General features: G+C 38.1%; 4 protein-coding genes across 7 annotated transcripts in view; all 4 read left to right on the forward strand.

The window, feature by feature from the left end:
* onecut1 (one cut homeobox 1) overlaps positions 1-1,576 on the forward strand; it is a 10,165-nt gene extending 8,589 nt beyond the window's left edge. For both annotated transcript variants that reach the window (XM_057348592.1, XM_057348593.1), the window contains exon 2: positions 1-1,576. This exon is cut by the window's left edge and continues 3,750 nt beyond it. The gene's annotated coding sequence lies outside the window, so the exon portion shown is untranslated.
* Positions 1,577-13,838: 12,262 nt separating this feature from the next.
* atosa (atos homolog A) lies at positions 13,839-45,257 on the forward strand. The gene is made up of 12 exons (XM_057347771.1): positions 13,839-14,458; positions 36,796-36,980; positions 37,268-37,470; positions 37,551-37,676; positions 37,935-39,522; positions 40,194-40,316; positions 41,449-41,537; positions 41,718-41,814; positions 42,011-42,169; positions 42,383-42,454; positions 42,803-43,002; positions 44,466-45,257. The coding sequence occupies exons 1-12, from the start codon at positions 14,362-14,364 to the stop codon at positions 44,617-44,619; spliced, it is 3,093 nt and encodes a 1,030-aa protein (XP_057203754.1). The 5' UTR covers positions 13,839-14,361; the 3' UTR covers positions 44,620-45,257.
* A 3,689-nt stretch (positions 45,258-48,946) lies between these two features.
* arpp19a (cAMP-regulated phosphoprotein 19a) lies at positions 48,947-52,139 on the forward strand. Its single transcript, XM_057348017.1, has 3 exons — positions 48,947-49,096; positions 49,969-50,088; positions 50,502-52,139. The coding sequence occupies exons 1-3, from the start codon at positions 49,052-49,054 to the stop codon at positions 50,670-50,672; spliced, it is 336 nt and encodes a 111-aa protein (XP_057204000.1). The 5' UTR covers positions 48,947-49,051; the 3' UTR covers positions 50,673-52,139.
* Positions 52,140-58,629: 6,490 nt separating this feature from the next.
* myo5aa (myosin VAa) overlaps positions 58,630-72,089 on the forward strand; it is an 80,348-nt gene continuing 66,888 nt past the window's right edge. For all 3 annotated transcript variants that reach the window (XM_057347400.1, XM_057347401.1, XM_057347403.1), the window contains exon 1: positions 58,630-58,861. In XM_057347400.1, the coding sequence (XP_057203383.1) occupies positions 58,835-58,861 (27 nt within the window). In that variant the 5' untranslated portion in view covers positions 58,630-58,834. The remainder of the gene's footprint in view (positions 58,862-72,089) is intronic.

Genomic DNA, 72,089 nt, shown 5'->3' on the forward strand with positions numbered 1-72,089 from the left:
AAAGTCTAATAAATCTGCAACGAAAACAGGAATTGGTGTGTGCATGTGTGGGGAGGGCAAACGTAAAAGGTTTCAGGTAAAAGGTTTTGTGTGGACCTTCTGCACAACAAGAGGCACCAAGCGGAATTTTAAAAAAAAGACTGTTTTCAAAGAAATGACCATTAGCATTGCCAAGCGAGCATCCCCAGACGCTGCCATCTTTGCTTGCATAAGATTGTGTTGAAAATTCTCCAAACAAGTCAGACATCTGTAAATGATCTACTATAATATAGTGATTTTTTTATATAATGCTTGAACAATGTTTGATCAGAACGACTACGCGTGTATTTTCCCTGCTTTATGACCTCAGATTCAGGCAAACAGTTTATCCCACAGCATTGGTTAAACCAAACAAACAGACTGCAGTTCCATTTGGTGCCGCAGCAATTACACACCTTTGGATGCCTGTGTTTGTGAGTGTCCGCTTTGGATGGAGGATATCACAGAACGGAGAGAATGAAGCAGTATTACGTCCCTTTACATTAGCAGGATTGAATATAAAGCCCACGATAGCAGAGCTGTTCATCTCGCTGTGCTGTACAATCAGAGTTGTTTTGTTTATTGTATTAGGTTTGCTGGCCAAGAGTTTCTTGTATGCCACTCAAGAGACGTCTGTCAGATGCAGCGTCTCTAGTGTTGGTTTTCTAGAACAGTAATGAGTGTCATCTCAAACCCTATGGTGAGTCAAGAGCCTCTCTACCCAGAACCCCTCCTAAACCACAGAGTCAAAGACACAGAGCTGTTCATTTGACAGTCCGCGTGCTCTCAAAAACACCACTAGGTCGAGTGGCACAGAACACACCCTTCTCTTTCCAAACCCTAAGCCCCGCCGCTAATGTAGTGTCTAGCTTAGATAGCTTGATGTATGTGAATGTTGGGATTGCTCTAATCATTAATTCCTATCCCAGTTGGTTGTCGTGGAAAAGGAGTTCCTATTTGATAGAAGGCTTGGCTCTGCGTGCCGTATAATACTGAGAGCGCCTAAGACAATCAGCTGGAAAACAAAATCATGTTTTCGTTTTTTGATATTTATTTTTTGTAGGTCCAAGAGGGACTACTTCCAGTGATGATTATTATAAAGAAGGAGTAAGGTTTTGATAAACTGAAAAATAAACTTGCTGACATTTTCTTTTGCAAAACTAGTGTGCTCGTTCCATTTCAGACAGTGCATCTTGTATCAAGCTGATTCTGTTTTAACGCTTTTCTTTATTCTCTTTCGGCCTGTTTTCTCTGTACGTTGTGTCTGTTTCAGTGGAGGAATGCAGTAGGTATTACTCTCAGGTTGTAATGCGTCTTGCTCTTCATTTCAAATTCTGACCTTTTGAACTGTTTGGTTTATTTCCTCTTTCTTCTTTTTCCTGTTAGCTACTGTTCTCTATGCCGTGCAATATCATCTTCTGTGTTTGCTAAGCAAGAAAAAAAAAGAAAAAAAGATGCAAGTTATGATGTCACCATGCTTTTTTCAGTGTTAAAATGTTTCAGCATTTCTGTAGTCACAAAAATGTAGAAAATAAAAAGGTTGGGTTTTCCAGCACATCACAACCAGACCTTTTGAAGTCCTTGTCTTTCATTCGTTCTAAATTTATATTCAACAAAGACCAGAAAGAATATTGACATTTTACTAACTCGTTTCCTTAGAAAAATACCTTTGTTTGCTACCACACTCTAAAAAAAACAGTGCATATATAGCACTAAAAGTGGTTCTTGGCTCGTAATCAGCTGGGTATGATGACTTATATCAAACTTTGGAAATAAGAAGCAAGACAACCAATTTAAGCTTCAATAGCATTAACAGTTAGCAAGTAAACCGTAAATAAGTAACTTTCAGAGATATGTTATTGATTTTGAAATAAGAAATAAAAGCTGTAAAAGAACCATTTTTGGCACCCTAAAGAATAATTTCCTCAGAGGTTCTTATATTTCTTTCTTCACTGTAAAGAACCTTTTGTGAAACAGAACGGTTGGTTCTTCAGATATGAAAGTTTCTTTTTGTAGGGTGGCCATACGTGCAATTTTTCCCGGACACGTACTGGCCAGGATTTATGGAACCATTCAGCCAAAAATGGTCCCTCTATGGTACCGTGAATCACCTTATTTAATATGGAATGCCAAAATTGACAATATTAAAAATAAATAAATACAAAAATAAATCCATGAAGAAATGTAAAAAAGCTCAAATAAATGAGTATTTGTGCTTTTATTTCCTTATTTATGTGTAATTATATATTTTTCCACGTTTATTTATTTTTTCATTTATTTATTTATACAATCATTTATTTCCACTTTTATTTATTTCCACATTTATTCATGTATATATGTATTTATTCCTACATTTATTTATTTTCACATTTATTTATTTCTACATTTATTTATTTATGTATTTCTGTGTCTGTATGCTAATGAGTGGGGCGTGTTTCACCTCAGACATTAGCAATCGATCTCAGAGCGGCGGTGCTGAAGCTTTGAGGCCACAGTGACACCTTGTGGTGTGACCAAACGAAACGAGTTTGGCTAAGTTGCATAGAGAAGGCAATCTAGTCATTAAATATCACCCTAACTGTATGTAGATAGGGTTACCACACATAGCCTACATATACTTTATTAGGGACATGGCCGTAAAACATTATCCGGTGGAGATTTCTAAAATGTCTTGGCGCACATGAACAGAAACTGCACAACAACAGGTCTGCTATGAGACACTTGGAAGAAGACACTTGGCAATGGAAACGCGTGAAATTATCCAAATCACATTTAATGTAAATGCGCTGGATGGAGCTGATAAGAGCTTGAGTTGTTTGTCAATGAGACTCGCACCCACCAGCTCAGAACGTCGAGAGAAACCAGCGCATTTCACTGAAGTCTACACAAGCATTATGATCAATGCGTTTGAAACGCGACTGCAAATACAGTTTACATTCGGGTTTCTTAATTTTGCAATGCATAACACGTGGCATTTCGAATGCTTAAAATATAACGCATATTTCACAGATGCTGCTCTTAGATACTGATTAATCAAAAGTCATCAATTGGATTTAGGGATCCGGGATTAAATCAAACAAAAGTGCATGCTCATGTTAATGCAGTGAGACACGCATCTCACGCCATCATCATGCCCATTCAAACAGCACCGTTAGGTAGCCTATATTTACACAGACTGCTTAACCTTTACACTTTAGTTACAGTGGCATAAAAGCCATTATGAGATTAATATTTTAAATGTAACATTCTGAATATATAAATATGAAATTGTGGAATCAATGAAATGATACGCGTAAATATGAAACTAAAACAGCCAGTAGGTGGCGGCAAGTCACCCTCTTAACGAGTGAGTTGAATCATTGATTCAGCCGATTCCTTAAAAGTACTGATTGGTTCAGTAAGGAAACACCACGTGTTGCTCGGCGGCGCGTGCAGCTGGAATTTAGGCGAAACAGCAATATATATATATGTTTATAATATATAATATCTGATCTGTTTTACAAAAAGTGTGTGTGTGTGTGTGTGTGGAACATGAAACTACACCGTGGCCTCCCGCTGGTGTTTTAATACTTATTTTTATACATTAAATGATAGCCTGCATTTATACTGATTTTTAAAAAATAGATTGATGTCTATTCATGATTCATGTCTATTTTTGCCTGTTACTTTATATAATTATCTACAATTCTTTGAATGCTATTAAACCACCTTCCTGTTTTCTCTTCCCATTGTCCATTTATTCTTCACATGTTGTTTGATTGAAGACTTTATTTCACTCTTACTATACTTTATCTGCATTCCTATGTCTTTTTTGTGGCTTCCTTTGCATACTCAACTAAATGTCCTTTTACTCCAACATAAGCTGGTACCCAACAGAAAGACATTAATGCCCATCATCTAAATCCTGTTTAAAGAATCTTAATCAACATATCTGATCTGATTTCTGAATTACGTGTTTTAATTGTAATTAAAGATGAACTTGGATCAGATCATACAAGTGTCCTTAATGGGTTTCTTCAACATGCTGCAATGCCAGCAGAATTGCTCGTATTTCACCAGTGTACAGTATATTGGAGGGACCGGTGCCGTGGCTTCACCTTACTTCAAATATAAATACTTTTATGTGGTTTTGACAAATATTAATCAATTATTATTCACAATTAACACCAACCTTTTCTGATACAGAAAGTAGAGAATAATTCATGGTTTAAGTCTCTAATGAATGCTTAGGCTCTCTCTTCCTGCTAGGTCAGTGTTACTGTGCAAAGGGACTTCTTATCATCATCTACGAAAAACATCTTCTGTTAACACACTCTACCCTTGAGGAGGTTGTGTATGTGTGATATTATTGTTTCAGGAAAGTGAGAAAGAGTGGAAAATCACGAGACAGACATAACGTCATGTTTTGATTCATATTATTGTACATGCCTGTCATCTTCGATATAGGACTATATGTCCTGTCTCATGACTCAAGAAGTGTTTGAGAGCTTTGTGTTCTTGTTTATCTATTGATGTGAGCTTAATTTACCCAAGTAATGACGTAGTTAGTTGACTCTGTTAGCTTAAATACTGCATTTTGGATGTAAGGCAGGTCGGCCTGTGGAACTCCTTGAGTGCTGAAGCTGACTTCTGCTGGCAAACCTACAAACTATTTTTATTCACTAAATTTTATTATATTAATTATATTCCTGACTCTGAGTCTTCTTTCATCATAACTGGTCTACGGGTCTTTTACTGTAAATCCCCTACAATATTGACAAATTGTTTACTATTCTTTTACTGACTTTGACATTAAATTCTGAGACACTGTATGTCACACCTACTTCTATGTTCTTCAAAGCATAGAAAATATTTCAACATAACCATAATTGTCTTCAATGTACACATGTATGTGTTATGTTGAGCATTTGGTTTTGACTTATCCTTATTGTCCTTATTTAACATGTCAAACAACCTTGTCCTCAACACCACAAAGACCAATGAGCTAATTGTGGACTACAGGAGGAACAAAATGGACATTCGGCCTCTCTACATCAGCAGGGACTGTGTGGAGACGGTGACTGCCTTCAAATTCCTGGGCATTAACATTGCAGAGGACCTGTCCTGGGACTCCACTGCACTAGTAAAGAAGGCCCAGCAGAGACTGTTTCTCCTGAGACTCCTTAAAAAGAACAATCTGAGTGAGGAACTGTTGGTGTCCTTCTACTGCTGCTCCGTAGAGAGCATTTTAACATCCTGCATTGGTGTATGGTTTGCCAGCTGCACTGTCTGCTGTGGAAAGGAAGTCACTCCAAAGGGTCATTACCACAGCCCAGAGAATCATTGTTCACACTCTCCCATCACTGGAGAGACTGCGCAGTTCTCACTGTCTCAAGAAGGCAAGAAATATCCTAAAAAACTCATCTCACCCCGGTCATTCTTTATTTGAACTACTGCCCTATAGGCAGGAGGTACAGAACAATTAAGACAAGGACAAATAAGCTAAACAATTTTTTTATCCAAAGGCCATCATCGCTTTAAATGCTGCCATATAAACTGACCTCAGAGTGAAATATTTGTTCTAGTTCATGAGCAATTTCTAAGGGATCATGCAAATTATGAAAATGTGACGAGAGTGTGTGTGTGTGTGTTTTTTTCGTAACTTCCCAGCAAACACAGAACGTTCCCCTAACGTTAGTTTTTGGCTCCCTTTTGGTTCTTTTTTGGAAACCAAAAAATAACGTTTTAAGAATGTTCTTTTCAGATTTTGTTTTTTGCAACCAGAGAATAACGTTCCCTGATGGTTATTTTTGGTTATTATTTAATGGTAACAATTGTCAAGATCACATTAACACGTGTTATACTGACCAAATGAAAATCATAAATGTGCACTTTAATTGCTGAAAATACTAAACTAGTTAAGCGAAATGAAAATTCACTCATAAATCCACGTGTATTTCTTTAGTGGGTTTGTATGTGTGTGCTCGAGCACGTGCATTCTCCGCTCTGCCGCGCACTCCCGTCATTTAAAAATTAACTGTCATTTCGTTTTAGCCTACCTCACTCACTAACACATTAGTTTAAGCGGTTTATTTATTTAAATTTTTAATTAAAAAAACATACAGATTTGAGAGTATTCTTATATTTTCGATTGATTTGACACATCTAAACGAACAGACCATGATGTAAGGATTGAAACTCAAGGCTTTTGATTGTTATATCTAAAAACGCAGTTATCCTGAAGATAATTAAATGTTTATTCTTCTGTCAATAAATATCTGCTTTAAATCCGGTGTATTGTGTTGAAGTCATTGGTTATTTTATTTCAATATCATGTCTGATGCTGAGGTACACACAGTGTGGTTTTATTATGGTATACTGTGATGTTTAAATTGAAAATTACTTCAGTAATGAAAAAGGATCAAGTTAATAGAAGAATCTAATGCATTGATTTCATCCTCCATATTGTGTGCTGATGTATTTTATTTTAATTAACGTTAGATTAGATAAGCGATGGATAAAAACATAGCATGGATGTACTCATACAGTAAATGACGTGTAGTAAGGCCAAATGTACCCAAGAAAAATATTTTAGGCTAACGTTCTAGTTCCCAGAAAGTTTTTTTAAGGTTTGTTTTTGGGTTTCTTTACGGAAATAAAACGTTAGTTTCGTGGTTTCTATAACGTTAGTTTTTGGTTAGAAAACTTTTGGAAAGAAAACTTTCCTGGAGAACCAAAAACGAACCTTAGAAAATAACGTTCTGGGTACCAAAAAACTAACGTTAGGAATACGTTATTGGAACCAACAATTGTTAGTTGGGTAATAATCCTCATTATTACTTATTATTATGTTTTGTTTCACCTAAGGATTTGCATCCCATTTCGTTTTACTATGTACAGGGACAATAAATTCTATTCTATTCAACACATTTTTGTCCACAGAAACATATCATAAAACAGATCAGATATTATATATTATAAACATATATATATATTGCTGTTTCGCCTAAGTTCCAGCTGCACGCGCCGCCGAGCAACACGTGGTGTTTCCTTACTGAACCAATCAGTACTTTTAAGGAATCGGCTGAATCAATGATTCAACTCACTCGTTAAGAGGGTGACTTGCCGCCACCTACTGGCTGTTTTAGTTTCATATTTACGCGTATCATTTCATTGATTCCACAATTTCATATTTATATATTCAGAATGTTACATTTAAAATATTAATCTCATAATGGCTTTTATGCCACTGTAACTAAAGTGTAAAGGTTAAGCAGTCTGTGTAAATATAGGCTACCTAACGGTGCTGTTTGAATGGGCATGATGATGGCGTGAGATGCGTGTCTCACTGCATTAACATGAGCATGCACTTTTGTTTGATTTAATCCCGGATCCCTAAATCCAATTGATGACTTTTGATTAATCAGTATCTAAGAGCAGCATCTGTGAAATATGCGTTATATTTTAAGCATTCGAAATGCCACGTGTTATGCATTGCAAAATTAAGAAACCCGAATGTAAACTGTATTTGCAGTCGCGTTTCAAACGCATTGATCATAATGCTTGTGTAGACTTCAGTGAAATGCGCTGGTTTCTCTCGACGTTCTGAGCTGGTGGGTGCGAGTCTCATTGACAAACAACTCAAGCTCTTATCAGCTCCATCCAGCGCATTTACATTAAATGTGATTTGGATAATTTCACACGTTTCCATTGCCAAGTGTCTTCTTCCAAGTGTCTCATAGCAGACCTGTTGTTGTGCAGTTTCTGTTCATGTGCGCCAAGACATTTTAGAAATCTCCACCGGATAATGTTTTACGGCCATGTCCCTAATAAAGTATATGTAGGCTATGTGTGGTAACCCTATCTACATACAGTTAGGGTGATATTTAATGACTAGATTGCCTTCTCTATGCAACTTAGCCAAACTCGTTTCGTTTGGTCACACCACAAGGTGTCACTGTGGCCTCAAAGCTTCAGCACCGCCGCTCTGAGATCGATTGCTAATGTCTGAGGTGAAACACGCCCCACTCATTAGCATACAGACACAGAAATACATAAGTAAATAAATGTAGAAATAAATAAATGTGAAAATAAATAAATGTAGGAATAAATACACATATACATGAATAAATGTGGAAATAAATAAAAGTGGAAATAAATAATTGTGTAAATAAATTTATAAAAAAATAAATAAATGTGGAAAAATATATAATTACACATAAATAAGGAAATAAAAGCACAAATACTCATTTATTTGTGCTTTTTTACATTTCTTCATGGATTTATTTTTGTATTTATTTATTTTTAATATTGTCAATTTTGGCATTCCATAATTTAAGAGTGTGGGGTTAGATATTACATGAAGTGTATGACCTACAATGGCCACATGGTGGCATCACTGCTCACAAGCAACGTATAATTTTCCTTCACTTTTAGGAGAGCAGGACCATTTATTAACAATCTGCAGAGCAATCCACAGAAAAATGCATAAAACATCACAATATTTGTATAAAACATGACAAAATTATGAATCTATGTATAATATCTCCAAAAGAAGAATTTAATGTGTTAATATTTTTATTAACGGTTAATGGTAATGGTGCTCAATTGTCAAGTATCACTTCGCCAGATGTACTTCCAAAATTAATGTATTTTAGTTTTAAATCTTAAATATATTTGTTTAACATTTTGATTGAGTTATAAATGTTCGTTGGTTGTATTTTGTTCAAACGTTTAAGTACTGTTAAAAAACTGAAACAGGGAGTCCTTCTGGACCAGCGTTGATTATCCGACATGGTCTACACAAAGCTGTATCTCAACATCCTCAACTGATGGGAAGAGCTCAAACATACAAAAAATGCAAGAAAACCAAACAATGTGCAGGACATGGATTTTTTTCCTTAATAGTAAGCAGCCAATTGGCAAATTATTATCAGGGCAGCTAAATATAAATCAAGAGGCTGTTAACAGCATTATTTGCATAAAATCAGTTTCTTATTATAACTTGAGCAATATATGTAAATATATATAGCTTAATCAGAGCAATGCTAAATAAAAAAGACGGTGCATTTTTACGACAGATTCTGCAAAAGGATTGCAAACCTTATTGACAAATTATTTCCATTTGTTAATATTTGTGTATTCATTAGGCACACTGGGATGGTACCCTTTGAAAAGGTACAAATAAAAATACTGGTTTTTATACAATTTCTTATTCTACTTAATGAAAATATATGACTATTGATTATTAATTGTTAATAGTAATTTATAATTGTACTATTGTTCATTATTAGATCACTTTTTATCATAATATTTTAAACAGTTTTATTTATACAAGTTAAAATGTGTCATTGTCTTGTTGCTTTGTTATTTTATTGTATTAAAGGGATACTTCACCCAAAAATGAAAATTCTGTCATAATTAACTCACATTCGAGTTGTTCCAAATCTGTATAAATTTCTTTGTTCTGATGAACACAGAGAAAGATATTTGGAAGAATGCTTATAACCAAACAGATTTTGCCCCCCATTGACTACCATAGAAAATACAATGGTATAGTCAAAAGTACCCAGTTTGTTGTCCTACATTCTTCAAAATGTCTTCTTTTGTGTTCAACATGCAGAACAAAGTAATTTTTCCTACTATGGGAGTCAATGGGGGGGCAAGATCTGTTTGGTTTTAGACCCCTTCACGCTTACGTCACGGCATTAGCTGGTGGCAAAACAAAGGGAAAACTGGAGGCGGCCAATACAAACCAGCACAGATTCGGCTACATAAGGATTTAAAATATAATCTTGTGTTGTTTATTGCCACAATCGACAGAATACAGTCTCCAGTTTGATATTTTAACACCTGCTGCCATTGCCAAACAAAAACACTGACGACAGCTGTAGTTAAACACAATAAAACTAGCGGACTGAACAGAAACGATCATCAAAAATGCTCGCATTCACTTCATAACACTTAAGATTAAAAAACGACTGCCTTTTGTTGGTGTGGATTATGATTTGGGTATGTGTCTAAAAATATCTAAAGTATGCCCAAATCAGAAACTGGGGAACAAGGTTCTTTTTCACGTAGAGTTAACTTTCGAACGCATAGGGTATGCTAGCTAACTTCGTTAGTTATACAACTATAGTTAACTATCGCCCGAAACTGAACAAAGGAAACTGTTTGTCATCTCTTTTTCTTTAGTTGTCACAAGTGCATTAGTATAAAGGGAGAGGGAACAGTGAGAATGCTCATGTTATGTGTCAGGTTTGTGTTCAAGTAAATGCATTTGCTAACGTTTGCCACTGTTAGTACACGCACGCATAAATATGGAATGATTTTGCGGACTAAATTAAAAAGGAATTGCAAACTGCATTTGCAAATGCGTTTTCTATTTGTTCGTGTCAAAATTGTGACATAATTCAAACGCAAATGCAAACCGTTTGCATTTGCATTTACGCGAACTTACAATGTCTGCCAAATGTCAATACGCCATAATGTAAATGTAGGTATACGTGTCTATAGAAAATAATTGATTTTCAAAAACAAAACCTAAGCTAACCCTAAGTGAATGACGTCACTTCCCGATACAAACACGCCCCGTTGAATAAGCCCACCCCCGCCGTCAGATGGAACGCAAATGCAAAGGGATTTGCGATTTCATTTGAGTTTTGGCAGGCTTAATACGCGACGCCATAAGAAGTGAAATAGCATATGGGGAATTGCTATTGCGATTTAAATATGGCAGGGTCGTAACTCGTAAGAGAGGTAATTCATTTGCAAATAGACTTTGCTTTTCCTTTTGAAATTTGGCAGACATTGTACGTTCGCGTAAATGCAAACGGTTTGCATTTGCGTTTGAATTATGTCACAATTTTGACACGAAAATTAGAAAACGCATTTGCAATACCTTTTTAATTTAGTCTGCAAAATCATTCCATACATAGATGTATACTCTCTCAGTTTATCTTTACTGTGCACGCTTGGTTTCTCTGTCTGTTAGGTGTAGATTTCAGGCCAATTAACCGGAGGTAATCCTGTCAGTTCGTCCCTGGATCCATTGAGTGACCTGGCCGACCTGTACGGATCCATCCATTAACTTTTTCAACAACAACTAAAAAAAGTCGCGGCCCTGGACAGAGAGTTGTCATGACGCACACAGACGGGCAGACTCAGATGCGGGGTTAACAGGGTTTTTATTGAAAACAGTGAGCAAAGCAAATAGTCCAAGACACCAATGGCAGCAAAACAGTCCTCGGGGAATTAATCGACCCGTAAGATTCAAGTAGAGAGAAGTTGCGCCCGTCAGGGAGAAGCTGCTGAACTGGCGAGAGCTCAGAGAATCGTGGTCCGGACGGCCAATAACTGTTGCGGGGCAGAGAGCAAAAAAAATAACAGAAACTAGGGCAGATAAGAAGCGAAAAATAAATTATGTTTTATTAACAAAGTTCTGGAGAAGCCGGAGCACATAATCAAACTCGGCTGGTTGACCATCTGCAATCACGTCATCTATCCTAATGAGTTTCATTAACAAAGTTCGGGAGAAGCCGGAGCTCATCAAACTCGGCCGGTTCGCTACAAGCAATCACGATTTCTATCCTATCAGCTCAAGCGAGCCTCCGCATAAATAAGACCTTACCTGCACCTTCTCTTCAAGTAATGCAACATCCCTCCACCTCCCCGGCTGATCTCCCCGAACTCGCTTTCCACAGCAGGACCCCGGGGGGTGAGCTCTGGGTTCGGGCCGTTTCCGAGCTCGGCGCACTCGCCCCCATCACGGGGAGAGTGTTCCGGGGTCGGAAGGAACCGGCGAGCTTGGAGCCCGCTCCCTGGACAGCATGCCAAATACGCATATCTTACCTACCCCTGCTATCAGGATTATCCCTGCCATCATTATTATTATTATTTGCTTAGGCGAACTCGTGAAACGAGCTTCGCGGAGCAAAACTCGGCAATGCTAAGACGAGGTACAGGACTAAGGCCAGACCTAGACTCGCTATACCTGGTCAGTCAGAGCTGGCAAAACAACAAGCACGGCCTGCCACAGGACAGAAGAACAAAGGGAAATAAATAGGAAAGCTAACTAAGGATGAGTGATTACAGGTGGGAGAGATAATAGATGAACGGGCGCTAATCAAGGGGAATACGCTACAGGTGAAAGAGTGCAAAGACTGTGAGTGGAGGAATACCAAAAGGGAGACACGGGGCGGGGTGAGTGACGCAGACACCGAGCACATGGCGAGCTGTCAAAACTGAGGCGCCACGAGCTCGACACACACCAAAACACAAACACAGGCAGGATACGGAACCCGAGTGTCCGAGATAATGACAGTGAGTGACTTTACATGTTAAAAATTAATCTGATTTTTTTCTGTAGTCATTGTCAAAAAGCAAGCAAACAAAACGTGCAGCTACCTAGCATTAGTAATGCGGTCAGGGGGAACTTTCTGCCTCCACCTAAGCTCCCCCATATCAGTGAAGGCGTCTATAAGCATTCTTTCAAATATCTTTCTCTGTGTTCATCAGAACAAAGAAATTCATACAGATTTTGAACAACTTGAAGGTGAGTAAATGATGACAGAATTTTAATTTTTGGGTGAAGTATCCCTTTAACTCACGTTAATAAATTAAACTTAATTATAAGTGTTGCAATATTTTTTCTCCAAGTAGTCATTGTCAATTTGTGAACAAACAGATTTCCATTGAAAATTCTTTCTCCGTGTCTGATCCGTGTCTCCACTTATAGGGCTTAATGTGTGTTAAATGAAATAATTATATATTAACATGAAAATCATAAAAAATACAACAGGCTTTTAGGTATTAGCGTGCATGCACATATTGTGCATGCGCGTAAAAAAATTAATGTTGAAAATTGTATGTCGCTTTGGATAATTACGCCATAATGTAAATGTAGGTATATGTGTCTATAGAAAATAATTGATTTTCAAAAACAAAACCTAAGCTAGCCCTATAAGAAATATTCATCAAAGTAAAATGCTTGACAACTAGCCCCCATCTTACAAACTAAGACAAATTTACAAACTAATAATATTGTGTTTTGAATAAAATTTTACTTCATCACTTTGAGTGATTGTAAACATGTTTAGCTTTATTTATGAGCATGAAGTGGTGTTTATACACAATGACCACTAGATGAGAGCACCGCACAGTACTGTCACAGATTGAATCTATCTTCTGTACGTCAAACAAAGAGAGTTTATGCAAAACTGACCTCATTTGTCTGGGCAGGCTGGCTGGATCTCAGTAGAATGTTTTGGCTCAGATAAGACTTTCTTCCTGTTTTTACTCCTGTGTAATATTATTTCTTTGAGTGAAGTAAATTATGGGCTAGTAAGAAAACATATTGTGTTAATCAGACGAGAGAGTTTTAACATGACTTGTTCCCGTACAGTATGTGTGCAATCAATTATGTCATAAGTTTTGTGATTTGTAAGTTTAAATCTTTGAGCATTCTGACATGCAGCCAATGAACTAAGATAAACACTAAGCGGTTCTTATATTCAACATGAAAACATTTGCAATAAATAAAAAAATAAGGATTTCAAGGAGTTTTTCCAGTGCTGCTTTGTGAATTTTCAAACTGGTTAATGTATAAAACAGACAATTAACCTTTTCAAATAAACTGCGGTAAAAGTGGGCAAGTTGCTTCAGCTAAAAGTCTTCAACCTGTGTACGTGGGTTACGTTCGCGCGTTGCCCAGCAACGGGTTCACGCCAGTACCATGAGGAGGAAGTGACGGAATGTGGGGGGCGGGCCAAGCTGTTGTTGGGACACGTGACTTGGAGGTTGTCCTCCTGCATGTGTTTTGACAAGCAGAGAGAGAGAGAGAGAGAGAGAGAGAGAGAGAGAGAGAGAGAGAGAGATAGCGTGAGCGTGAGCTGAACGCGTTGCGTCTTCGGCAAAACAGCTTTTGTATCTTACTCTGTCAGTCGCGTTATATAGCATGTCTTCATCAGACACGTAGTTTTTATTTTAATTTTCAGAGTTTTAGAAAAATGTTCCACTTCTCGACTGGAGACAGACTCATCAAAGCCACATAGCGTTTCTCAAGTGTGGACATGATGGTTCCCTGATAGTCTGATCTATCCTGGGTCTGATCTGACCGTGTGTGGGGGCTGGTGATGAGTTTCAGGGGTCCTGATGTGTCTGATGTGGCCTTTCCTTTGAGCTGAACAGCGGCACCGGACTTAGTCTGGGATCTTCATCTAGATGGACACGAGAGATAATCGGTGTTCATTGTTTGTTTAGGTATTAAACTGGAGTTTTGACGGACTAGCACATCAGACTGTTGCATATTATTGATCTAGCAGCTCAGATCGTTCATATGAACGGCTGTGCGCCAGATCGACAGAGATGTCAAAAGGACGAGTGCTGAAGTCTCGACAAAGATCTGAAGACGGAAAACGGTCGGCTGGTATGCTGGAGGAAATCACTGTGTCTATGAGCAGAGGTATATTATCTTACACTTTATCAACACTGTGTGTGTTTCAATGACGTCATGGCGCCGCAGTTTGTGTATGTTTCTTTGCTACATTGTTTCGTGCACGCGAGTTTAGAATGTTGCATGTGTAACGCTCTTTATGACGCCTCCGCGTTTCTCGCGCTCTCTGAGGGGAACAAAGCGTCCCTGATCAGCTGCGTGTATGTGTGTCTCCTGCTGACATAAGCACAAAAATTCACACACTCTTATATAAGAGCATGTGTAAATGTACTTATTATAATACAGCAAACCACATCGACGAGCTGTAAACATAACACACGTAACTGTGTGTTATCTGTTGGGTGTGAGTTTGTTTTGAATGGATGTATGTTTATTTTCTGTGTGTAAATTGATTTGTTTTGTTGTTTGCCGGTTTGCTTTGATTGGGTACATAGTTGTTATTTGTTGGGTGAGGGTTGAAATGACGGCATTGCAGAAGATATCGATTCAATCAAGATTCAATAGATGATGAACAGTGGAATGGATGACTTGAGGAGTGACTAGTTAAACTAGTAAGCAGGCATTCAGTGTGGATTTGCATGACATTACCTGTCCTCACTCCCTCCCCCATACATTTGTCAGAAAGGTAGCTTCACGTTTTACCATAGCTACTGTATGTAAATGATCTTGGAGCTGCCAAACGGTCTGTACATAACTGCTGTACTTTTGACTCTACACTTCCATGTTTGGACCGGCTGGATCTGTTGTAATTTGGCCCCTGTGACTGTGGTTTGCCCCCACATCTCTAGCCAAAGCTGTCAGTTTACAAAAGCCAACAGACTGCCCAGACTAGCCAAAAATGTTTAGTTGGGACACAATTTGGATAGGAAAGTATCCTTCGAAAAAATAAAGAGACTCACTGTGTTCTGTCAGTGTCTTCAGAGTCAGCTGGATTTGTTTTCGTGGATTAGAGCCATGTGTTTTGTTTTGGTTTGCACAGAGTGTTGGTTGCTGTCAGAAGATGTGTTTTGGAGTATATCCCTTCTGTGCTATTGTTATTTGGAACATACTGCCCACTGATGGAAATAGCAGGCTGTTCACGTATAGTTGTTCTCTCTCTTCCTCTTCCATCTTTACTCATATGCATATATTCTTTTAAAGAATATTTACATCATGAATCTTTTTATGCCATAGCAATTTATGATTACCATATGTTGTCAAGTTCTAAAAGAGCACTATAAAGGCACCATAAAAGCAGTCTATATGACTTCTATAAGTCATACAATAAAAACAGATGGATGTTTGTATATTCAGTGATAAATGGCTTCTACTTGCAGCTTCCAAATCAAATATGCCACAAGCTGGATGTCATGACGTTTGGTTGGGACTTTGATTTGGATCTGGTTCTCATACAAAGATAATCTATGGGTTCAGAAACATAATAAACATATGGGTTTGGAGTAGAGATGCAACAATACAGCTCACCCACGGTTCAATACGAACCTCGGTTTTTGGCACACGGTTTTCGGTTTGGCTCTTCGGCACATAAAGTGTTTTTGATTGTTTTATGCTTATGTGACAGGAACAGTTAAAACTTAAGAAGAAGAAAAAACGATTTTACTCAAACTCTCTTTATTTTACTTGACTTATTTTATTATCTTTAAGCAAAAAACAACTTGTACAAATTCCTGGTGTATTTAATAAATGTAAAGATTTACACTGGCAGCTCACAGCAGTTTTTGGTTTACTGTTCATCATCATGCCAGTGAAGAGGTTTTGCGCATCAGAGTATAAATGACGTGATGCAAAACTTGCGATTGCTGGAAGTAAACGTGCGCTCAATGGGAAAGGCCAAAGATAATATATTAACAAGGTGCGCCACTGCCATTGCAATAAATTGTAAGAAATGCAGTGCTAAATAGCTGCTTGGAGGCACTCTTGCTATGACGTAAATAGCTGTCCGAAAGGATGACTTTTGTTAAACTGACTTTGGCATGGTGCTGTAGACGCTCTTTCTGAATGTGCTGAGAGCAACGCGAACGTGCTGCTTTCGTATGCAGTGTAAAAATACATTCTTGATGTGCCAAATTTGGACATTATCACTTTAGTACAACGGGCATACAATAATGCCAGCCCACGTCTGTTCGTCAGCATTATACTCGACAACAGCACATTGCTTCTCGTGTTGCAGGCAGTCTTGTTTCACCGCCCAACCACCACACGCTATTAGATGTTGGGGATGCGTTTATCTATCTCAGCATACAGACAAACACGGACAGAGCCAGTTCACAGTGTAATTAAGCGCACAGAAAAATGTAAACGCAAAACCGGAAAACCGCAATTCACTTACACGTATTGAACCGTGGAGGTCGTACCAAACGGTTCAATATTATATTGAGTATTGTGGCATCCCTAGCTTGAAATGACATAAGGGTGTCAGAATTGTCATTTTTGGGCCAAGCATTTCTTTGAGTTCACATTTCAAAAGTGATGTGTTAGTGTTTTTGGCCCTGTTAACACCTAGAATTGTGATCCCTCTCCTTTGAATGGTTGTCTTCGGATTTCGGGTGTTTCTGGCACTAGTGTAACCCTCTCAATAAACTCAGACGTGTAACAGGATCATGTGGCTTTCTTTGGATTCTCTTAGGGCTAAAAATCAATTCAGCTGTAGCTGATACCAATAAACATCTCTTGTTTGACATGGTAAACAAATACATGTTTTACTTAACGTTATTGATCCAGCAACAGTGCGTTTGATCGGTTTGGTCTGAGTGTTCATACTGTGGTCAGCACTTTGTTAAGGGCTAATGCTAAATCCTGAATGTTCATCTGGGTTGTGACTGAAGACACATCCCGGCTTTTTTGAGAGTTTTAATGACAGGTATGCTATGCAGCCCATTGAGAGATAGTAGTTCAGCTTTGATGATTCAGCTTTGAATGTTTTGGCTATCATGTCATGAGCTGAAACATTTCTTGTAGATCCAGTTGTGTGGAAACACTGAGAGAAATTATGTCATATTTCATCAGGGTTGGATCAGGAGATAGAGTTTGGGCTGGGATGTCTGGGCTTGAACAGCTGTTTGTCATGACAGAGTTTCTCTTGAGCTGGGTGGTGCAGAGAGAGCTTTACATCCAACAGAAAGTGAAACTAGTGTGTTAATGGTTGCTAGTTTGCATGTTTGCCTTATCAGGTTAGCAGGGTTGAGATTGTTTCCGTTACATTCAGCCCAAAACCAGGTTTAACATCTGCCATTGTTTAAAAAACTTTTGTGCTATTGTAAGTGTACAATAATAATTTAGGGAGTTCAGAACGACGAAAATGATGTGAATTGAGTGGCCTGATTGCAAAGTATTCGTCTCCATCGTGACTTCCGCGCAAAGAAATTCCAATTTGAGCAGCAAAATTCACGCGAAAATGTCATTGACAGTTAACACATCTGGTTTGACACGTCCGGACACATGAAGACACTCCCCACCACGCAATGTTTTTCATGTCACTCAAACAAATAAAAACAAATAATCCTGTGAGTGATACAGAGCTAGGAACACGATGCTTCGCGTTTGGTGTGAATGCACAGTTACAGTCGGGTGTCTTTTAGTATTTTGTGAAATATTCTTTAAAAAATTGTGTTATGAAATAAAACTTAATAGAGTTCAAAAACTCATAAAAGTAAAAAGTACTGTAATAGAATGGTTTATTTAAAGTTAGGAGTAGGACTCAATGCAATGATTGGTTGAACCTCTTCTTTTATGCTGTTTTTATAGACCACTTTACTGGTTCAGGTTGTGAAGAGACCATTGTAAGAAACAAAACAAAAGACACTACCTGCCCTAGCTTTAAATAAACATGCATTAATACAACATATTGTACCATTATACATAAATACATTTTAGTAAATATCTTAATTTGCTATAATGAGAAATTAAAGGGGAAATGTGCTTTAAATGAATTATCCCTAATATTTTTTTGGGATGCACTGATAGTAGTATCAGTAGTACACCAGTATGGGGTATCGCCCGATACCAAGCTCATGTACTCGTACTCGTAATGACACACCGATACCTCACGTGACATACATAGAGCCCTATGATTTCCGCAATGTGTAACACGTGGACGAAATCGAGGAATCCAGGCATTTCCTAAAAAGAAATTAGCGCTTAACAGCTAACGAAATATTCAGATACTGTTTAAATATGTATTTTGCTTGTTTTGCGTTATCGTGTGTGTGAAAGAGTGGTGCGGTTGCGTGTACTGAACGCATTGTGCTTGTGTAGGTTTCAGCGCCAGCGTTTCACTGCACGAGAACACGAACACATAAACAAACACCATTTGCGGCGATCCGTCAAAATAAAAGTCCGGTTAATTTAAACAAACGCTCTTCAAAATAAAAGTCCGATTGACTTGAACAAGTTATAATACACTCACATTTTACCACACCACCCCCATTAAATTTTGTATAATTTGACAACAGAGTATATTGTTTACTTTAGTAAACTGAAGTAAATGTGCTAGTAAAATTGTGCTACTTCATTTAAAAATAGTACTTAAATTTAAGTAGACCTATAAACAAAAGAAAAAAAGAAAATGTACCAGTAAGATACTGGTTTATTAACATTATTGTACATTATACAGGCATCGGTTATAGGTATCGGCGAGTACCAGAAAAAAATATCTGTACCCAGTCTTTAAAAAATGGTATCGGTGCATCCCTAATTTCTAGCATGTTTTGATTGTTTCTTTAAGTCATATAGATTTGTTTAAAAAATTGGAGCTGACAGGGTGTGTGATTTTGTCCATTCACAGTACCCATGTATGGTACAACCTGTGGAAACAGTCAGCAGTCTTGCGTAACTTCTTTATCTCCTATGACCATGTGCCCTTTCAGCTGGGGGGCTGGCAGTGCCATTACATCACTTCCTGTGTGGCTGTGATCTTTAATGATGACCACCATGGTGCTGGAAGCAGAACTGTTGAGATGGACAGGTTCTGAAGGGGTGAAACTGTTTCTGGACCAGGGCTCAGAGCCTCTTACACAAATAACTGTACACACAGTGGACACAGCGTGAGGAGTGAGGGACATCTGGACCTGTAGCTTTTCCCGCTGTCGGTGTAAACACTCACTGTGGGTGTTTCTATTATTGGTGCTTGTACAAGCTGTATACCCAAACAACTCGACCGCACCTGAGACTCTACTAGTATTACTCGGCTAGAACAGACTGTATCGAATGAAGAGCTGTTACATAAAATCTTAGTTGCGTCTGCTTCTTGTGATTTTGTCTATGTTGCCCTTTTGGAGGACACATGAAATGTTGCTGGCCATTGCACATCTGAACAAGCACAGCTATTATTAAAAACATGGTGACATATTCATATGCCCTTTTAAAAAAACTCAAAACCAAGGCTAAAACCCTTGTTATTATCGTAGAATTCATTTGCATTTAAATGGGGCACTGTTTGAAAGGCTGTGCAAAGACTTAGTGTTATGATCATTTTTCAGCTCAGTGAGTGTGTTCTGGTTATCATCATTGGTTTAAGATAAGATTGTCCATGCTGCTGCTCGCATCTGAAGTAAGCTGGCATGAAAAAGAACAGGGCACTGGGAAGGGTGGGAAACATATTAAAGCTATACTGCCTTCATCACATCCTAAAATTCAGTAGATATCTTGGATCATGAGCCATTGTGGGTTTAAGACCGCATCTTATATTTTTCTACGCTGTATTACACTGTGTCTACACCAGACGCGATGCGACAGGATAAAAAACAATAGAATGTATTAGAACCTATTATAATTTTAAATTTTGGATGCGGTGCACCACGACACGACAAACCCATTAAAGGGAAAGTTTACCTCAAAATCAAAATTGTGTTATTTTTTACTCACCCACATGACGTTCAACATGTTCTAAGACCTCCCGGCGTCCTTGGAACACAAATACAAAAAATACAAATTTTTTTAGGGACATCCGAGAGATTTGAAGGCCTCCTCATAGACATGGTTATAGTTTTTGTCAAGGTTCAGAAAAGTACTAAAGACATCGTTAAATTGGTCCATTCGCTCATAGTGGCTCAATTGAATTTTTTTGAAGGGACGAGAATACTTTATATGCGAAAAACAAACCAAAATAACAAGTTTAATCGCTATATTCATGGGGCGTTCGGTGCACAAACCGAATGCGCATGCGTCAAAGTGCTCTTGTGAATGCGCACCATAGACTGACATGACAGAGGAGAATATATCGATCGAGTATCGGTATAATTGGTGACCTTTATTGTTATGCATTGCACAAGTGCTTTTTGTTACAATCTAAATGCCATAGGCTATACTGCAACAGTTTATTCCTCTGAGGTAATGTTGATGTATGATATGAACATCAGTAAGTGTTTATCTTAGATAAAGAAAGGACCATTTTTGAAGAACATGTTCATTGAAGCACAAGAATTCGATTAAATATTCAATTATGGTAGATATATTCCCATTAATTGGTAGAAGAACCCGATTTTTTCCTAACATTTAACAGCAATGTTTTAGTCATGTCCTGTATAATAAACCGCATGATACTGGTTAAACTAAAAAAAATGCATGGGTTATTTTATTGGGGTATAAATTAACTATGCTGGGTTGTTTCAGTGCAAAAATGTTAGAACATAAAGAACATTTTATAAACATTTACCCAACAGCTGGGCTTGTCCCTTTTGACCCAATGCTGGGTTGAAAATAACCCAACATTTTTTGCATGATTGTAGACCGAAAGGATTAGGGATGCCATTTTGTATGAAATGATGCTATTTCAGTTTTAGAAAACTATGCAAAGTTGTAGTTGCGACAGACAGCCATGAACAGCATAAGTTTGGCAGAGAAATATTTGCTATTTGCTTTTCTCTGTATTAATTTAACCTGAAGATTCTTAACGGGGTTGTTCACCTAAAACAAAAATTCTGAAAAAAAATTATTCACCCTAACATTCTTCAAAATATTTGTTCTGCAGAAGTCATACAGGTTTGGAATGACGTGAGGATGAGTGAAATCATTTTGGGGTGAACTATCCCATTAACACTAAAAAGATCTTTAATAGAAGTTTTGCTATGCAGTTGACTGTTGGAGGACATTTTGATGTCTGTCAACATGTATTTATATTTGTATTTATTTCAGAAGGATTTATTTTACCCTCATGATTTAAAACAAATCTGTGGTGGACTCCAGCTGATTATCTATTCATGGGTTTGTGCTCAGGGCTGTGCTGGTATGGGCCCCTCTCTTTTGTTACTCTGTCCCTTGGGGGTCTTTCCACAAAAGTTTAAGCACATGGAACCAGCCCGGGCAAAACCTCTATGAAACCTCAGTTGAACAAAGACAGTCATCATATGTATCCGTCCTGACTTTCAATGGATGATTTTTAATGAGGTTGACGTGGTAAATCTAAACCTTTAAACCTGCCCTGACACTGACACACAGTGTAACTCCTCAGTATCGCTGTTAAATGAGTTTTCCACTCAGGTCTGGCTCACAGTGAGTGTCTTTAAGATGTTTTCTTCAGATTGTTTGCCGTAGGGTGTGTCTGTCCTTTGCCTCTCAAATTACCAAGCAATTACCGTCCTGTGATAATCTGTACTGCAAAACACAAATTATAAGAAGATCCGCATGGCTCGGTGTTTACATTTCTCCCGTTGCTATTGACAACCGGGATCAGTTGCACTGGTGGCCTGGTTTGTCCGCATCTCAAATAGTCTGTCCCACACAAACAGCTGATCATGTGCTGTGGAAACTGTGCACACACACATAACACAGTTAATTTGGGACAATAGGTCACTCGAAGCATGTGAAGTTATGGCAGGACATTTCGACTCAAAGCAGAAATGTAGAGGTGCGTATCAGATTTTTGTATATGTTTTTTAAGTGTAAGATGCGATGGTTGCCCTAGCCTGAACTCAATGGCTTTAAAGTTTCCATGAAATCAAAATGCAAATGTTTTGTCTTTTAGCATAAATAGCTTTGGATTAAAGCGTCTGCTAAATGACTAAATGTAAATACAGTATGACATGCTTAAAGGATGTCTCTAAACTAGTATGCTCCAATACATTGACACATTTATACGCATTTAAAACTTGTCATAAGATTCAGGCTATAAAGTAACCTGAACACAATTGGCTATTTTAACTCAGCTATGTATTGTGCTAACGTTGTGTTTAAGTGGAAATGACATCAACACATCAATCAAAGCTGTGCGTTTCAAAGTGAGTCTTTAATATTAGACAAATTAAAGGAGTATTTCACCTTCAAAATGAAAATTCTGTCATCATTTACTCACCTTCTTGTCATTTCAAACCTGTATGACTTTCTTCCGCAGAACACATAAGAAGATATTTTGAATAATGTTGTTAACAGCCCCCCCATTCACTTGCATTGGTTACAATAGAAGTGAATGGGGAGCTGTGATGTTCTGTTACCAACATTTTTCAAAATATCTTCTTATGTGTTCTGCGGAAGGAAGGAAGTCATACAGGTTTGAAACGACAAGAGGGTGAGTAAATGATGACAGAATTTTCATTTTGAAGGTGAACTACTCCTTTAAGTTTCAAAATTTTTGTAACTTCTGTTCTGGTATATAGAACGCATACTTTTCATTATACAATTGATTCCTGATAGATTATGTTGTATTTTTTATTGTTGAATATCACTCACAACAATACATCAGATTATGGGAGTAAATGAGCTGGGAATGTCCCAAGGCTGTGATTGTTATCCCTTTAGATTTAGAGACAAATTTTACAAAACCAAAGTTCAATTCTTACAATTTGTGTTGGTGAGTAAAGCTTCTGTTTTTCAGATAGCTCGTGTGTCTGGGGAAGACAGGTGTGTGTGTGTGTTGGTGTGATCTGCTGTGAACTTTTCTGTAAGCTGCAGTTTTCAGACAGGTGGCTGATGGTTCCTCCAGGCTGTTAGAGGCAGTTGGCCCTTTCGTGGAGCTCAGACCGATTTGGGGCACACTTGACCCGTAAGACATGAATTATCCGCAAGTTTTTGTTTTGTTGTCTGTCATTATGAGTTTAGTCCAGAACGCTCTTTGGTTCAGATGGAGCTGTTTGGAGGAACATTTTTTAAACGACTTCAAGGCCCTGATATCTGAAGAGAACTTGTGTATTTCTCCGGGCAGCTGTTGACAGAGCTGAGATCATTAAGAATAATGCTTCTGTGACATGTTACAGTGTTTACTTAATACATATTAATATTATCGTGCCTCTAAAATGACTTCAAGAGCATGTGTGCAAGAAAATAAATAATAACCAGTGACGTCGGAGCCAAACGTTAACAATCCAATAAAAACCAGTTATTAAAATCCAGTCCAAAAAATCCAGTATTTTTTTCTTGCTGGTGCCTGCATAGAAAAGTAAAAAGGCTCAATTTTTTGGATTAAAAAATCTTTAAAAGCATAATTTGGCTTTAATTTACCTCATCATTTTACTCTATGATGATGTCTGTGTTACACACTCCTCTTTTTCACTTCTGCAGTCTTTGTGTGTCTTCTTTTGTGTGTGTGTTTTTTTTCTTGTGTGTGATTTTGATCAATCCTGTTACATTCTCAACAACACCATAAAAGACACGATTAATTGTGACCTTCACACCGCATCACCCATCTCCAGATGCCTTTTCTTCTCACCACACGTCTTCACTCCATCCCTTTTTCCTCTCTTTTCATGTGTCCGGTTGGATCAATGGGTGCCGTCTGAGCGGGCCACATTTGGCCTCGCTGACTCAAGGTCATGTTCTGAACACAGATGAAGACTATGTAATATTTCCTAGTTTTTCAGATGAAATGTCAAATTGCTCTGGATTCATTGAGATAGATACAGTCCTGACAGGAGGCCATGCATGTGTACTCACTCTGTTATGTTGTTCCTAACTTGCGTTTTCGGAACACAAACAAAGGTGTTTTACAGAAGTTTCATGCTGCTGTTCAGCTATTTAATTAAGTAATACAGGTTTGAAGTAACAAACGTGAGCAAATTATTATTGTGTAAACTATGATATTTTAAAGCTCTAGGTTTAGAGTCTCTATTTGGTGATCATAACGTCCGTGTACGTATCAAATGATGTGACAAAAAAGCATAGTCTACATATGCTAAATTCATTTTAACTTCTTTTAAGTGCATGATAAATCTTTGTGTTTGTTGTCAAGTGTTTCGATGTGTCTTCCCTTAAACGTGCTGCGTGTACTTTTTTTGGAGGATATTGACAGAAATGCAATATAATGTGCTATGTGTTCAGAGACCTTGTGTGTATAAGGACCTTACATAATGAAGCGTTATGTTTATATTACCTTACAATGAGCTATTTCTATCTATACACTGCGGTCCCCCTTGCATCTAATTCGTCATGTTGTGTCAGTCACCATTGTGCTTCGAAAGGGAGGGGTGGAGTGAGCCATTGGTTGCAATTCGCAACCTCACCACGGTTTCCCGGACAGGGATTATCTTAAATCAGGACTAAGCCTTAGTTAAATTTGGATATTTAAGTAGTAGGGTTGCGCGGTAAACCGGTTCTGGAAATTTACCGGTACATGTTAGATTTCAATCGGTTCAATAACAGAATTTTGCTTGTTTTGGTACTTGAAACGCTGCTTTTCCAAAGGTCACCGCTATGCGGCAGTATGCCACAGAACTGACGCAGAACCGGCAACATAGAAGAACAATATGAATCGCTCTACAAGCACTTTTGCGATCATTTAAACTGAGACACTGTGAGTGATTTATTACAAATTCAGCTCTTTCTACTTTTGCTGAGAGATCTTTAGATTGTTTTACAGTGTAACGTATATTCTACATGCTGCGATGCGTCTGTACATCCCCATTCAACGGCATACATAGCATATATAATGTTATCTCTGTTCCAGACATCTCAGTTAGCCTACTAATCATCATGAAGTTCTCTTTCGCGTCTTGTATATGTTCTTATACTGTCAAATACACACGCTGTTATGTCAAAAACACAAAAGGTTCACATAAGCACAGTCCGTTGTTTTTTAAATGTATCATCACAAAAAGAATTTGCCTCAAAGTAAAAGTAACCTAATACATCTGTGTCACATATTAAAGAGAAAATGAAACTTTTGTAGCTTTATTTAGAGTCATTGCATATTTATTTTATACAGTAAAGACTGTGCAGTGTTTTATTTTTATTCATAATTCAGTTTTCATCTTGAATGCTACTGTTAAATAGGCCTACTTGAAACATTTAATTGTTGTTCAAAATTTAATTGTTCATATTCATGGGATTATTATGATAAGTCTATATAACCAAAGCATTTTCAGTAATACAGTGTAAAAGTATAAAAATAAAATGGTGCTATATAAAAATAAAATATGCATTAAAGCAGTTACAGCAGTTTCATGCAGTCTTCTTAATATTTTTTCAAATAATTTATTTTGGGGCTGGTTATTGATCACCTATGGTACCAATGTGGTACCTATATTACTGGTATTAGATTCTGGTACCGTACCGAAGCCAAAATGTTGGCATCGAGCCAACGCTATTAAGTAGTCTTTAAAAACATTACTGTGTGCATCTTGAAAATCATACTAGTTTATTTTAAGATATGTCAGTGCAAGTTGTTTTCGATCAAGACACCTCTAAAATTAAAGTTAGTTTGAGACTAGGCTTAAGCCCTGTCCAAGAAACCGTCCCATAATGTGTGTGTGGTGTGTATATTTAATATGTATATTCGTAATTTGGTTCCAAAATGAGATAACTCCATTTAAAAAAAAATCTAAAATCATGTTTGTTTATTATGTTATCATGTTTTTATTGTGTTAGTTATCTGTATTCTTTTAGTTATTATGGTTTAAATCAAAACAAACCAACTGCAGTTTCATTGATATTAATTGGAATGCACAATAAAATTAGAGTTATCTCACTTCGGAACCAAACTCTTCATATATAAATACACAAACTTTCATGTATATATTAAAGATATATGACTATTATATGTTTATATTTCTACATAACGTAAACATATGTGTGTAAATATGTATTATATATATACAAATGGTATTTCATACATTGTGCATGTATAGCCTATAAATATAAATGCCAAAGCGCGTCACACATATATTATATAAGCAAACATTTATTTTGGAATCAATTAATTGCGATTAATCGATTTGACAGCACTAGTTTGCTTAAATCTCCTGCATGCCATTTCTGGCATAGGGTTTTAGAAGAGATCTCCAACATGTCACAAAGCTCAGATCTCCTAAGTAATGCATAATCTCATGCAAACCCAAAAAGATTATGCATCTTTTCTTTTGTGGTTTTCCAAAGATTTTTAAATACGTGTGTTAGGTGTACTTTCTCACAACAACTCTCTCTGTCTCTCTTAGCTCTCTCTCTCTCTTTCTGGCCCACAGACAGGAAACTGTTTTCACAGCTTGGCAGAAAGCCACTAACCAATCACAGCACAGAGCTTGTTGCTATGTTAGTTTAGAGTCTGCCCCACTGAACTCTGGGAGGAAAGTTTTGGCTAGGTAAATCTGTAGGGTGAAGGTTCCACATTCAAGTGAACGTTTGCTGGACAAATGAGACTTGACCGCAGTTTTTCTCACCGGAGAGGTGGAAAGCGGGAACTCTGCAGCGATTCCTCAAACAAAAACAACCCAAACTCAGCATCTCACCTCCCATGAGAAATACAGTCAATAGGTGCCAACTTGTGCCAAGCATTTGAGATTTGTGTGGGACTCTACGTGGAGGCTGAACTGGTGAAAGGCAGGCGTGGAGAAGGCAGGCAAAACCCTGAATGGATAAAGTCTCTTTGTGTTTACAACAGAGAACAAAGACTTCATGTCAGCTCATGGAAAAACTGCACTGACAGTTACAACACGACACACACAAACTACCTTCTGCTTTAGACGATATCTCGCTTTGGTAAAATTCTTAGGCAGAATTACATATCTGTCACAGGGAATGCGAATAACGAAATCTGAAGGTTGCTTAACGGTAGACAGTAAAGCAGCTTTACTAGTTAGGGAACAGATTTGCTGTGATGTATGTCATGGTGTGGCCAGCTTCTATTCACAGTCTGTGAAAGGAGATAATTATAGGGGTTCATTTCATCAGCCAGTAAGGTTGACCTGCTTGTCTGTCTTTCTTCTCTCGCTCTCTCTATTTTTGTCTTGTACCCAACATTCACTTACTGCATTAGTCCTGCTTTGGACTGAAGCTTATAGGTGTGTCTTGTGTTAGTTTGTTAAGGGGTTATTTCGTTTAACTGCATATCATTTTGTATCTGATGTTAAAGGGATAGTTCACCCTGTAAATTACTCTTTCTTCTGAGGAACACAAAAGAAGATATTTTGAGAAATGTCTCGGTGATTTTGTGTCCATACAATGGAAGTCAATGTTGTTTGTTTACCAGCGTTCTTCCAGATATCTTACTTGTTGTGCAGAAGAAAGTCTGATAAGTTTGTATAACATGAGGGCAAGTAAATGATGAAGGAATTTTCATTTTGTGTGAACTATCTATAGTTTGTTATTGCTGATGTACTAGCATCACTTCAATTGCGGAAACAATGACTGTTTTTAAACATGTTTCCAGAATAGCCATATCTTTCATGGTCTTTGACATTTGCATTCTGGGATTTCTGTTGTTCCTGGGTCGCCAGCTGTTCTTCCCTGTATATTCTAGTTATATTTCTTTCTATATTTCTGATCTTGGGCACTCTTCACTATTTTGTGTCTCTCTGCCACAGTAACCATTGAAACTTTGTAATTGCAAATGTTCTGTCACTTTTATGCCTTCCTTATCACTCCCGTAACGTCTTAGAAATAGCCCAAGACGCTTCTGCTAGTTCTATTGTGACTTTTTTCTAATGTTCATTTTTGTAGAAACTGGGACACAGAAAACTAAAGCAATATCTAGATTATTGTTGGTTTTTGAATTTCCAATCTCTTTAGTCCACTGCAGTCTTATTCCCCCTGTTTTAGATCATTTATCAGTGATGAACTTTTTACATCAGACCAATGACCTCATTTTAAGTTTCGTAAGCGTAAAAGTCAATATAATCAAAGCAATGCCACTGCATGCCAGTCAGATCAGTGCCAGGTTGCACACACACACACATACAAATACACACACACACACACACACACACACACAATCACACTGCAGTACTGCTGATATACTCTACGCTCTACGTTGACATCATCCTCTTCTTCTCTCCCCTCCCTTCTTTTTTTCTGTTTTTCTGTCTTCATGATAGATTCCTCTCTGTTCTGTTCCGTTCTGTTCTGGCCAGCAAATGCAGTAATGACTAAAGTCACTTTCATTGCTGAGACAGAAAGAGAGAGAGACAGGAAGAGATTTGGAGAAACAAATCTCTATAATGGGTCTGTTCTGCTTGTCTCTCAAAAATTCTTTGATAAAATAAAGATGCCCTGTGCAACAAAGACCAAAGGCTTGGATCTATCAGTTTATGTGAGCATTTCTTAAAGCATGTTTCTTGCTTTAATGAGTGATTGTGTTGTGTTGTGTGTGTGTCTGACCCTCTATATAGAGCTGCAGGTTTGAAGTGTCCTGCATGTTCCCAAATCAGGTAGTGACATCCTCTCTGCCCCTGATGGTACAAATATAGACTCGTAACCCCCTAAAACCCAACTGTAACCCTGCCAACACCAGATATATGTCTGTGTTTGTTCATGTTTTTGTGTGTGTGTTATGTGTATAGTTTTGTGCATTCGTGAGTTGTTTTTACCACACAAAATCAATGTTGAGAAACATTACATTACAACTACACATGCGAGGTAAAAGCTACTCTCTAAAATAACTAATAACTTTAAGACTTGTTCTTTAAAGTGGTGTATTTCTTTATTTATTGTGATTTGCACACAAAAACAGCATTTTAAATAGAAAAGTAATGCACCTATTGAATAATTGCCGTTACGTTATAAATCTGTGACCCTGAACACTTGGCGGGTTCAAAGCAAAGGTTGTGACTTGAGGGCTCCTGGTTGGACAGTCTTGTGATGAGTCGACCTAATTTCAGAACAGTCTGCTTGAGGCGGTGCGTGTGGATGTCAATGAGACCTCCAGCCAGCAGTTTGACCTCCTGCCTGCTGTTACTGTCTGTGTCGAGCAACTAAATATATTTGCTGTGTACTAATGCTGTCAAACCACTGCTTTTTGCCCTCAGCACTAAATAAAACCAACAATTGTTACGAATATAATAATTAGATAATGTGAGTGGAGTTTTTAGGTCACTGGAACATGTGCGTGGGCTGTGCCTACCAATCCCAGTTGTAGTCACTGGTTATTTGTCTGTATAAATTGACAGAGTTCAGTGACAGATATGTCTATTGGTTAGAGCTAGGATATATGTATTATATTATGTTGATGGTACTATTTTATAGTTTTTCATCCTCGTACAGAGGAACGTGCAGGCTTGGTGTTAGTGTTTAAACTGATCTCCCTGGTTCAGGCTGTAAGCAGATTTGGCATGCTGGAGTCATCTGTAATCTGCTGTTGCTGCAGGACTCCGTGTGGACTGATAAAACCTCTTTTGCATACACACCCGTGCAGGTACAGGGCGTCACAATTGATTTTTGTGCCCGAAGGTACAGAACTGTGACCATTAACACCATTAAAGCGTGTGTGTGTGTGTTAGCTGTACACTCACAGAAATCTACCTATGTGGTTGTTGGTTATGTAAATGTACAGCTGAACGCTCTTCTGCAGCAGAGGAAACCAGACAATCCTTTACTATGGGGTCTGGTTGTGAGGATAGCAGGAATAGATTGATTTTTGCAGTTTGCTGTAAATATGGGTCAGGAATAGTGTTTATGACCCGTGGATATGAGCACATTGAAGTGTAGTGTAATCTAGTGTGGTGTGCAGTCTGTGGTTTGTCTTTGAAATGACGGACTGTAGAATCATATTTGTTCTTGGTATTAAAAAAAAGTGGTGTTTTGTTGATGTGTAGAAACATTCACGTAACATCCCTGCTGCAAAAAGCTATAGAAACCCAATAAGCCATCACAGAAAATCGAATGGTTTCCATTAAAAAACATCATGAACCATTAGCTTTTCCATTAAAACCAGTACAAAATTGTGTTTTGGGCATTATTCAAGTAGGATTTAATATCCCACCAATAGAATCCATCATAGTTTCTATCAAAACCAATACAATTCCCTTTATAAACAGTAAATGCATTAAAACGTCTATTGTGCTTTGGGCAGGGTTCTATTGTTTATCGAAGCTCAAAAACTCTCATTCAGATACAGTATATTTATTACATCACAACCATAAGCACATTTGACTGCCCACATTGACATATGTACTCCTGTTGAGGGTTGATTTGTCTGGAGGAGGCCTTGCTATTCATTTTACATGCCAGGAGTTGCTGTGTGTCTGTGCTCGGGTTGAATTTAGAGTAGGAACATGTTGTCTTTGCTCATCTTGGGTATATGTGCCAGTGTCCAGTTGCATTCTCTTGTATTTGCACATGCGCATACAAACACACATCCTAATAATACAAGCACACAAAAGCCTGAAATAGGTCTGTCTTACATAAGAAACACTATCCCTGACCCAACACACACACAGCTGCTTACTTAAGCTCTGAATCATGTGAGGGCAAAAATATGCAAATATTTGCATACAGTTCTTGTCTGTGTAGGACACCTCCAGGTTGGAAACACATTGGTTTGTGTGTGCATGGTCTGAAACGAGCTGAATTAATGAATAACTCAAGAGGACCTCTACCACGAGAGAGAGAGAGAGAGAGAGAGAGAGAGAGAGAGAGAGAGAGAGAGAGAGAGAGAGAGATGGGCCTTTAGATTAACTAAAACATACACTATGCACATGAACAGTTAAAGGGGTCATTTGGCGCGAATACGTGTTTTTCTGTGTCTTTGGTGTGTTATAAGTTGCCCATGCATGTATTAGACACTTAAAATTGCAAAACTTAGTGTGGGAACAAAAGATGCATTCTATCTAAAAGCGAATGCTCACCCAGACCTGCCTGAAATGCCTCGTGTAACCACACCCCGGCGAATGTACGTCACTTCGTAACATGATTTGACCGCCCAAATCTAAACGCAAGTAAGGTGGGCGTACTTCTCATTGTATTGTCACCGCCACAGCCATGTCACGGAGACGCTGTGAGTTTCGTTGTGAAAAGAAAGACTCTTTGTTTGCCCTGCCAAAAGATGAGGCAACTAAAAACGAATGGTTACATTTTATTTACAACACTGTTCCAGAAAAGTACAATCCGAATGTTCAAGTTTGTGCAGCGCATTTCACCGACGATTGCTTCACGAACCTGGGAGAGATCAAGGCCGGCTATACACGAAAGCTTTGGTTAAAAAGTGGGGCCATTCCAACCATTAAAACTTCGCAAGGACAGTCTGGCGCTTCAGATTTGCGGCCTGTAAGTATATTTTCATTGTAAAAGACTTTGTTACAGATTAACGCGAGTTGAGTTTGTCGTGTGTTTGTGATCTGCAAATGCAGACACGCGCGCAACGTGAAAAAAGATAACATAAGTCCAAATAATCAGTAATAATGTTCCAACTAGAGGCAACAAATGTCGTGTTTATAATGGTGTTTATTGTCTTTGTTGAGTCGCGACGAGACGTGGCGTAACACTGGTTGATCAAGAAGGGCCAAAGCGCTCGCATTATTTATTATGATACCATTCCCTGCTGTAATGCGAGCTTGTTTATATCTCACACAAACTCTGTATGATGTATATGGTTGTTTGTTTATAGTCTTTATAACGTCGTATATAAATGGTAAAACAGTTAGCTATAGTTTTTAACTATTTAACATAGTATTTTTTTAATAAAACCTTACCAATCCTTTACATCCTGCTGAAGTCGCGCTGGCAAAGTTGATGTATCGGCTTGATCATCTTCGTTTTCCGGCTCAGATTCGGGCTCGAACTGATAAGGAAAGTACCGATGACATTTTATCACCTGTCAGTACAATTGCTTTGGAACCTGATGTTCCAAATATGGTAAGAGGCGTTACTTTTCCGTCACATGCTTGCAGTATTCGACCAATCACTACGCACTGGTTAACTGGCCAATCATAGCACACCTCGCTTTTCAGAGCGATGAGCTTTGTAAAAAATCAGCTCGTTTCAGAGAGGCGGGGCAAAGAGGAGATACAAACATGCACGGTATGTGGAAAATACAGCGTTTTTTAACCTTAAATGGTGTATACACATTGCATTACATCTAAAACAAACGATAATATTTGTTTTAGCCATGTCCTATGACCCCTTTAAAGTTTGAAGGTACATATGCTTGATTTTGTGTCAGGCTGTGTTGTGTTTTAATGTTGTACTATGAGAGACCGTTCATAACAAGAAAGAAGCCTAGTTACTTATTATTCTTGTGTTTATTGTGCTTATTATTCTTGTTTGTGTCTCCTATGAACCCAGTGTTCTTTCTGTCCTCCTCGGCTGAAACGTTACCTTTAACCTACATGACGAAACTTCGTCTTTCTCTCCTCCCTCTCAGCTGGCGGTCTCAACCCCCCCTCTCTTTCTCTCTCTGTTGTCTGCTCTTTTTCCTTGTGCAGGGCTCACATGGGTGGAGTTCCCTGCACATGCACACAAATGCATATGAAAATGCTGCCAGTGCAGTAAAAAACAGGCTTGGCAATAACTTCTCCTGCTAAACTCGCTGAGACACCGTGTACTTCTGTAAGATTGTGTTTATGAAATACTAAGTAGGATAAATGTGAAGACAGGAACAAACACTATTATAAACTGTAGCCAATCTGCCTCTTTGTTTCAGGAAATCACGCGAGAGTACACATCAGCTGTCGCCTCGCCTCTTTCTCTGCATGTGGCTTTGCCCCGCCCCCGCTGCTGCCTTGTCTTATTGGCAGGAGCTTTGGCATGTGCTGATTGGGCAGTAATTCTCTGATCACTCCCACTGGCTCACAGAGTTTTAGAACTGTACAGGAGGCTGATGTCATGATAGCGTATAACCAGGACAAACAGCATGTTCTCTTGAAAGACTTCCAGAACTTAGAACCCTGTTGTTCCATATTCTGAGATGGTTTTTTAAAGGGGCACTACGTCATTTTATGTTGTTTACTTAGTTTAACTCTGATTTAACTGATATTTCTTTGATGTCTTTAAATAATGTACACTCAGTTGAGTTTCATATCGGTGGCAAAGAAAAGGCTGTTTTATTCTACTAGATAAGGGTGTCCCCACCCTTGCACACCCTATTATCAGAAGCCACAACTGAGTGTCCCAGCATAATATATCGATAATGCACACAAACAGGAACATACTGTCCAGTTTGTAAATGAATTGCTGCATTGTGTGGTTTTGGTGAGTCGAAATGAGTCAGTCAAACAGATTTAGTGAATCAGTCGGAATAAAAGACAGGAGTCATCAGTCTGAATAATGGACCAAATAATTTGCATAATCTCACTTAATCCAACTGAATCTTATTATTATGCCTAGAACCAGTACAGTGTTATGTTTTGATCTAAAAATGCTAATTATTATTAAGGTTACTGAACCCTAAACAGTTTAAATATGGCCTACATGACAGTTAAAGATCCAGTTTGGGTCATTAGTTGTGTTTTAAATCGATATTTATTTAATTGGTCTGTACATAAACCAGAAATTAAGGAAATGATGATAGAATGAGGCTGCAAGACTGGTACACTTTAGACAAATATATCCAAATGGGTTTAAGATGTTTCTATTCTAAAATAGACATGATTTGCTGCCAGCAGAATCCAACAACACTTTTCCTTTGGCTTTTATGTTTTTGCCACCGAGCTCTCATCACGTCTCCAGGACAACATGGCACAATCAGTCAGCATCCACGACTCTTCCCACAAAACAAGGACACAGATCAGGGTTTGATGATGCCATCTGTCCCTGAAAGCTACGCTAGTTTAGCCGATTATTATATTTTAACAGACTTTCTCTTCAGAATAATTCTCTGGAAACAGATGTTAAATATTTAAAGGAGTAGTTCAGACAAAAATCAAAACTGTCATTATTTACTCATACTCACCCCCACTTCAAGACGCAAATGACTTTCTTTCTTTCTTTCATGCTACATGTTGCAAAATAGACAACATGTACTATAACTTACATGTTGACTACATCATTTGTGTCCTATATATATTGGAGTCTTCTTCATACAATAGTGTGAGCGACAGATTACAGTTTAAGTCCGTGTTTGCTGAATAACTCATATTTGATTTACAATAAATAGTGAATGTTATACATCAGAACAAAACAAATCTTCCAATAGGGTAAAACACTTTAGTTAACTACTTAATAAAGGGGTAAACCTCAAACTAAAATTAAGTTTTAGCCTTTTATTAAGTACTTGATTCAAGTTTTTTTTCGTACCTCATTGGGAGATTTTTTATAAGTAAGCTCTCTTCAGAAAGCAAACAAAATGTCTTGGATTATTTTGGTTCTCAAGTAAGTATATTTTGATTTAAGAATGTTTAGATAGATTGAGTAAGAATTTTTTTTTTGGCTGCTGTCCTTTCCATTTAAAATCATAAATTGACAGTTTTCTTAGAACTGTCACATGTATTCACAAGTAATCACCCATATGGTTTCTGACATGCACAGAAGAGTTATTGTTTCGATATAGTTTTTTTAAAAGAAAGGCAGTAAACCTGTTCTTGTATAAGTGGGACAGAGAACTGGTCTGCACAGTGATCTGTTGTTTTTCCAAATTAAACTGACCCAGTAGTCCAGCGGTTCTGCCGTGTCTCCACCCGTTTGGTTTTTAGGAAGGTATTTGAGGCTATTCAGAGTGTTATTTTTGCCACAAGGCGAGTGTAGTTTGTATACTCGCCTTGTGAAGACCAGCTGACCTGCTCTGGCTAAATTGATCACCATGGAACTGGAAAATGGACTTCATTCATGCATGATCACCCAGTCACCATAAGAGCCTTGTTGCAGCATGTGGTTTTCAAACTGTTTGACACAACTCAAAAGCTGAGGCTGTGAATGGACTCTTTCACTTTGCTGAGCTCTATTGCGTGTCCTCCAACCAGTGTCATTCTTTGTTTGTGGTACGTTTTGACCTCACGACATTCTGAAAAAAAGGTGTTAAAATAGTATAATATTACATTACAAGGCTATAAAAGAGAAACTGACATCATATTAATATGTCTATGTGTACAGCAACAGAAAAGCATGCATGCCATTTTTTGTGTGTTAATGCTTGCTAACTGACTTGATTTTCTGATGACTTTGTGATGCTGCTGAGAATCATTTAGATGTATGTATGTAACATCATGTAAACACTCTTTGTAATGGTTATAAAGCACACACCCTTAGATCCAAATGATAATAGAGAAAGAGGAATATGGGTGTGCGATTCGAGATGGAACACTCTCTGGGTCTCTAATGCTGTCAGAACAGTAGACCCATTGGTTGCCTGTAACAGACCTCAACTGCCATGTAGACCCTTTTGTTCGTGACTCAAAGCTGTGGGTAAAGCCACTTTGCTCCAGTGAATCCAGCAAACATGGAATAATAACCAGCATGACGTGTCAGCTGTAGATGTCGCAGGCTTCTGTAATATCAAATTATGTGGATCCACCTGCAGCTCAGGTTTTCCAGCGACGCTTATGACACGAACAATCGTTTTTGTTAATATTGTGAGGTTTATTTATATGCACAGCACTGTGGTATTTAAACAGGTTACGGGTGTTGATCCAACTGCGTTGAGGAATTTCTTCAGAAATGACTCAGAATGTGTGTGAGCGTGTTTTTACATTCCCTGCCATTATAAACAGCTGCTTTCTTAACTTGTGAATCAGGTATGTTTTGGTGCTGGTCAGATGATGTGGCATATTTTTGTTTAATCCAGTTTGTGTAGCTGGTAAATAGAGCAAAGACTTTGCTATGGATAAACAGTGTTATCTTCCCTGGAGTGACGAAACCAGCTGTGTGTGTTTGGTATTATAAAACAGACGTTAAAGGTAATTCCTTAACCAATTTTAAAGCTTGGTTAAGTGTGTCACCCAAGTAAACCATTAATTGAGCCTGAAAACACAATGTTCGTTTCCAAGAATTTGTTTTGTAAATATAATGTAAGAGTCGGGCTGTGTAGGCTAAAATCTCATTCATTCGATTCCATGAGCTCTGTGGTTGTTAAACAATGACACATGGTGCTGTCAGTCTGATTTCAACTTCATTTAAAAGGTTAATTTTCTATATAGTGTAAGCCACCAATCAAAGAAGTCTATTTTACCATGTGACTGCAAAGTGCAAACATGGACAACCCATATTTGACACATTGCATATGAAAAAGTACACTTTTTTTGAGGTATTCAGCTGGTCTTAGCTGATATGTGTTTCGTGTTTAGATGCAGCTGAGGAGTTCTTTGAGTATGATGCTGAGGAATTGCTGGTGTTCCTGACATTCCTGATCACTGAGGGACGGACTCCGGAATGTTCTGTAAAGGGGCGGACCGAAGGGCTTCATTGCCCACCTGCCCAGTCTGCAATGCCTGTCCTCACCAAACACGAATGCAGCGACAAAATACCCCAGGTAATACACCATATCTGCCATGCTCAAGGTGGAGCATGCAGTTACGTTTGTAGAAATTTGTCAGATTATTCGATTTTATGAAATGAGTTAACCACCACTGAGAAAACAGATCTCTAACTTCATGGTTTTTAAGCTCCATTCACACTGACAGTCATTAAATTGCTGCTAGTCTCCAGGTCCCTGCGCTGTTGTTTGCTATTAGGTTTTTCTAGTTGAGTGCTGTATTCATTGTCAGTGTGAACACTCCTTTAATGGCTGGATGTTAAAAGAAGCTGTTCCTAATACAGTGTCGTCAGGCAAGGAGAACGAGGTCAGAGGTCATGTTACTGTGGCGCAATCACATCCCCATCATGATAGAAGTGATGCTTCTTCCTGATTGTTGCTATAGCGATGAAGGCCCAACCACAGACTGCACGGACCTTAACGACCCAGCAATAAAACAAGATGCTCTTCTACTGGAGAGATGGACCTTACAGCCAGTACCGAGACAGTAAGACACTAATTCCAATACACCACTTGAGATTTTACATTGCAACACAATGGCGTGATGTATTCTGGTGCATTTTTCAGGGGTGGAGATCGCTTTGTTGAGGAGAAAACCCTGCTTTTGGCTGTGCGTTCTTATGTGTTTTTCTCGCAGCTCAGCGCCTGGCTCAGTGCTTCTCATGGACTTGTACCTAGAAACATTCTTTACAGGTGAAGCACCCTACACACACGCCGAAGTACTTTCACAGTTTATTGAGCAGCCCTGCTGTCTGTTGACTGCAGCAACATTCTGATGAATCATACAAATCATCATTTTTAATTGAAATGTAATATGGGATTGGCATCATTACGACAGATACATGCAATGCATGCCACATTATATTTACTGTAGAACAAAATAAAATATAAGTCCCGCATTGCGTTTGCTGATCCCATTTGTTGATGGAGCTTCTTGGTTTTATTTTGCAGAATAAGTGCAGCTGATGAGGAACTGATATGGAACTTCTCCCAGACGCCTTCTGAACATGCGTTCCCTGTCCCAAATGTGTCCCACAGTGTCGCTCTGAAAGTGCGGGTTCAGTCTCTGCCCCGCCAGCCCAAATACCCCATACTTAGATGTAGCATCCACTCAGGTCTTGCTCTTTTGGGCAAGAAAGGCCTGGAGCATGGCGAGAGGGGCACTCATGCTGGGGAAAAACGCAATTCCCTCCGTTTGCCAGCGTCTCCACTCCTTTCCAGGCCTCTACGTTCTTCTCCATCTCCCCTCAGCCCCCTTAACTCTCGTAAATTCCCCCCTCGCCCTGCGTCCCCTCTCTCACCCGGCAAAGGCATCAAGTGGTTGTACTCTCGGCTAAATGGCGGTGTTGACGTCCCCCCTACAGAGGTGTACAGCTCGTGTTCTAATGGGGCAGAGAGCCCGAAGACATCTAGAGTGGAGTCACCAGTTCGTTCTTTTAAATCACTGTCTCTCACTGACCCTTTATTGACCCCTAGTCCGAGTCCCAACTCCATCTCAGGTGAAACTAACCCTCTCATTGGCTCCCTGCTTCAGGAGCGACAGGAAGTCATCGCTCGCATTGCTCAGCGGTTAAATTTCTGTGACCCTACAGCTCCCCATCTTCCCGATGCTCTATTTGCACCTCATGAACCTCCAGGACCCAAAACACCCTGGAGCTCGCCACAAAACAAGGATCGTTTGAAGAAACCCAAAGAGTCCCTCTTCCCTGTCCCCCAACCTCCATCTTACAATGGAACCAGCCCAGAAAAGCCAGAGAGGAGCCGGTCTTCTCTCTTTGACACCCCTTTGAGCCCCAGAAGCAGAACCCAGCTAGGCCGAGTGGACGACAAATCCAAAACCTCCCCAAAACTGTCGACATGTAGACGATTGGTACTTAGTGACCAGTCTGCTGAAGGTTCCCTTATCGCAGATGCAGTTCAGGACATATCAAGGTTGATTCAGGAGCGACTGCAACATTCCTACAGTCTCCTGAATGCCACCTATAAATGTAAGACTTCTCAAACTGAACAGGTAGGCACAAGCCACGGCGCCCAGACGAACGGCTGTGCATCACCACCGAGCAGTAAGAAGCCCTCGAACGTAACCAATGGTGCAGCAATCACAGACCATCCTGTTTCTCAAGCAACAAAATGTTGCAAACCTCCCGACTCTACTCAAAGCCAGCAAGACTGTTTCACTAGGCCACGAAATGTGGCCAGCCCAAAACTTGAAGACCAAAACAGCAAAAAATCACGTCCGTTAACGACAAGCAATTACAGAGAGAATGCCAAAAGAGAGTCAAGTTCCTCTTTGAAAAACAACTTTAGCCATGAGAGATCTCTTCAGGAGAATGGGCTAACCCTGACTGGGCACCTCGAACCAACCACGACAAAAGAGGCAATCCGTGAGAAAAGAACGGAGAAGCACGGCAAGGATGGGTCCAACAGTCCTGAGAAGGATGAGAACCAGGAGCCTTGGACGTCCTACTCTAGCACACCAGCCAACCTTACCCACAACTCCCCCAGTCATGCCCTTTCTTACACACAGAGTAGCCATACGGTGAGTCGATTTGAAGTGAATTTGTCTTAAAGGAGTTCACCTTCAAAATAAATGTTCATGATAATTTACTCACCCCCATGTCATCCAAGATGTTTATGTATTTGTTTCTTTAGTCGAAAAGAAATTAAGGTTTTTGATGAAAACATTCCAGGATTGCTTGCTCTAACTTGCACGTTCAACTTGTAAACACTGACTCGGTACTTCCGCCTACGTCAAGCGTGACCTTTTCAACGTAATTACATATTACGTGAAGTCATGAACGAGCATCGCAAAACAGAGCAAGGCGAGCATTTGTGTTTATAAAGCATATACATTTTTATTTTTTTTGAAAATGACAGATCGTTTCACTAGATAAGACCCTTATTCGTCGTCTGGTATCGTTTAAAGCCCTTTGATGCTGCACTGAAACTGTAATTTTGACCTTCAGCCATTTGGAGTCCATTGAAGTCCACTATATGGAGAAAAATCCTGAAATGTTTAAATCAAAAACCTTAATTTCTTTTCGACTAAAGAAACAAATGCATAAACATCTTGGATGACATGGGGGTGAGTAAATTATCATGAAAATGTATTTTGAAAGTGAACTACTCCTTTAATGTCTAAAAAGACATTGCCCACTAACTGTGCCATCGTACTTGATCTAGTTGTAATCAAATTTCTTTTGCCAACAGATCCATCCCCCCTCCCCTCTTAAGCCATGCCGTAACTGGAAAAAACAGAATCGTCACTCCATAGACGGAACCGCAACGAAAGCCTTCCATCCCTGTACAGGCCTACCTCTCCTCTCCAGCCCTGTAAGAGCACCGACACATCCTCTGCTGAATTATTAAAATAGTCTGTGTGTGTGTGTGCATTTGTGTGCCTGTGACTCATCAGCTCTGAATCATTTCTTGTTTGTTTCAAATGCTGTGTAAACTTCAGCAGCTATAGGCTGAGTTTCTTAGATGATACACTAATGAAGTGTCATGAGTCGAAGTAGAGGCACTTCCTCCCCAGCGGTTTTTATTCATGCTGTCTTTTATTGGGCCATGAGTGTTTTGAAATCTTACCAGTGGCAGCTTTACCCCGAGGACTGTATGACTCAGGCACTTTGTTTTGTGTGGGTGTCCGGTTCTGTTACTCCAGGAGAGCGCTGCTCACGTTCTCTAGAGATACACTCAGATGTAATTTGTGCTCTGTGATTAAAAGGTTTTTCATTAAATGTTGCAAACAGTTGAACAGTTTAGATCAGTGTTTCAGACTTGCGCAGGCTAAACAAAAATAACTAAACACTAACCCAAAAATGACCCTGGTTACTGCCACGTTGTTTAGTAGTAGTTATTGTATTGTTAGTTATTGCATCAGCATCCTAGCTAGTATTCAATAATACAACATATTGTGCCCAGTATTGTTATCATGCATACTTCAAAATACCATGATTTATTGCTTTAGAAGTATATCATTTACATTATTTTTAAAAATTGTTTCGATTTTTAAAGCTTCATTCTCATAAACGGGTTCAAATTTGGGCTTTGAGCTTGTATGAAACAGACATTCCACAAGAGTGACTAAAGCAAAGTAAAGGCATGAGCTATTTTTTAATTTGTGTAATTTGTTATTGAGAGGACAAATTTTGTGAAATGTTCATGGCCAGTACACTTTCTTTTCATATTCTTGACATTTGCAGGTGTACGAAAAAGTTCATTTAAAATGAACAATAATTAATTAATGGATTATTAGTTTAAATTAACAATTAAACGAATAGCCATAATTCAAAAAATGTCAATCATTTAATATCATTATCAGTAATAAAGTACCATGGCATATCGGAAAACATATAGCGACATACTGTAAATACATTTACAAAAGATTTTACACAAAGTTACCATGTGACTATTTGCGTGATGACGAAAAACTGTTCACCCACTTCCTCCTTTTCTTCCTCAGGTTCCGCAAAGAAAAAACCAGACAGGATATTTTGATTTGGACACATCTTTGATTCACTGCAAAGGTGTGCCATGGGCTGCCAATAAGAGGTATGACCTTCTTTCCTCGCTTTATTTCCCGTTGTAATGCCATTGTTCCATATTTCAGAGTGCCATTTTCTTCACCGAGGCTTTCCTACACACACTGCCATCTGCTGTGCGCACACATACACTAAATTCATCTGTTGAGAACACAAAATGGCTGACACAACTGTGTGTCTGTGTTTGTAGGGTTTTGAAAAGATCACAAGACTGTGATGAGTCTCAGCAGCAGATCCTCAGTGCCAGCGCTCCTCCCGCAAGCCTCAGCCTTTTAGGAAACTTTGAGGTAGACACACGATCAGTTCAGTTTCCTTATCAGAAATGAATATAACTGAGACTTGCAGTTCACTTTATCTAAGATAGATGAGACAGACAGAACAGTTAGGGAGTTGAGTCATTCATTTTTTGTAACAATTAATTGTACATACAGGCATAAAATAGAGATATTATTCTGTTGTATTTCATTGTATGTGTGTGTGTAGGAATGTGTTCTTAACTATCGTTTGGAGCCATTGGGTACTGTTGAGGGTTTTACAGCTGAGGTGGGTGCGAGTGGAACCTTCTGCCCCAGTCACACAACCTTACCTGTGGACGTGTCCTTCTACAGCGTCTCTGATGATAATGCACCTTCCCCCTACATGGTAATTCTCACACATTTTTGGGTATATACATAACCGCATAATTTAATTTTTGGAGTATTTTGTTACTTCGGTGTATTTACGTTTATTGTAGGACAAGGGTCAGATGTCTTGTTCAAATGAAGCAACTATGAAGTCAAAAATCTATGCACTACCACCTGCATGTTTTAAAGGGCTTCTACTTTACTAAGACAGAGTTCCTGTGCTTCTCTTTAGGGTGTTATTAACTTGGAGTCTCTCGGTAAGGGGAGGGGATATCGAGTACCTCCATCAGGAACCATTCAAGTGGTAAAAAACATTTATTATTTTGAACACATTCATGATTATCTGCTTGTTATGTTGGCTATGTGTAATAGGCATAATGCACATGAGGACCAAGTATACACACGTGAGCAATGCATGTGTTCAATAATCATATGGCACAGCGGCGTGAGAACACTTAAACACTGAAATAAAAATTTCAGTCACATTAGTCATGATCAAATTACTCTGATTCACTGTGAATTTCAATTGTTATTTTATGATACGTTTTACTCTCCAATTATTTGTGTCTATTTCGGATTACGTTTACGAGTTGATAGGGTATTAGGTACCTTTGATGCTCAGCAGATGTTTTGTCTTGTTTCTGTGTGTCAGACCTTATTTAATCCTAATAAGACAGTGGTGAAGATGTTTGTGGTGATGTACGATTTGAGGGAAATGCCCGCCGGCCATCAGACATTCCTGCGGCAGAGAACCTTCTCGGTCCCAGTCAAACGCGAATGCAACGGACAAAACAACAAAAAGCCACCCACACTGGGCCAAGGACGAACCCTCCGCTACCTCATCCACCTGAGGTCAGTACTGCGAACCCGGTGAAGCAGTGTTTTCATTATCTCAGGTTGTTTGTTGTGTTTCTTTAGCAGCACCTTTAAACCTGACAATGCATTAAAGTTACATTTTCAAGAACACACACTTTTAAAATAATTCTGTGGGCTTAGTAAATATCACAGAAATAAACAGCTATATTAACTATATATTATAATTATATTATAAAACTTAATAAAATCTTTTAAAATCATTTAACTGATTTTTTTGTGGGACATAATTAAAAAATGTATTAATTTAAAGTGTAAATTTACATATATTATTTAAGTTTATTTAATGAATTAATTATTAAGGGGCAGTGGGGGTAGTCGTGGCCAACGGGTTGGCGCGTATGGTTGCATTGATTTTGGTAATGTGTTGTAATGGGATGCTATACGGGACCGGGGGCACTGAGCATGCATTAACGGTGTGGGTAGTCGTGGCCTAATGGTTAGAGAGTCGGACTTGTGACCAGAAGGTTGCCGGTACCAGCAAGGCACCTTACCCCTACTTGCTCCCCGGGCGCTGCAGTGATAGCTGCCCACTGCTCCGGGTGTACGTGTGTTCACCACTTGCTGTGCATGTGTTCACTACTCTCTGGATGGGTTAAATGCAGAGGTCACATTTCGGGTATGGGTCACCATATCTGACTAATAGGTCACTTTCACACATTAAGTATTTCATTAACAAAATAAAAAAAAATAAAAAAAATTAATAAACACGTACTTCATTTTTTTACTTACATTTACTCAATTTAAACAGTATATTTAATTGATTTCACAGCTATAAAATGTACTCTTTTTGTGTGTGTGTGTGTGTGTGTGTGTGTGTGTGTGTGTGTGTGTGTGTGTGTGTGTGTGTGTGTGTGTGTGGTGTGCGTCGTGCGTGTGCGCGGGCGCGTGTGCGTGTGGTGCGTGTGTGTGTGTGTGTGTGTGTGTGTGCGTGTGTGTAAATTGTTTCACGTAAAATCAGTGCATCTTGAGACCCATCTTGCATTTTGAATCAATTGTTCAATACAAAATGTGAATGTCAAAAGTTCAGATATTGCCCTACATGGCAAATTTAGTTTGAAACAGTTTTTTAAAAACATTTTTGGGGTGATTAGGGCGTTTGACTCTTTAAGGACAAATAACTTTATTTTTATAGCCACTGTGTTAAGCTTTTTTATTTTTTGTCTTATACTATGGAATTACTATGTAAGTCTGCATGGCTAAGGTCTAAAAGGGAGGCTGAAAAATACAATGCAATAGAAAAGTCTACTGCAGAGATGTCAAGCGCCCCCTTGAGGACAACTTTGCTAAAAAACTTGGACTAAAATTATGTTTTTATCCAGTAATACTGTATTTACCTTACGGTGGTTTAGACACTAATACCTAAACACATGTCATTGAATGCATGATGATTTTTACTTTTCATGGTTTCATGGTTTGGTTGTCTCTTTCACTATCTTTAGGTTCCAGAGCTCCAAATCTGGAAAGATCTACCTCCATCGGGACATCCGGTTTCTTTTCTCCCGTAAATCCATGGAAGTGGACAGTGGTGCTGCCTACGAGCTCAAATCTTTCACAGAATCACCTGCCGACCCCCCTTTCTCTCCCAGATGCTAATTTATCTAATCTAGTCTAGTCTGACCTTAATCCAACATAGGGGCCTTAATGAATCTTTCATCTGCTTGAACTGAAATAAAAAAAGAGAAGCCCACTAACACACACACATGCACAGAAGGACTATTACCATTAATGCCCCTTTCCTAAAAATACACACCAGATAATCGTTATTAGATTTAAAACTGCGGATGATTGGGAATTTTTGTACTTCCAGGTTGATTTCTAGACATTCAGCATGGTCTAATAAAAAACAATAACGCATACCTAAATCCATGGACCATTTTTGAAACAAAAAACGAATGCGTAGCTGGAAGGGGTGTTTAAAGAGCACTGTGTTTTTTCATCACAACTGGAATGAACTGAGTTTTGTTCATCAATTTCTTTCTTTGTACTGTTACCAAACCACTTTAATCGGAAGTGTTGCAATAGAAAACAAATATCTTACTAGCTTAGTGTTTACATATTTACTTTTTGTCATCAGTTATTTAATATTTAAATTGAACTTTCATTTACTGCACATGTGATGCCTGTTGTACAAAACATTATGATGTAGTGCAAAGATTAAATCATACCATGTATTTTTGTCTTTCAAATTCAGATCTTAATGAATAAAATAATTATATATTATATCTATAAAATTATGTTTAAGCATTTATGTCTTTGTGTTTCATTGGAAAATCAGGAAATATCAGGTAATTTGTAAATTCTGATTTCCATGTCTAAACTGATAGTCTTTACCCATTACCATGTGTAATCTTTCAAAAAAAAAATTTAATGATCTTTACCCAGTAACGACTACAAATGTAGTTCATTTCATTAGTCAAGAAGCGTGAGAATGCTGCACTAAAGGTTACAAAGGTCACAAGAGCTAAAAGTGAAACGTGATACAAACAGCAGTGTTGCTTGATTCCAAGTTTTTAGATGTGATGTCAATAGGAGAGAAATTATACCTGATAGTAGTATGAATGATGAGATGACATTTTACAGATTCATTATTGCATTGAACCATGTCCGTAAACAAGTCATTCCCTGTGTCGAAACATGCCCTGTTCAAAATGAGTATTGTGTCCAAACTCTTAATATAAATATTCGGAGGGTCTACTGCTGCTTCTAAGATGTTTTAAGTGTGCATCAGATTTCTTTATTCAGTCCCAGCCCTACTACAGGAAATAGGATCATATATATATATATCATCCTCTGGTGACGGAGACACATACAAACATAATTCTGGACCATATATTAGAAGGGCTTCCCATTTACGTTACAAAATCACAGTAATCGCCCTGTAGAGCTCTCTGTTTTTGTATCAAGTGTTGTTTACTCTGGTAAATCCAGCCAATTGGAAATACAGCATGTGGTTTGTACAAGGACACTTTTCTGTTTGATGGACATTTTACATCCACGTCAGAATGTTCAGGATTTGGGGGATTTAAAGAAGATTTGCATTTTCTTGTGCTTAAATAGCTTATGAGATCTTTGAATCATGCTTAAAGGGATAGTTCACCCCAAAAAAGAAAGTTCTGTTATGAATTACTCAACCCGAAATTGTTCCAAACCTCTATCAATTTCTGTTCTGTTGAACACAAAGAAAGATAAGAAAGATGTTAGCAACCGAGGTTTCAGGGGCACCACTGACGACCATTAAAATGGTTGTCAAAGCTGCCCCAGAACTTTCAATTCAATTTTATTTATATAGTGCTTTTCACAATGTGCATTGTTCCAAATCAGATTTACTGGAGCAAATAAGAAAAACACAGAAAGGTAAAACACAGCACAGTGCATGGTGTTTATAGACCAAGCAAGATCATTCTAATAAATAAATAAACGCAGTCTCCCGGTGAGCAAGCCAACACTGCACTGCTGTGGCGAGGAACCCAAACTATAATGATGAATAAATGGAGAAAAAAACTGTTTGTTTTACTACATTCTTCGGAATGTGTTCTTTTGTGTCCAACAGAACAATATATATATATATATATATATATATATACACTCACCTAAAGGATTATTAGGAACACCATACTAATACGGTGTTTGACCCCCTTTCGCCTTCAGAACTGCCTTAATTCTACGTGGCATTGATTCAACAAGGTGCTGAAAGCATTCTTTAGAAATGTTGGCCCATATTGATAGGATAGCATCTTGCAGTTGATGGAGATTTGTGGGATGCACATCCAGGGCACGAAGCTCCCGTTCCACCACATCCCAAAGATGTTCTATCGGGTTGAGATCTGGTGACTGTGGGGGCCATTCTAGTACAGTGAACTCATTGTCATGTTCAAGAAACCAATTTGAAATGATTCGAGCTTTGTGACATGGTGCATTATCCTGCTGGAAGTAGCCATTAGAGGATGGGTACATGGTGGTCATAAAGGGATGGACATGGTCAGAAACAATGCTCAGGTAGGCCGTGGCATTTAAACGATGCCCAATTGGCACTAAGGGGCCTAAAGTGTGCCAAGAAAACATCCCCCACACCATTACACCACCACCACCAGCCTGCACAGTGGTAACAAGGCATGATGGATCCATGTTCTCATTCTGTTTACGCCAAATTCTGACTCTACCATTTGAATGTCTCAACAGAAATCGAGACTCATCAGACCAGGCAACATTTTTCCAGTCTTCAACTGTCCAATTTTGGTGAGCTCGTGCAAATTGTAGCCTCTTTTTCCTATTTGTAGTGGAGATGAGTGGTACCCGGTGGGGTCTTCTGCTGTTGTAGCCCATCTGCCTCAAGGTTGTGCGTGTTGTGGCTTCACAAATGCTTTGCTGCATACCTCGGTTGTAACGAGTGGTTATTTCAGTCAAAGTTGCTCTTCTATCAGCTTGAATCAGTCGGCCCATTCTCCTCTGACCTCTAGCATCAACAAGGCATTTTCGCCCACAGGACTGCCGCATACTGGATGTTTTTCCCTTTTCACACCATTCTTTGTAAACCCTAGAAATGGTTGTGCGTGAAAATCCCAGTAACTGAGCAGATTGTGAAATACTCAGACCGGCCCGTCTGGCACCAACAACCATGCCACGCTCAAAATTGCTTAAATCACCTTTCTTTCCCATTCTGACATTCAGTTTGGAGTTCAGGAGATTGTCTTGACCAGGACCACACCCCTAAATGCATTGAAGCAACTGCCATGTGATTGGTTGATTAGATAATTGCATTAATGAGAAATTGAACAGGTGTTCCTAATAATCCTTTAGGTGAGTGTATGTACAATAATTCTTTCTACTATGGTTGTCAATGCTGCACCAGAAATCTCAGTTGCTAACATTCTTCCAAATATAAATTCTTCTTTTCATTTTTGGGTGAACTATCATTCCAGCAAAGATCTGAAGCAGCAGTAAGAGGGATAAGATTAATGCTAAGGACTTTGTTATTATAAATTCCTAAGTAAAATCAAATGCCAAGCAGACTTGCTTCATACCCATAAATTACTAGCCTATTGTCATTGAAGTAAAAAAGTATAGATTAAACTTAAAGTCACCATGCAATCAAACAGGAAAATTCTAAATGTTTTACACAGTGTTGCAGTGATTATTATAAATTATTTATCCGTGCACACCATTATTTTTTTTTATTCATTTGCACTTGTAATATTTAGTCAAAAACGTTAAACTCCTCTCCCCTCTCAACAACAACTCTTCACTACATGACGTCAGCAACAAAAAAGAGGTAGGACTATACTTAATGTCCAATGGCCAGGCGTCTTTAGCCCTCCCCCCAGGCCCAATTTACAACAAACCAATCAAAAAGGGAAGGTAAAAATAAAGCCCCGCCCTAAAAACATATAAATTCACAAGCCGTTTCACTGGGATTCACGTCACCATACGGACAAGAAGTCAATCGCAACTTCCGTTTCATGGTGACTTTAATGTATACACGTCTTTCCAAATATAATTTCATATACCCACAGTGTATAGGCCTAAACATAGAATAAATCAATATTTGGTTATCACAGGTTTTAAGAGGCTAGTTGGCAGGAATTTGTTCCAAACTGTTGTTGCAGGTATAATTAGCCTACATCTGAGGATTTAATTAATTGATTAACATTTAGTTAAAATATTTAAATTTACATTTTCATAATATACTACCTACAAAGGTGTTCGACTTGATGCGGCCCTACGCAGACCGAACAGTACCGCGAGAACGATTTGAGAGCAAACTGTTTCCTATGTTTTAGAATCGCCCTCGCGGTACTTAGCGCCGCATCATTTCGAACACCTCTAATGTGAAGAAACGAAACGGCTCCACCGATTGGCCGAACTTCTCGTTATGTATGTAATATTCATGATGCGTATATAATATTCATAAGATGGTCCTTCGCCATAGTAGCATTGATACATTCGTGGGCGGTACGCAGACTGAAGGCTCGCTCAGGCTTTGATTTCTACATCAATAAATCCACTTAAAGTGGTTTTATCAGGATAAATGGAGGACACAAAACTCGAGGAGACGAATGTGGACGAGCAGAAAGTAAGTAAACGTGAAGAGGATTCAGTCAAATCTCTGCATTCTGTCACATTTCAGCTTTCCGCTCCATAACTGTATTTACAGGGACTGGTAAATCACGTCGACAAGAAACCAGACCGAATAAAAGACGATTTATGAATTAAACCTAATGTAGGATCGCTGACGAATGTGATGTGTACCTCAGTTTCTGTCCGATTGTATTGTAATATGATTTAAATCTCTGTTGCTGTTCACTTATTCATAAAGGCCTTCTCCATGCGTTTAGAGGTTTTATAATGAAATCCAAAAAAATAACAGCTTGATTTAGTGACCTGACAGATGAGCAAAAGCATATGTTTTGACATACGATCTACTTTTCGTTGTTTTGCACTGGATTAAGATGTACTGTGTTAATTAGCTGTTAGCATGTGAAGCTAACTGTATGTGAACAGTGTTTTTATTTTTTAAAACGCATATACAGATAATGTATCTCATAACCACTGTAGACGCAACAGAAGAATAAGACTAGAATTGGCTGGAATTGTTTAACACGGTGTCATTTTAAATAAGCACATTTTATAAAACAGCATCATCATGGCAACATTGTTGCCATTCCTATCAGTTATGTTTAAAACATAATTTCCAGTGTTTCTGTACAGTTTATGGTAAGAAAGAAATCAAGTTGTGATCAAAAATGTCTGATTTATCAAATAATTGAAATGTAAAGTTTGAATTATAGTTTAAACGTTTGATTTGTCATTTGAGTTAATTTTTTTTTCATTTGAGTACTTGATTTATAATTTCGGTATTTGGTCATTATTTATCATTTGAATCATGGAAAACACTCAGCCCTTGACAGATTTAATGTTTAAAGAGTTGGTTGTCTGTTTTCTAAGGATGATGAGAATAAGATTTTTCAAGAAAAACTAGAGGAAGCCAAACTGAAGGCCAAATACCCTCACCTGGGCAATAAGCCTGGAGGATCAGATTTGCTCAGGAAGAGACTACAGAAGGGGGTGAGACTGTTACTTCATTCATATGTTGCTTATTCTTGCAATGAAACTGTTATGAGAAGAATGCCTTTAGTGGTAAGACTGGCACAGATTTAAATAGGCATATTTGACATTTGTGAATTCAAGTTTAGCACTCGTATATTTACAAGGTGTGTAACATTGATCAGACAAATGCGACACATAATGAGCACACGCACAACCGCCACTTCAGCAAATGATTTAATTCTGGCAATTTGAAACAGGCGACACAGTTGCTTAAATTTTGTTTTGTTTCTCCTTCTATTGGCATGAGCGTGCATAAACATTTACAGTGTACATCTAAAGGTTTCTTACTTTCTCTGTACTGTAGAACAGAATGACAGAGAATAACTGTGCCATAATTCACCCGTGCTGACACGTTCTTCTTTTTCCCCCAGCCAAAGTACTTTGACTCGGGTGACTACAACATGGCAAAGGCTAAAATCAAGAACAAGCAGATTCCTGCGGCACAGACAGAGAAGGCTGAGATCACCGGAGACCACATCCCAACCCCTCAGGACCTGCCGCAGAGGAAACCCTCTCTGGTGGCCAGCAAACTGGCCGGCTGATACCTGCTGCTTTCCTTCACTCCACACTCCCACTTCCTGTTTCTTCATCTACGTTTATCTCTGATCCTGCATTCCTGCCCTCATCCTTTCTCATTTCCTGTCCTCTGAAAATACACTGAATATTCAAGGGGTTGCAGTTGTTACAGAGCTGTATGAACTGAAGCGGCACTGTGAGATGGGTTGGGTCGTGGCTCTGAAGAGGGTGAAGTTCTCAAAGGTTTCGTGATATTTTAATGTGTAGTAGTATGTAGTTGAAAGTGTACATATTTGATTGAGGGCAAACAGCATTTTACATTTGTTTTACATTTTAATTTCAGCCATTCCTGAACTACCCACTGCTTAAAGAGATGCATATAAACGTGTCAGCATTTATTCACCCTCATGTTGTTTCAAACCGCTTTGACTTCTTTTCTTCTGTGAAAAACAAAACGAGAAGTTTGCAGAATGTCCTGGGTGCTCTTTGTCCAACAAATAATTAAATGGACACTGTTGCTGTTAAGGTTAAAAAAGGGCAAAAAAAAAGACCATAAATGTAGTCGATATGATTTATATACCTGTATATTATAAGTCTTCTAAAGGCAAATTTATGCTTGTATTCTGTTCAAAACTATCAAATGTGGCTTGTTGTGTTCGTTCTCAAAACATGCAAGAATCCGTGGCATTTGATGACTTTGACTGAACACCTGCTGTGAGATTTAAAAATATTGTTTTGTTTTTGTGATTATTCGGATTTTGATTTTAGGGGGGGGTTTAGAAGACTGGGTATATAACACTTGTTTGACCTGTTAATGGTACTTTTTTGGCTTCTGATGTATGAGAGCCTATAGTACCCTTTCATTGTCATTGTGTCGTAATGAACAACCTTTGAATTCCTTAAAACATTTTGTGTTTTCCATGGAAGAAAGTCATGATGTTGGAACTACACAGTCGGACGAGTAAATGGGATTATTCAATTTTGGGTTAACTCTTAATTGTGTGCTTGATTTGAAAGTAAGCTGTAATAATGTTGATCTGCACCCTGATTCTTTTTTGAGAATGCTCTTTTCTTCATAAAGTTTCAGCTTTGCCTGGAGGACACTCTGTTAGTGATGTTTGATAGCATGTATTGCAGATCTTTGAGGCTGCGGTCAGCTTGCCTTGTATCATAGTGCTTAAAGCCTTAAGATCACGTAGTGTCATTACACGGATTGGCAAGCAGTTCTAGAAAACCACACGTTCGTGTCATATATATCTGGTGTTTGCTTGTGGACACCAGACAGTGAGGATGCCTCTCCACCCTCTGGCGCCATGACATCTCCTGTATCTTCTATGCAGAGGAGGAAGGCCTTTCTCTGTCGACTCCTCACGCTTCATCAAAGCACTACAGTAAAATCTCCACGGTCTGCATGAGCATAAACTGTGGTCGCTTTTGAGCCATTTTGACTTGTAAATAAAATAGTTTTACAAACCTTCTGTGCTTTTGAATGTGTTTTTATCAACCAAATCTGTCTTTCTTACAGGAGGAAGTATGTGATTAACCTGGATTTCTGGGGGATTTTTTTTTTAAATAATACATTTACATTTCATTTGGTCGTTCAATACATATGTCCACTTGCCTTTTACAGCTCCCACAATTTAAAAATGGCATCGCAAAGATTTACACTTAAATTGGTTCTGCTCGTATTTTGTGAATGAGGCCCATAAAATGTATCAGGGTTGTTGTTATGTAAGCAGATTATATTTGTATACTGCTCAAAAACATTCTTATATCACATATTAGATCTTATATCACACATTAGATCTCTATGCACAAAAAAATCTAGGTAAAATTCATGTGTTGATGGTTTTGGCTTTTATTGACCATTGTCACATTATTTTGTTTCCATGTGCAAAGTGTCAATTTCTATCTTGTTTTATTCATAGAGTTAATATGTGATTTAAGTGTTTCCTTTATTTGTTTGAGCGGTATATGTTTTTGTGACCCTATTCACATCAAATTAAATATTATATATATATTATTCAAAAAAATCTGTGATTAAAAGAGTTCATTTTTTACAGCTTTTAATGTTATTCACTTGTTACACCTTAAATGCAAAAATGAAATTCATATCAGACAATAATAATCTGAAAAACATATCTAGACCATGTATGTATGTCATTGGGTTTACTTTAAAATGACATGAAGCTTAATTTTATTTGCAACAAAAATGTCCTATTCAATAAGTTAAAGACATATCAAGAGTGAAAGAGAGATAGTTCACACAAAAATAACAAATTCTGTCATTTGTTCACCCTCATGTCATATAAGACCTGTCTGAATTTTTTGTGGGACACAAAGAAGCAGGGATGTGCACAGACATTTTGAGGGGCATGGGCTCAAGTGGAAAAAATGGCACTTCTCATATTTGTTTTAATTTTTTCCAAACAAAATGTTAAATATATTAAAATAACTATTTATATAAATCCCTCACACTCACCCAATTGTTTCATGTTCCGACAATGGTCTTCTGTAGAATTCACAAATTTTATCACAAGAACAGGCAACAACAAAGTAAATTAAGCCACAATGTGTATGTTTTTTATGCTAAAGTTTCAAGTATATATTTAGGATAAATGACTGCACAAAGGAAAATGACATATTTTCACTAATAATTTATATATATATAATATAATTTATTTTGCACAAGCCAATAAACTGTTTTAAAGGAGTCATATTGCATGGCTAAAAGGAATATTATTGTTTGTTTTAGATGTAACGCAATGTGTATACACCATTTAAAGTTGAAAAAACGTTGTATTTTTCACATACCGTGCATGTTTGTATCTCCTCTTTGCCTTGCACCTCTCTGAAACGCGCTGATTTTTTACAAAGCTCATGGCTCTGAAAAGCGAGGTGTGCTATGATTGGCCAGTTCACCAGTGCGTAGTGATTGGTCAAATACTGCAAGCATTTCACGGAAATGTAACGTCTCTCATATTCGGAACGTCAGGTTCCAAAGCAATTGTACTGACAGACGATACAATGAGATTTACAATTACGCCCACCTTAACTACGTGTAGATTTGGGCCGTCTTAGTCAAATCATGTTACGAAGTTATGTAGATTCGCTGGGGTGTGGTTACATGAGGCGTTTCAGGCAAGTCTGGTTGAGCATTCGCTTTTAGATAGAATGCATATTTTGTTCCCACACTTTCATTTGTGCAATTTTACGTGTCTAATAAATGCATGGGCAACTTATAACACACAAAAAACACGTACTTCCGCTATATGACCCCTTTAATTATTGTGCTGTTATTGGGACACCAACAATGAACTTCACACTAAACTGAAAAAGGCAGTAGGTGCTAATTTGTTATTTTACAGCACAAAAACCTGCAAAATTAATTAAAACACACTGCAAAAAATGATTGACAAAATACAAAAATACAGCAGCTTAACTAATTATTATTATTATTAATATTATTATTGTTGCCATAATTACACGTACTGTACCACGCACACACACACTGATGGTGGCAAGAACTTTGTTTCACATTTGAGGGAGGGCTGTTTAGATCTATCAGTGCATACACACAGAGGCGTATTAAGACCTCATGGTGCCCCTGGGCAACAGCATCAGAGGTGCCCCCCATCAACCCACCTACCCACACGCAAGAATCCACTCATTAAAAGATTTACATTTACATTTATGCATTTGGCAGACGCTTTTATCCAAAGCGACTTACATTGCTTTATCCTATACATTTATACATAGGCATGTGCAATCCCTGGGATCGAACCCACAACCTTGCGTTGTTAACGCAATGCTCTTACCACTGAGCTCTTACCACTGAGGTACAGGAAAGCTGATTTATTAAAAGATTTTATAAGAATAAAACTCTGCAATTTACAATATACTATTTTACAATAATTACACATTAACATGACACTTTTGTAGAATAGAACACAAAAAACAACACTTTTCCATTAAGTATTTTTAACAGTTAGGTCTACTGTAGTTACATTTCAGGTTTTGATGTAGTGAAAAAAAATCACTAACATTTTTTTAACAGGTGTAAATGTTGTGCATGCCACAAAGTGGGGGTAAAGGGACACACACACACACACACTAAAAAAAAGCCGTAAAAATAGGGCACAATATACTGTATTAATATGAAGGAATTTTCCGTGTTCATTTTTACAGTTGTTTTGCCTGTATTTTACATTTTGCACTGCATTCATTTGCATTTTAGCATTAATGGAAATTTCCGTAAAATAAAGGAAAATGTACTGGTAATTTTCTGCCAGTACTTTATCTGTTTTTTTACGGGATTTTTTTTACAGTGCACTATAGTTTGCATGTATGTATTCACATTAGGGGGACAATGGGACAATGTAAAATTGTTCACCAAAGTGGCATTCACCAGATTACAATGTATAGCAAGGTTATTCATAAAAATAACATGAAACGTTATTATTTCTATTTTAACTGCTCTACAGCTATTCAAACGCTCTTTTTAAGCACAGTATGTGTATATTCTTCTTACTAAACGATCACATAAGTACTAAGATAAAAGTGTACTCCACTAAAAAGGACACATATGAATTGATTGCTATAGTGATGACCAGTGCTGGGTGTAACTACTTACTAAGTAATTAGTTACTGTAATTTAATTACTTTTCCCTTGAAAAAGTAAAGTAAGGGATTACTCTTTTTTCCCCTGTAATTTAATTACAGTTACTTCTGATGTAATTTAACTAAATACTTTGTGTAATATATGTGTGTGCAATAGTGAAATTGATATCAAAATTCAAAGTTAATCTTTAAAATCCGTGCTTTAATGTACAATTCTCACATTTGTAATACTTGTACTACTTTATGTAGTTTTATATCATTTATTTGAATGAATTAAAAGAACCGTTTCATGTCTATCCTTGAATCACTTCTTAACTAATCAAGGTTGATATAGGATATAGAAAGTAATGAGTAATAAGTAATTAAATACTTTTTGGACAGAGTAATTTGTACAGTAATCTAATTACACTACTGAATATGTAATTAGTAACTAGTAATTCATTACTTTTTCAGAGTAACTTCCCCAACACTTGTGATGACACCGTTCTTCACTTTCACTTTAAAACCCAGGTTTGGACCTTAAATAATGGCCTTACCTCCACGTACTATTAGCATACATTATCGGCACTATAACATCTTATTTCTGATGCATGCCATGTATATATACCTTTATTAATCAGTGCTAATCCCCGCATTTTTAGTCGCCGCTACAACAATGCGCTCTGCACCGTTCCCGCTTCCATCTGTTTGAAGATTAAAGTGTACACGAAAGACAACTCGCCTCATAACACTCACTTGTGATTGGCTGAATGTTAATTCACTCAAATCTATGTAACTAACCAGATAACATGGGCGGGAATGTTGGCGGAGGTGTGTCGAAAAAGTGCGGAGGACAGAACCATTTTTATCTGAAGTGGGGGCATTCCCGCACATGGTCCCTATTTAGCGCATATGCGTGACTTAAGTCATATGTACATTTATAAAAATTGTATTTTGTATTGCTGGTTTATTTGGTGCCCCTAAAGTCTTGGTGCCCCTGGGCACTCGCCCAATTGCCCATATGGTTAATCCGCCTCTGCATACACAACATATAAAATGGATAGTTATTAGATGAGGAGTATGACATCAAACTTATCAAGTTATTGTTTAAGGTGGGACACTTGGGCCCGGTTTCACAGACAAGGTTTAAAGCTAGTCCCAGACTAAAATGAATGTGTGACATGTCTTAACTGAATATAACTTGCCCAGAAATATCTTAAAATATATCAGTGCCATTGTTTTGTCTCAAGATGCACTCAAGTAATGTATTCTTATAAGGCATTTTTATAAAAGTGACATAAATATCTTAATTCAACTAAGGCATAGTCCTGGTTTAAGATAAGCTGTGTCTGTGAAACCGGGCCTTAATGTACTGTTCAAGTTTGAGATGTTGATCTATTATCTATTATTAACTAATAACTGGTGGTATGCTTTAGTTATTTTGTTTATCCTATTCATCTGAATTGCCTGACAAATGTATGCAAATTAGCACATTTTGATTACTTAATGCCTGGTTTACATATCAATGAGGCGATTCTGATGACGTCATTAATTTGACTGCGTTCAGCTGTCGTTTCTCCATCAAGTTAGCATGTATGCCAATGATATACTGCCTCAGCCTTAGCGAAACTTTAGCTATTAGCTTACTCATTAGCTCATAAGTGATGGATGTTAGCAAAACAATATTTGCAGTTTGTCTTTTGGATAATTAGGTGTGAATTCGAAAGCACACGTAGCTAGTCTGTTCATCACCACTCACCTCCACACCAAGAAGAAAAACGCTACTGGAAAGGAGGGAGGTCTTCACTTCTGTGACTCTGCATGACGTGCAAAACGTGCTACACACGCAGCTATGCTGCGCGTGCCCGCTATGTGCGGCTGCGCGCTTGTGTGGAGACGCGGTTGGGAGAAAGGCATCGGAACATTTCCCGACCTGACCCTGACATTTTCTAATTGTTTGACAAGGAAAACCGTGCACAAACAGAAACACATACGCGTACACATTCATATATCCAATTATAAAAAAAATCCCAGAAAAGGGCACTTTGTCTCGAGGAAGAAAATGGGCCTGGGCTCAAGCCCCCAAAGCACCCCCCTCTGCACGTGCCTGCAAAGAAGATATTTTGAGGAAATGTCTCAGTGGTTTTGTGTCTATTCATAGAGGGGTCCAATGTTATCTGTTGTGTACAAAAGGTTCTTCAAATAAAGAAAAAGGTGTGTAGCAAAATATTTTATGCGTTGCTTTATTATTATAATTATTCAATACTTTACTTTGCTTAAAGGGGTACCAAAAATGAAAATTATGTTACCCTCAAGTTGTTCCAGACCTGTATAAATTTATTTGCTCTGTTTAAGGCAAAGAAAGATATGCTATTTGGAATAGCAATTTTCAGTTCTGGGACATCATTGACTACCATAGTAGAATTATATATATACTGTATATGAACACAAAATGAGATATTTTGAAGAATTTATGAAAATAAACAGTTCTGTGACACCTTTGACTGTCATTTTATTTTTTCCTGGTAGTCAATGATGACCCAGAATTGAAAATTGCTAACATTCTTCGAAACATCTTCCTTGTGTTCAGCAGAACAAAGTAATTTATATAGGTTTGGAACAACTTGTGGGTGAGTAAATGATGACAGAATTGTTATTTTTGGGTGAACTATCACTTTAAATGAAATAATCAGACCCCCTTTTGCATGCTATAGAATTTTAAACCACAGTTGCCTTCGGCTTGCTCAGCAAAATATGCAAATATAATTTTAACTAAATATAATTTTTTGATGCTTCAAGTGAAGCTGTTCAATTGACATCTATAGTATATTAAGTTAATTTAATAAAATTAATGACAGGTGGAATGCTAGTATGTAATGGTGTACTGATTTCCACTAGTGCACACTTTCGTGTCAATTGTATTACTATATTATATTATATTATTATATTATATCATATTACACTACATTTCATCATTACAACGGGGGGCCACAGTTTTATAACAATTTATGATTTATAATTAATATCCTTCAGGCAGCTGCTCATTTGCTTATTAATTAAAATAATAACAGATTTATGATGGTGTGCTGATGTCCACTAGAGCGCACTCTTATGTCACTTTCATTAGCTATGATATTATTTTATATGATATTAGATTAGGCTCCATGAATTCTTAAACTGAGGGCTATAGTTTTATGACATTTTATTATTTTTTTATAATATACTCCTTGTTATTTAACATTTAGAAAATAAGACTACCAACCCACCAATGATTCATTGTAAAACCATTGTATGTACGATTTATTATTATCAGGTGGGATGTTTGCGATGGTGTTCAGATGTCCACTAGAGCGCACTCTCGCGCTATTTTTTCTTTTTCGGAAATGGCAACCGTGTTTTCATTGACTCATTCTGTGCATTGATCGCGACAGAGACACGCCATAAACAGGATCAGATTGTCGAGCAGCACACGATCGGACGCTGTCCTCATGACATTCTCCCAAACGGGCTACACTGGGTGAGATCTACTGGTGAAATCGTGATCGCACCGATCGGAAGTTTAACTGACTGTGATTGTGCGACCATTATCATGGCTGCGTCTGAATTATATACGAAGGTAAAGTCACATACTCAGCATCTCATCCCTGCATCTTATCGTGCGGGCATTATGTGCTAATGTTAAAAGACTGTAAAATCAACGCGGTTTCGAGGTTCAGATGTAATGTTAGTGCATGCATTTGAAGCTTAAATTATTGCTGCTGATGCTGTATTCATGAGTACATTGAGCATGTTGTCATTATTGCCCTCTGATGCTTTGAATGAATGAATAGATGCACGTTATTGCATTTTCCTGATGGAGATATATAGTATATTTCTCTCCATTTATGTGCTTCAGTGTTTCGTTTGTCTGAAGAGATAAATGTAAAATAATGAAGCAATTTGCCCTTTAACAATGGTATCAAGAAATGCGAAATATTACCCTATTATTACAATAATAATACCCTAGCAATACTGGTCACAATGCAGATTTTGTGGACTAGATAGAAACAGCCAAGATTCAGTAATGGACAGGCAAGCAGACGTTTTCAAAGGCCTTTGATTTATTGATATGGGTCACAGAGTGAGGTGATGGCTGACCGCAGAGAGTCAGTGGGATGCGGGCGGTGCTGATGCGAGCATCACTTCCCGCATGGGATGATGCGACCAGCTCTGGTGCTGATGCGAGCACCATGTTAGAGATGCTGGCATCATCCCATGCAATGCTGCGTTGTTTTCAGTCCTCTGCTGCGGCCTGTAGGCCGGTCTGCTCACATCAAGGCGTGTCTCTTTGGGAAAAAAAAAAATCACAATATAGTTGCGTAGCAGCCGAGACATGACATCATCACAGATATGTGGTCGTAATAATCTCTGACAATGGTTGGACGGTTGTACCGAAGAGAGGGGAGTGGAGTGATGGAGAAGGCCCACCCATCCCCCATGATGCAGCTGTCCTATTGTAAATGCAGATCTCTTTGAATGCTGCTAGTGCAAAGAGCAGTTATTCAGATCAGGTCTTACACATGTACAGCATGATCTCAGGGCTTAACAAGGGGTTACAGAAGACCAAATGAGAAGATCAAATTAATATCTGTGGAGTTTTTGTGCCTGAAGATCTAACTACATATGATGACAAGATGCTTTTATTTTGCTTCTTACAAATGTAGTACACGACGTTCAGAATTTCTTAGTATTGTTTGCCAGATTCTTTTTAGCTTTATTGACCGCATAGAGTTCAGAATATTGTGATTTTGCTCTTAGTTTATCTGGTTTATGCAACAATTCAATTAAATTCAAATTTATTTATATAGCGCTTTTCACAATGTGCATTGTTCCAAAGCAGCTTTACAGAAGAAAATAAGAAAAACAGAAAAACACAGAAGTGGTAAAACACAGCACAGTGCATGGTGTTTATAGAACAAGCAAGATCATTCTAATAAATAATATCTAATAAATGCAGTCTCCCGGTGAGCAAGCCAACAATGCCCTGTGGCGAGGAACCCAAACTCCAATTATAAATAAATGGAGAAAAAAGTCTCAGTCGGGAGGGCCAGGTCTCCTCTGACATGTCACATCTGCACTCAGTGACTTTGATTAAAAGTTACTGAGTAAATGTTTATGAAGAATAGGGAGAGTTTATTAGTTGTGATTTAGGAAGTTTCATTTGTTGAAACTGTTTGGGTCTAATTTGTCTTTTTTTTAATTTTTTTATCGATATCAGGCAACAGAGGAATGTTATAAGCAGGGAAAATAATAATGGCATAACGTAACTGAGTGCAGCTATAACTTCAAACTGCTGTCATGTGATGTAAGTTTAGCATTTAATACTAATAATTGTAAATTTAGCATTAATGTGACAAGTAGTCCGTCCCCGCACTTTGCTCTTGGGTGTAGATGGAAGTCTGCCCTATGAATTAGTATCAACCATCGCCCCACAAGAAAAGCTACAGTGTTTTAAACCTATAAAACAGGAAGATTTAATTAAACTTATTGCAACATCTAAACCTACAACATGCTTATTAGACCCCATACCAACCAAATTATTAAAAGAGTTTCTACCTGTTGCAATTGAGCCCATTCAAAACATTATCAACTCTTCTATTAATCTAGGCCATGTCCCAGGACCCTTTAAACTTGCCGTCATTAAGCCTCTTATCAAGAAACCAATCTTAGACCCCAGTGAACTAGGAAGCTAAAGACCGATTTCAAATCTCCCTTACCTGTCTAACATACTAGAAAAAGTAGTGTCCACTCAGTTGTGCTCTTTCTTACAAAATAATGACATACACGAAAAATTTCAGTCAGGCTTTAGACCACATCATAGCACTGAAACTGCGCTTGTTAAAATTAAAAACGACCTTCTTATAGCATCAGATAAAGGCAACATCTCACTCCTAGTCTTGCTTGACCTTAGTGCTGTGTTCAATACTGTAGACCATAACATACTTTTAGATCACTTACACAATTATACCGGTATTCAGGGACAGGCACTACAATGGTTCAGATCTTACTTATCTGACAGATATTAATTTATCCATTTAAATGGGGAATCGTCAAATCTAACGTAAATAAATTATGGATTACCTCAGGGATCGGTTTTAGGACCCTTGCTATTCTCCATATACATGCTGCCCCTTGGCAACATTATTAGAAAACATGGAATTAGTTTCCACTGTTATGCAGATGATACTCGGCTATATACCTCATCAAGACCAGATTATTCCTTTCAGCTATCTAAATTGACAGAATGCATGTATGCTGCAACAGGCAAACAAAGCACTATTAAAATGATTCTGAATGTCATGATCTCATGTCTGCATGTTTCATTGGCAGTCTGCAGACAGCATGAGGTTTTGTATCTTCCCTTGAAGGTCACAACATCCTGTAGGTCATAGTCACAGTTTACTTGTGTTTTCAGGCAACCCTGAGAACACGCTGCTCTTTGTGTGTTTCTGCGGATAAAACTGCATTGATGCAGGGAAGGGTCTGTTCTTTCACTAGCGTCACAGAAATCTGCTGCTGGTGGAACTTCCTGCAAGTTTGCCAGGTCATTATTATAGATAAATCTGAATACTTTTCATATATGTGCATTCTCCAAATTCAGCCCCTTTAAAGCATGTTAGAATGCCAGACTATGTTTTTAGTAGTCACATCATTTTGGGAAAAGAGCATGAATAAAAAATGACCTCATTCTTTTTAAGCAGTTATCTGAAACATTATTTTTTGTTTTGCCCACGACTTATTGCCAACATGTGCATTTCATTGCTAGGAGGGAAATAAGGTCTTTACCCAGGTGCAGACAGTGGTGAGCGGGGAAACAAAGACTTTTAAACAATAAAACACAAAACAAAACCCACGAGGGGGCAAAACAACAATTACAGGGGAATGATAACTAAGACACGACAGAACATAGACTACTGAAACTGGACTAAACTAAAACACACTTGACAAGAACTATAACTCTACAATATACTACGACTTGACTTGACTTGACCAGATAATCCTTAGAACAAACAGAAATGAAACGTCCTACATGGAGTACATGCAAACAAGCAAAACGAACCAGCACACGGCAGCAAACACGAGGGCATTAAATAGGAAACCAAATCAAGAGGGGAACAGGTGCGGGGCATGAAATCATTAAGAATCAATAATGAGGAAACGAGAGGGGCGGGGCCATATACGAGACCGGAGAGAGCGCATATTAAGTTGTGACAGACAATAATATGCTTCTCTCCACACAAAACATGAGGCTCTGTCATGATCCTGCCACCAGACCAAGAAAGACATGACATGATGAGGCAGAATCATGACAGAAGCCCCTCCCCTAAGGAGCGACATCCTGGCGCTCATCAAGGAGACAAACAAGACAAGACAGACTGTGACAGTGACATAACCCAACAAGACATGGTAAACAATAACAAGGGCAGACACAAATTAATTACAAATGGGTAGGGGTGGAATAATAAAAATAACAAACAAGGGAGGGGAGGTGGGGGAACAACAGAGTCTAAGGGGGGAAGTCCAAATAGGTTGGTCCTAGGTGGGGGAGACTTAGTCCTGGGGGGGGGTTGCTCGGGAGCGCGGAGTCCTGGGGGACTTGACTGAAGGGCTTGGGGTGAATAAAGTCAAATGCCGGCTGTGCTGGTGCTGAAGCCGTGGGGAAAGCCGTCCGTGCCGGCGCTGAAGCCGTGGGGAAAGCCAGCCGTGCCGGCACTGAAGCCACAGGGGAAGCCAGCCGTGCTGGCGCTGTGGCTTGGGGTGCCGGCTGGACAGTACAGGGTGCTGGCTGGACAGGAAAGGGTGCTGGCTGGACAGGACAGGGTGCCGGTTGGATCACCGGCTGGGACACTGGCTGAGTCCCCGGCTGGACTGCCGGCTGAGTCCCCGGCTGCCGGCTGGTTCACCGGCGCTGAGGTCTGGGGTGCCGGCTGGACCGGCGCTGAGGCTTGGGGTGCCGGCTGGACCGGCGCCGTTCTCCGCCGACTCTTTCTCCTGGACCGGGACCAAGAAAGACATGACATGATGAGGCAGGATCATGACACATGTCATTCCAAACTTATGTCTTTCTTCTGAAGAGAAAAATAACTTATTTTTAAGAATAAATAATAATTGTTGGTAACCAAACAACACTGGCCCTTATTGAATTCAATTGCACACAAAACCACTGAGGCAACTTCTTATGTGTTCCAAAAAAAGAAAGAGACATATAAAGGTTTTGAACAACATGATTTTTTTGTGAACTGTTCCTTTAACTGCAGTTCACGGCTCAAGGCTGCATCCTAATGTAGCTTCTGTTCCCATGAGTTCTCTCTCCTGTTGATTCTGCTCAATGGCCATCCCTCCTGCAGTTTTTATGTGTTTTGCAGAATGATGTAATTTTAAAGAATTCTACTGTTGCTGGTCATCATGTGACATAGGAAGTTCTGAGAACAGAAGACAGAACAGACAACAGTGCTTAAAAAACTCAGCTGACTGGAGCATTGGCTGTTCGGAAGAGCATCGTCATAGTTATTATCATTATATATCCGACCAGATCAGGGATCCAATCAGATGCATTGAACAATCCCCAGCGTATTTCACAACTGAAGACGGACAGATGTGATTTTTTAACTAGAGCAGTTAATGCTTTAAACATGAACCAGGAGTTGGATTTTATGTTCATTAAAGTAAGTACTGGTGTTAATGTTGCTCTTTTGATCGTCTTTGATCGCAGTATTCTTGTACTTTCTTTTGAAAGTTGAGAACTATTTTTTTTTAATGAAAATATATGATTGTTGTGATATTATATCATGACCTTCTTTAAGAGAAGAACTGCTCATGATTTTGCTTTTGTATAAACTATTTTTTTAAGTCAGAAAGGAAACTCAGAAATTCAGAAAAAAAGTGATGGTAAATAGTGATGATTTTCATGATTTGGTGAGGAGGGCTTTTGACTGTTCTCTATCACTGTTCTCTTTGATTTGGTAAGAAACTTCAGTTTTTCTTTATTTCTTTTTAGTGGAATAATATGCATAAAATACTTTTGCAACGTTCTGCTCATGTGTGACAGACAGCACATTTTGTCAATTATTTTGCTATTATTTGATCTAGTTTTATGTCACCGTATTACTTAAGATGCTGCCTGAAATGTATGTACTTTTAAAATCTCATTGCAGGTCAGTGTAAACATGAAGTAGCAAAAGTACCTGTTTTTCCTTATTAATTCTAACAAATTTTATCCTTCGGTCTTAAAGTGATAGTTCACCCAAAAAGCAAAATTCCGTCATAATTTACTCACCTTCGAGTTGTTCCAAATCTGTATAAATTTCTTTGTTCTGATGAACACAGAGAAAGATATTTGGAAGAATGCTTATAACTAAACAGATCTTGTCCCCCATTGACTCCCATAGTAGGAAAAAATACAATTTCAAAAGTGCCCCAGAACGGTTTGCTGTCCTACATTTTTTAAAATGACTTTTGTGTTCAACAGAACAGCAAAAAATTGATATAAAGTTTGTCCTACTATTGGAGTCAATGGGGAGCAAGATCTGTTTAGTTATAAGCATTCTTCCAAATGTCTTTCTCTGTGTTCATCAGAACAAAGAAATGTATACACATTTGGAACAACTCGAAGGTGAGTAAAAAACTGAATTTTCATTTTTGAGTGAGCTATCACTTCAATGTTGATTTTTAAAAAGCACGGACATGTTTAACTTGTACCTTTCCTATGCATCAGTGTGAAGTGATGGAGATTGAATTGTGAAATGATTGTGTTAATAAGGGTGATGATCAGTGGCCTGTGTAAAATGGACCATAGTGTCACATCATTGGGTTTTATGATCCGTGTGAGTGTCTCATCTCCATTTAATTCCACTGAATTTATTCTTGCGTCGTTTCACTTGAATGAGATCCACTATTGGCTGTGGTCATTCTTCATGACGTGAATTGACTGAATCGACGAGGAAAGGCATCTCTGGTCCAGAAATTTATAAGACACATACTTTTGGCAACTGTAAGTGAACATAAAAGTAGTTGTTTTTCCAGTTTTTGGCTTTTGTTGGATTATGTAGTTTTTTTGGCAAGTGTGTTCAAGAGCTGGTCTGTAGTACTGCCTGATTAATCGCACTTTAACCGTGATAAAGATTTCTGCCTCCCACGAATAATTGACCATAATTGTCTTTATTGGCTGGAAAGTGTAATAAATAATTAAAAATGTTCTAAACTGCCTGAATAATCATTATTATTAATCGTGATTTCAATTTTGATCAAAATAATTGTGATTTTCATTTGACCCTTTATCGTGCAGCCCTTGAAGTATGCATAATGGGTGAAGAGTTTGCTTGTGAATGTAGACTCTGAGAAACAGCAGATTTTCACATGAGCGTCTGTCATGTGATGGTCTGTTCTGCTCTCTCTCTCTCCATCTCCTGGTTTTCTCCCTAAGGTCAAATCCTTAGGGATACTGTAACATTCAATAGCTCACAGTGACATGATGAATTTGTTTAATTTACTCATGATAGGCATTCCAGACAGACGTGTAATAAGATTTTCAGACTGTTTCTTACACAAAGCTTTTCTATGGCTTTGAGTGGAGATGGATGCCATGACATTCTACTAAATATCTTTTGAATTCCACCGAGGAAAGAAAGTCATGCAGCTTTGAATCATGAAATGCAGCTCAGTCACACAGACCGCAGGCAGCTGACTTATCGACATACTCTTGAAAATAAATGTTCTTTTTCATTTTTTTGTTAGGTTAGGGTGTTTGGTTCCATAAAGAACATTTAAGGTCCATTACACTTTCCTATTACACTAACGGTTCTTGATAACGAAAAGAGGGTTTTAAGACTAAGGGCCAGATTTACTAAACAGGGCAAATTACTGGTCATTTCTGCGGGTGATTTACTGACAAGGCGCACATTAAAAAACACAGTTGCAATATCTCATTCCCACAATGACCAGTCTACTAAGAGCAGAGCAAATTAGTGCAGGGTTTAAGACATGCTTTTTTCTGGCGTTAAATAAATCAAATACCAGTAATTTCAGGAGCGCAAACCTTCGTAAATCACATTGGGTGTGATTCATTTAAATGAATTACACTCCTCCCATAAATTTTGCATCTGAAAGGGAAACTCCAACAAATAAGGTCAGCTGCAAAAATAGCTGTGTCCACGCCAGAGGTGGACAGTAACGAAGTAAATTTACCTGAGTACTGTACTTAACTACACTTTTTGAGTATCTGTACTTTACTTGAGTATTATTTTTCTGAGTACTTGTAATTTAACTTCACTACATTTGAAAGACAAATATCATACTTTTTACTCCACTACATTTATAAAAAGGTCCAAAAGTAGAAAATGGTTTCTATGCAGCGGGGTTTCCTGTGTGCCCAATATATCTGGCTTGCGGTCTGCGAGGACCTTTCACTGTTGCCAAGTATTTCAGTTTTTCTATACTCGCGGTTTTCCGGCAAGCTTTGAATGGCCATTTGGCAGATTTTTTTACGCAAATCTGGCAACTCTGGGATCTTCCCCCCTAAACTAATGTAAACGTAGGCGCTGCTACACTGTTGATAGCGCTCTAAAAAGGCAAATAGAACAATAAAAGAGGAAAAAGGCACATGTTAAAGTGTGGTGTAATCATCTGTGGGTTACGATCAGTCAATGATCGTAGAAACATTGTCATGAAAATGATCGGCATAACGGCTAAACGGTAAATAAGCATCACTTACACCTTGAGCTACACGTGCGTGTTAACTTCTGATCTGCTGCTATATCATTTAAAGCGATTTGGAAAATGAATGATGGTTTTACTGAAGTAACTATAGTTGAAGTATTCCTGTTGAAATAAAAACTATAGAACCCTGCCTAAAATACAACATAAAATGTAATGGATTTAATGGTTATAATGGGAATTGTACTATGGATACTTGTTGTCTACTTGCATGTGATGGATTCTATTGATGGGATGGTAAATCCTATTGGAATAAAACCCAAAACACACTACAAAGAGGAATTTAATGTAAAAATATCATTCTAATTCAAACATTAATTGTTTTTTTCCTCAGGGATGGTATTTGCAGTAAAACCACAGTTTCCACATATTTACCATTTTCTATATATAGGAACCATACTCTAATTAATAATCTTTAGTAAAACCACAGCAACTAAAAATACCATAGTTTCATTATACTAGCTATAGTTTATGTTTGTAGTTAAATTATGGTAATACAAATGGTAATAAATCCAACAAACACATGGCTTCTACACGTTACTATTTACAAGAACCTTACTACTTACTGGTAAATTGCTGCTAAAACTGGTAAAGGAAATATACAAAATAAAAGAACACTGCTCATAAATACATATAGGCCTAGGGGGCTAATGAGGATAATTAGGCTAAATGATAATACAGGATTATATCTAAACTAAACATACTATATGTGCTAAACATATAAAGCTCTTAAAGGAGTTGCTCACTGCAAAATTTGCCCCCACTGACTTTCCATAGTAGGAATAAAAATTACTATGGAAAGTCAATGGGGGCAAATTTTGAAGTGAACTACTCATTTAATACAACTGATACTGTGAGCTACTCAATGTATTCAGTAGGTTTCTTCAAAGGCATAAGGTATACAACAATAAAACAATGCACAACTGACATAAAGGAAATGTACTTTTAATACTTGAGTACTTTTAAAAGCACGTACTTCTGTACTTTTACTCAAGTAAGAATCTGTCTTTACAACTTTTACTTGTAGTAGAGTAATATTTGACCAGTAGTATCTGTACTTTCACTCAAGTAAGGAAGTTGTGTACTTCGTCCACCTCTGGTCCACGCCTTTTCAGCGCTTATTTTCACTGTGTCACTGTTAGTAAATCTGTCCATAAATGTTTTTGGAAACTCTTTTTTGCACCTTTGTGTTTAAAAGTATATAACTGCTGTCCTTCTGAAACCTTGTATCTCCATATTTCGTGATTTTTATTTCTTGCCATAAATCATTATTATTAGTCACTATTCATGTTTGGCACTGGGTTTTGCAAATATCTAATCAATAAAAAGTATTAAAAAGTGCTTCTCAACTTTGACAATACAGTGTTTAGTGATTTAAAAAGTACAGCGTTTTTTTTTTTCATTTCCTGAAAATTTTGGACATCCGAGGTTTCGGAAGGACATCATCGATATAGAGTTGGAAGTTCTACTTTTCTGTAAGTTTCTAAGTACCGTTCTAAGTTTCTGCTTTATGCATCAATAAAGAACGGTATCAGGGCTTTTTTTGTGTGATTTTTTTTTTTGACATTTAGCATCATCAGGATAGAGGGTTTTTGGTGGAGGTGGAGTGGAGGATCCTTGCCCGAGTTGCCCCTGTTGGCAACATCAGTTTAGACCGGGGCATATCAGTCAGCCAGTCTGATGGGTCTGTGGACCATTTCACAAGATGTAAACAAAACTGGTACAGAAACACTTCCTGTTTCAGTTTTTCCACATATATTAAGTCTTAAAGATGTTAATTTAAAATGAAATGTTTTTTTTGTAATATTTTGTAATACATTTGGGTGGTTTTAAAAAAAATAAAACAGTAAGTGCTCCTGGACCAATGTTGTTTGCATCTAGCAAAATGGCCTATATTTTATACCTTTAGGCCTGCTACACATGAGACCACTGCAGTGGTGGTCCACTTTAAGTCAATGGTTAAGTACAGATGCAGCTGTACCTCTCAACTGTGGAAGATATAAATAACTAGATGCCGCATTAGCATCTGTTTCTATGGGCAGTTGCTCCGTCTGGTTGTCTAAATCACCAGGATGGCTCCACGTTTGCTGTGTTCGCATCTCCTGTTTGAGTTGCTTTTATAATTCAGGGAGTTCAAACGTGGTGCTAGATAGACATCCTGTCAAGGCAGGCCTGGGAAATGAAGATACCACCCACAGGTGGTGGAGTTCTTTATCAGATTATAATCCGAAGGTGCCTTCTTCCACCACTCAGTCTGTGATGCTTCAAGCTTTCTTTTTTCTGGCCAAAGCAAATAAGGCTTCATTTATTGTGTCCAGACTTGGCTTTTAGGATTAATGTAAATCTCTGGGTGCAGTGGCATAACTTCATTCAACTGAAGCAATGGGTCAGGGATGTGACCTCTCTGGGCTGTGAGGCACGTGGGTTGCCTTTGCCTTTATGTGTCAGGGGGGCGCACTCCTTCTGGAAGTGTGGCCTCATCTAAGGATTTAGGGTGCATCTTTGACTTGATTTAGCACAAATCTCTGTTTGTCATCGAGAGGACAAATGAAGAGAGAGAACAACACTACAGTAGAGGAAAAGAAGTTGTGACTTCTGAGTCGAGAGGCTTAATTCTGTAATCTCTGTTTGGCTGTGAAATGATTTATAAACCTTGTGTAAAGCACTCGTCCCATCCTCTCCCCCTCTTACACACATAGTTAGTCCATTAACAGAATGTTGTCCTTGTTGAGTCCTGGTAAATGTAGGCAGTGCACAGTGTCTGAATTTCCTTGTTTGTAACATTATGCAAGTAATCTATTGTGATACAATTTAGGGCTGATTTAAATTCAATTTATCAATTCAAATCATTTCAAAATAAATGCATTAAGATGTAACACTCAAGAGACATTTTTGAGTATAGTTCATAGTTGTCTTAATTGTTGTTATCATTTTATTTATTATAATTATTGGTATTGTTTTTATTTACGCTTATAAATGTTTTAAATTAAAACTGACAAATCAGAATCAGGAAAAACATTGTGAATTTGTCTAACTAGTTGAGATGTAGTGAAAGAATGAGTATGTCATTTTTTTAATTGTTTTCATCATTTTACATAATTGTTTTTATTTTACACATTGCAACAAATGATAACATTTCATATTACTGCAATATACAATACAAACTACTTTAAAAACAATTCCACAATGTGCTATATTTTCTATATCTGTTAATACAGGGTTTTCCATATGGCAGATTATTGTTGTACATTAAGGTTTTTACATTTACATTTTGAATAAACCTGTAACATTTCTTTGCAATTTAACTTTTTTTGTTATGGAAACAACTTCTATGTACAGTGTACCAACTCACAAACCAATGCAATTACTGAACCCCCGTTTTGGAAACCCTGGCGTATAGTTAATGATGTGGCCTGGATGGCAGTGTTGATAAAGCCGAGCTGGAGATCATTGTTGCATTTGAATGAAAAGATAACTGAGATTGAGATGATACACCATGTGAGATCAGGTTAATAGCTGTAAACTTTAGAGATGCAGTTCACCCGGTTAGGATTAGCCTCATCTAAACCTGGGTTAATTCCAAGGGCTTCTCTCCCTGGATAACCCATGATTCACAATGCATGAGTGCACCTTCACATTGACTCTCATACACACAAATATTGTTAATTACATTTATTGTTACTCTGACTATATTCCAGATTACATAATAATATAAATTATTCAGATTATTGTTTAAGATTTCTTCAGTTAAATGTAGATTTGAACTGTTAGCTGTCCTGTACTTTGTACCTTATTCGTATCATAAAAAGAACCGGAAACACATTCCATTCAAAAGTGACCAAGCTTAGTTTAAACTAAAGTGGGTTGAACTGTTGCCATCAATGTTTTTTATTCACATCCAACAGATACCTGAACATTGCAATGATCATCACCGGTCATTTTGGAATGACAATGTGGGCGACTCATACCTGCAGTTAATGTGGTTGTTTCTAACGAAACATAACATGAATTTTGTTTATAAGAGTGGAGTGTTTTTGTGCCATATGTATGTTTGCACTTAATATACCACACGCTTTCATTGACGTCGCTGGGTCAGATGTGTGTGTGTTCTCAAGATGCTGAATCATGTGCTTGTGTCACATGAGGATTATCTTCTCCACACATACACACACACTCTGATTTCACGCCGACCCGTAATCCTCAGTCTGCTGGCGTTATTGATGATGATACTCACTGAGTCTTAATGTAACCTGTAAAAGAGATAGAAGAGTGTGTCTGCAGTAGCGACCGTGTGTGTGTGTGTGTTGAGGTGCTATTTTTACCCTCTCGTCTTGCTCCCGTGTCACTGTTGCTAGGAGCTCAATTCTGGGACGGTCTCCTCCAGAGACTCGTGTTAAACACTGCGTCCTTGATTGTTTGTTTCAATGCTGTAGTGATTTTTTAGGCTTTGCCCACTAACTGTCAATCGTGACTTCGTGTTTGGTTGATTAAAGCATTGCATAGAGTGCGCTACGTTCACGTTTTATTTCATTATTGGGATTTCTTAAGTGTCAACATCTCTGAGCAGCAGTTAAATAAGGAAATGAGAGCATAATGGATAGAGTGACAGTGAGGCGAATACAGAATGCTGCACAAGTAAAAACATGATAAAAGTCATTCAACATTTGTTTCCATTTAAAATACACATATAGTCTTTTCATGTACAATTCTGTTTTCCTTTTCAACACAGTCCAAACATCCAACACAATTTTTTCCTTTTTAGCAGATAAAAATAGATTTTCACCGTTTTATTTCAGGCTGATGCATAAACCCCGCATTCTTCAGTGTAGTTCCTCCCTCTGTATTGTTACATCACCCTCGACATTCTCACACTGCAACAAATCTCTATGGTAATGCAGTGTATTTTAGAAATGCATATTAACTAAGAGTTTATTTTCATTTAAAATGAAACCTATTTATTCTTATTTGAAGGTGTTTGCATTAAGGTGTGAAATTGATTTTGTAGACAAAAATAGAATTGTTGAAAGACACAATATTAGCTTCTTTCATTACAAAAGTACATTTTTATTTAAACGAAAGTTTTGTATCATCTG

The sequence above is a fragment of the Triplophysa rosa genome, linkage group LG12 (assembly GCF_024868665.1).
Source record: "Triplophysa rosa linkage group LG12, Trosa_1v2, whole genome shotgun sequence".
Lineage (NCBI taxonomy): Eukaryota > Metazoa > Chordata > Actinopteri > Cypriniformes > Nemacheilidae > Triplophysa > Triplophysa rosa.

Bases quoted from the DNA above. Each gene is read 5' to 3' on its own strand.
- arpp19a (XM_057348017.1), top strand. From the start codon at position 49,052: ATGGAGGACACAAAACTCGAGGAGACGAATGTGGACGAGCAGAAA. The intron at 49,097-49,968 runs GTAAGTAAACGT...CTGTTTTCTAAG, and splicing joins CGAATGTGGACGAGCAGAAA to GATGATGAGAATAAGATTTT. The intron at 50,089-50,501 runs GTGAGACTGTTA...TTTTTCCCCCAG, and splicing joins GGAAGAGACTACAGAAGGGG to CCAAAGTACTTTGACTCGGG.
- atosa (XM_057347771.1), top strand. From the start codon at position 14,362: ATGTCAAAAGGACGAGTGCTGAAGTCTCGACAAAGATCTGAAGACGGA. The intron at 37,677-37,934 runs GTGAAGCACCCT...TTTATTTTGCAG, and splicing joins CCTAGAAACATTCTTTACAG to AATAAGTGCAGCTGATGAGG. The intron at 41,538-41,717 runs GTATGACCTTCT...CTGTGTTTGTAG, and splicing joins CCATGGGCTGCCAATAAGAG to GGTTTTGAAAAGATCACAAG.